This window comes from Sarcophilus harrisii, chromosome 2 (genome assembly GCF_902635505.1).
Source record: "Sarcophilus harrisii chromosome 2, mSarHar1.11, whole genome shotgun sequence".
Classification (NCBI taxonomy): domain Eukaryota; kingdom Metazoa; phylum Chordata; class Mammalia; order Dasyuromorphia; family Dasyuridae; genus Sarcophilus; species Sarcophilus harrisii.
The window spans coordinates 250,943,205-251,015,293 of record NC_045427.1 but is presented as its reverse complement, the minus strand read 5'-3'; the positions used below and the strand labels follow the sequence as shown (position 1 = coordinate 251,015,293).

The window sequence follows — 72,089 nt, the reverse complement described above, 5'->3', positions numbered from 1 at the left end:
TTCTAATTTCTGTGCACCTTCACCCCACCCTCATTTTCAGTGTCAGGTTATATCAATGGACATATCATCTGTTGACTACTCTATACTAAAGTACATGTGAGTAGATGAAAGCTAATATTTTATGGAAGTCCAAAAGAGAATCTATGTTAGAGAATCAGAGTTAGAAAGGACTACAAAGATCACTAGGCTAACCCATTCCTGAATAAGAATGTTCTCTATAATATTTTGATAGATAGTCATCAGTATAGTACAGGGTAACCATTGATACTCATGCTGACAATGGAAACACCAAGTAAACATTAAATAATATTAAGGATACTACTTAAGAAGGCAGAAGAGAATGTGAAATAGTTTATAATAGTTTTATAAAAAATAATTTTTACAAAAAGTTTGGAGTACTTATTCCATAACTTTCTCAGTACCTCTTAGTAAATCTTTGATATGAAACTCCATTGTTTCATTGAAAATGTTTTAAACTTCCAAATTATCATATGTATCCATGTGGCAAATATAGATGTTGAATTTTGGGAAATATCATCTGCCCATTGTGAGTCCTTTTATTTACTAAAGATGCCAGATAAAGAGGAGCCTCCTAATCAGTGATGTGCTAGTAAGTGTTTAAGAATTGTCTCTCTGAGGAATAAATAAAGTATGCAGGACACACTTTTATGTTTTAGTTTTGTCATCAAAATTTTTCCATCAATTTCTTATGTCAAGAAAATAAATAAAACAGTGCACTAAGCCTTCATTTATACCCATATGTCAACTATCCAAGTATAAATGTTTAAGCTGAACATTTAACAATTGGTTCTACAAACAGGTATAAACCACTTTCCACATACAACGACTTCTCATACATTATATACTAAGAGATGAATCAAGTGAATAGGAGAGGTGGCTGTTATATTTTCAGTATAGGTATTTTCATCTTGGAAATCTGCAAATGCTACAAATCAGAGCTTGATTTCGTATTTTGTTAATAATCTGAACTTAGTGAAGTGATGAGGAAAACATAAATAATAATAATAAAAAGGATTAAAAGTAAAAGTTTGTCTTGTGTGCATTTTTTAAGACCCAGTTGGTCAACATTTACCAATATCTCTCTTCCTTTGTGTGTGTATGTAAATATAGGGATACACACATACAGAGAGAGAGTATATATATATAAAATACATACACACACACACACACACACACACACATATATGTAAAATTTCCCTGGGTCATTTTTTTGTCTAGCAAAGTGTTTTCCTGAAATTGTTTTAAGAAAATCCATAGCAAGAATTGAATAAAGTATCACAGGGAACATACCTGAATTATATTTGTGTTAAGAAATTGTTGCTTCCAATTCATAAACTCCTGTTGACAACTTCAGTAATATCAGAATACAGAAAGATTTTTTTTTCCTCTAAGCCAACTCACAAATCACTTCCACAACAGATATGGGCTTTTATAAAGCTCACCCTAATGTGTCTCCATTCGAATTCTATTCTTTGCCTACAGTCTTCATCTCTCTCTTTAAAGTGAAGATTAAATGACCCAGAGCAGGGTGATTTATTCCCAGAGAAATTCTTTGTTATCCACTCTTCTCCCTCATAGTAGAAACAAAATAGCTTAAGTCCAGAAATCTAAACTACTCTCCATTTTCTCCAGTCTCTCAGAGGTATTCCCTTATGTCTCTTACAGAACCAATTAATTGTATTGTGACTCAAAAACTAAAGAGATGTCCCAGTATTAAAAAGTTCTCCAAGAGAATAGGAATTGAATCCTCAGTGGGGTGAAACTCTCAACCTGGGGGAAAAGAGTGGACAGAGTCTAAGAGAAACAAACATGAATCTGTAGTACTTCAAAGCTATCCTAATGTTTATTATCCAAACTAATTCAATCCAATCCTTTTCCATTCAATTCATTTAGCACCTACAGTTTTCAAAGAATCATGCTAGATCAAAAAGAAAGGGGAAAAAGGAAAGAAGGAAATCCTTGCCTTTCAGCTATTTATGTTCTAGATTTAATCTAGAACAAATTTAACCTTGTATGAAAGAATAATTCCATTTGTTCTGTTTGGTTCCAAATGCATGGAATCGTGAGTAAAAGTTCAGTAATTAGAGTTATTCATAAAGTTGCTCCAGCTATTTTTTGAGTTCCTAATTTGTTGAGGAGGATGATGATTTTTCAAAGGGAGGCTGAAGGATCATTTCTTGACAATCTTGTAGCTGGAACTCGTGATTTGGATTGGAATTGTATCTTTTTTACTCTGAAGTCAGTGAGTCAATCATCAAATATTTATTAAGGATATAAGTATATGCCAGTTTCTCAAAATACAAATACAATTAAAAAAATAATAATAACCCTTACCCTTAAGGAGCTTACTCTAATAGAAGAATATAACACATAAGAAGAAACTGAAGGGGAGGGAAGTCAAAAGTGCCCCCAAGAAGGAAAAATGGTAGAGGAAGTCTGGAGTGCAGACTGGAGAAGAATAAGTCATGAATGGCCTGAGAGTCATGAGGCTCTGGAAGGATTTATTCAACCAAATGAAGAGACTGTCAGACAGAGGATATATCCAGTTTGCAAATTCCAAAAATAAAGAAGGCTTCAGAATGAAGAGCTATGGCATGGTAGAGTTCTACACAACAGGTCTGAGGGGAAAATCTCTGCAATTTGATAATTTTATTCAATACTCATTCTCAACTTCATTGCTGTTATTAATCATTTTCTTTTCCCTGAACTCCACAATCACCTATATGCATCACCTCAGCTAGATGATCCCTGCTTGATTCATAACCATATATCCAAATACCATCATTCAACTTCTACTTCCTTTGTGAGATTTTTCAGCCCACATTGGTTTTTCCATTAACTGAGTGCCTCTTGCTTATATGGTCTTCCCAGTCTTATTAAAGGTGAAAGAGTTGATAACTAAGTTCAAATAAGGCAATTATATTTAAATCTCCCTATATTAGTAATAAAGATACTACAGGACTTACAGGACTACAGGACTCTATTGTATTGTCCATACATAGATTCAAGTTGCAGTCTTGGGTCACACAGGACCAGGGTGAGGAGGAGTACCACCACCCTAGAATTTATGGTCACAGTGGGGCAGGGATGCTAGTCAAACTTCCAGGGTTAAAAAAAAAAAAAAAAAAAGGTACTTATGGCTATTCATATACCAGAGAATAATAGTAAATACACCTCTTCTTAAATTATAATCCTTGAAAGAACTTTAAAGGACTAAAGGTCAGACATCATTTTTCGAGAAATTATCAAAGAAAACTACCCTGGCATCCTAGATCCAATTGGCAAAATAGAAATTGAAAAAATTCAGTGATTATCTCCTGAAATAAATCTCCAAAGAAAAACTCCTAGGAATAGTATAGAAAAATTTCAGAGTGTCCAAGTCAAGGACAAACTATTGCAAGTAGCCAGAAAGAAACAATTCAAATATCCTGGAGCCATAGTCAAGATAATTCAAGATATAGTAACTTCTATATTAAAGAAGGAAAGTACTTGGAATATGATATTCTGGAGAGCCAAGAAGCTAGAATTAAAACCAAGAATCATCTACCCAGCAAAAATGAGTATAATCCTTCAGAGAAAAATGAATATTCAATGAAATAGAGAACATTCAAGAACTCCTGATAAAAAGATCAGAACTGAATAGAAAATTTGGCTTTTAAATACAAGAATCAAGAGAAGTATAAAAAGGTGAACAGGAAATGGAAATCATAAGAGATTCGGAAAAAAGGTATATTCCTTTATATCCCCATTCAATTTTCTTTAGAACTTTTAACATATGTAACATTTATAAGATGTTATTCACTTCCTTAACTTTCTTATTTTGTTGTTAAATTTATCTAATTTGGAGAGGGGGATATTGAGGTCCCCCACTACTATAGATTTATTCTCTATTTATTCTTGTAACTGATTTAACTTCTCAAGGAATTTCAGTGCTATGCTACTTTGTGCATATATGCTTAGCATTGATATTACTTCATTACTTATGGTACCTTTTAGCAAAATGCTGTCTCCTTCCTTATCTCTTTTAATTAGATTTGTTTTTGCTTTTGTTTTGTCTGATATCAGGATTGTTACCCCTGTTTTTTCCCCCTCCAGGTGAAGCATAATATATTTTTCTCCAGTCTTTTACCTTTACTCTCTGTTTCCAATGTGTTTCTTGTAAGCAACATATTGGATCCTAGTTTTTTATTCCACTCTTCTATCCACTTCCATTTTATAGAAGAGTTCATCCCATTCACATTCAGTTATGATTTTCCTATTATCCCCCGTTTATACTTGTTTCTCTCTTTTCACTTTGTCCCTCCTCATCAGTGTTTTGCTTTTGACTATCCCCTCCCTCAATATTCTGTGCCTTATGTCACTCCTTCTCCCTCCTCTTTTCCTTTCCCCCAGTACTTCTTCCCTCCTTTCTATTCACTTCCTTCCTTTTTCTTTCCCTTTTCTCTTGCTATTTCCCTCCTGGGTAAGATAAATTTCTGTACCCAACTGAGTATGAATTTTCTTCCCTCTTTGAGCCAAAACTGATGAGATTATGCTTCAAACTATGTTTATACCCCTCCCTTCTTTCCCTCTACTGTAATAGGTCTTCTATTCCTTTCAAATTCTAATTTACTACAATGTCTTTTGTTAAATCAGCATATCAAAGTTGACTTATACCCACACCCTTTAAGTATACACCTTCTAACTAGGCTGTTAAAGATTCAGTTCCCAAGAGTTACAAATATCATCTTCCCATGTAGGGATTTAATATAAATAATATTTTTTAAATTTCTATTTACCTTTCTATGATTTTCTTGAGTCTTGTATTTGAAGATCAAATTTTCTATTTAGTTCTAGTTTTTTATCAGAAATGACTGAAAATCTTCCCCTGAAAGATTACATACAATTTTGCCCTCCAGATTATCATATTCAATACCCTTCAATCCTGAGTAATCCTGACTGTGGCACCTTGATAACTGAATGGCTGCTTGCTATGTTTTCTTCTTGACCTTTCTCTTTCAGGAGGTAATTGATGGATTCTTTCAATGACTATTTTACCTGTCTGGTTATAGGGTATCAAGGCAGTTTTCTTTGATGATTTTATTTATTTTTTTTTTTTTTTTGAAAAATACTATCTGGGCTCTTTTTTCAGGTAATCCAAAAATTTTCAAAATTTCTCTCCTGGATCTATTTTCCAGGTTGGTTGTTTTTTTCCAATGAGATATTTTAATTTTTTTTCTATTTTTCATTCTTTTTAAATTGTTTAACTGATTCTTGATGTCTCATGAAATCATTTTTTTTTTTTATTTAATAGCCTTTTATTTACAGGATATATACATGGGTAACTTTACAGCATTAACAATTGCCAAACCTCTTGTTCCAATTTTTCACCTCTTACCCCCCCCACCCCCTCCCCTAGATGGCAGGATGACCAGTAGATGTTAAATATATTAAGATATAACTTAGATACACAATAAGTATACATGACCAAAACATTATTTTGCTGTACAAAAAGAATCAGACTCTGAATTATTGTACAATTAGCTTGTGAAGGAAATCAAAAATGCATGTGTGCATAAATATAGGGATTGGGAATTCAATGTAATGGTTTTTAGTCATCTCCCAGAGTTCTTTTTCTGGGTATAGCTAGTTCAGTTCATTACTGCTCCATTAGAAATGATTTGGTTGATCTCGTTGCTGAGGATGGCCTGATCCATCAGAACTGGTCCATCATCTAGTATTGTTGTTGAAGTATATAATGATCTCCTGGTCCTGCTCATTTCACTCAGCATCAGTTCGTGTAAGTCTCTCCAGGCCTTTCTGAAATCATCCTGTTGGTCATTTCTTACAGAACAGTAATATTCCATAATTTTCCTCATGAAATCATTAGATTCCATTTGTCCAATTCTAGTTTTTAATGTATAAATTTCTTCAGTTAGATTTTATTATTCCTTTCCCAAGCTATTAACTCTTTCTTGCATGCCTCTCATTTATTTTCCCATTTTTTCTTCTATATATCTAATTTGACTTTTAAAATCTTTTATGGGTTCTTCTAAGAAGACTCTTTGGCCTTGAGGCCAATTCATTTCCCACTTTGAGGTTTCACATGTAGGCATTTTGTTTTTTTCTGAGTTGGTAGTTTGATATACCTTATCACCAAAATGACTTTCTCTGGTCAAGGTGCTTTTTTTATTTCTTGATTATTGTTTCTTTTCTTTTTCTTCTTTCCTTTCTTTCTTCCTTCTTTTCTTTCTTCCTTCTTTCCTTTTTTGTCTTTCTTTCTTTCCATATTTCATGGCTTTTAAAGTAGAACTCTGATCCTAGGACACAGAGGACTTATCCCAAGCTTTTTGTGAGGCTTTGAATTTTGTGGCACTTTGAGCTTTGATTTTGGATACAGTGACTTCTGGAGTTTGATGACTTGTTTATAGTGCTAGGGAAGACCAATCTAGTTTTGCTGTTTTGCCACAGTTCTCTTTTAATGTCCTGACCCAATTTCCCTAATTGTCCTATTCAGTTACTCTGCCTCAGGTTATAACCATTCCCTCTTAATGTTTGATAGGATAAAGATCTTATGTCTTAGACCTTAGGCTATATTTACTCCCTCTTAATGTTTGATGGGATAAAGGTCTTATCCATTTTAGACATCATTAGAATATCAGGAGCCTTTCCAGTACCTCCCATTATGTCATCCTAGGTGCCTCCCCCAACTAGGTCATCCCCATCCAGGTACCTCCCCCATTATGTCATTGTTCTTGTTACCCTATAAAAGAATCTTGTATCTGACATTCATTGCTAGATTCTTTGAGACAATAGTCTCATTCAGCCCTGGGACCAAACCATTGATCCATTTGGTCCCAGTAAAGCTTTCCATTACATAAATTATTAAGTTGTTCTCTCATCTCTGTCTTGCTCAGTTTCTCTGGCATTATACTGCCTGATGTTGCCTGGTTTCTGGATCTGGCAATTTGCCTTCCATGCTGAGACTAGAGGATCCACCACTTTCTTTATTATTGTCTATTATTTCTGCATTATTGTCTATATCAGAGAGGCGTTGGTTGCTAATCTGCTAAAAACCCTCTTGCTGGCTTGCCCCTAAATAGTCTGCACTGGGCTATATTGCCCTTTCATCCAGGTGAGACTGATCTTTCCTAAATTGGAATTCCTTCCAAGCTAGCTTGAACTGTAAAATTGTGTCTTTCAATCTCTTTGTAGGTTTTGTCACTTCAGAATCTGTTTAGAGGTTTGATTTCAAGTTGTTGTTGTTTGTTTTTTGTTTTTGTTTTTTCCTGTGGTATATAGGGGAGAACTCAAGCAACTCTCTGGCTTCTCTCCAACCTAGCTCTTCCTCCTCTAGAATGAAGTTTTAAAGGAAGGGGGTTCATGAAGAAAAGACTGGGCATATGTTGAATTTTATTATGAGAAACAGATTGCTTTCAACCATTCTAATAGTGCTTTTTGTGTTTTGTTTTCCAATTTTTATTTATTTTTATAAAGATTTTTATTTTCAAAACACATGCATAGATAATTTTCAACATTCAACCTTGAAAAACATTGTGCTCCAAATTTTTTTCTCCCTCTCTTCCTTCCACCTCTCTTCCAGATGGCAAGTGATCCAATATATGTTAATATATGCTAAATATGTGCAATTCTTGTATACATATTTCCATAATTATCATCTAGCAGTGCTTTTGTACAAACAAACATGAAATGAAATTATTTATCTTAATGAAATTGTCATGCCGGAGAAACTGAGCAAGGCAGAGATTAGAGACCAATTCAATAGTTTATTAAATGGAGAGATATACTGGGAACAATGGATCCATGTTTGGTCCCAGGGCTGGACAAGACTATCATCTCAAAGAGTCCGGCCCTCAAGTATCAGAGGGCAAGCCTTTTATAGGATAACAAGAACAATGACATAATGGGGGAGGTACCTGAATGGGGATAACCTAATGGGGGGGAGGCACCTAGGATGACACAATGGAGGGAGGTTACTGATATTCTAATGACATCTAAAATGGATAAACCTTTATCCTATCAAACATTGAGAAGGAATGTCTATAACCTAAAGATATAAAACCTTTATCCCATCAACCATTTAAGAGAGAATGATTATAGCCTGGGGTTTTGGGGCAGAGCAACTGAGGTAGACCTTTATCTTATCAAACATTAAGAGGGAAAGGTTATAATCTGAGGCAGAATAACTAAATAGGACAAATGGAGAAACTGGGTCACGACATTAAAAGGAAACTTTGGCACAAGACTGCCTGCCATCTAGGAGAGGAGGTGGAAGAAGGGAAATGAAAAGTTGGAACAGAAGTGATTGCGAGGGATAATGTTGTAAAAATTACCCATGCATATGTTCTGTCAATAAAAAGTATAAAATTTTTTTTAAAAAAGAAATTATTTATCTTAAATTATTTTATTGTAATATAGATGCTATAAATATCATTGTCTATGAATCCAGAATATGCAGTAAATTTGATGTGGAAATGTTAAAAAAAAAAAAAAATGTTTAGGGTTTTTTTTAGAAAATATACCAAATAGGTTTTTCTCTTTGTTTTTTCTTTTATTACTTGTTCTCCAAGCTTATAATGTTAATAGAATCATCCTCATAGTATAAAGATGTAGCATGGTAGAGGGAAAATGGACATTATTACCTATGAGTCTTAGTTTAGAAAGAACCTTACTGCAAGGGCTAACTTTGCAATTTGCCTAGCACTCATGACTACATGGCTAATTTTACCTTTTTGTTCCACAAAGTAGAGATCATAGTGTTTAAGAGGAAGGGTGCAGACTGTGTAAAATACAGAGAAAACTTTATCTACTGAGCAATTACCTATTGGTCAAGCTTAGAAAAAGATTCAGGTTTCAAAGAAGTAGTGCACCAGTGACAGATTCACAATGAAAGCCAACTGGCTCAAGGAATACAAGGCCTTTGGAACTTACAATTAAACTGTATAAACTCATAATGGTTGCATAATATAAGAGTTTGCATTTGACATGTATCTGTTATATGTCATAGCTTTAAGTAGCACCATGTCATTACCATCAGAGTCATAGAGAAAGAATATCTGGGACATGCAGCCCTCAAAGAACATGCTTTTGTGATTCCTGAAAATATCCATAATCATCTTGAGTATGGCAAAGGTGGATAGGCACATATCAGTGAAGGAAAGGCCACTTAGCAGAAAAGTACATGAGTATATGCAGAATAGGTTCCAAGATCATACAATTAGGAAATTACTCAGCAAAATAGTCATTTGAAGCATTTTTTTTTTAAAAGTTAGAGTTCCCAGGACCCTGAAAGTCTCACCAAAAGAAATTAAGCCATTTCTGAATGATTTGTTTGGTCCATGATTTGTCATTTTGTTGAATCAGTAGGTTTCTGCAAGAAAGGAAAATAGAAATAAAAACAAAGTTATAGGGTGAATAACGTTAGCAAAAAAATGAAGTCAAAACTGATGTAGAATTAAACTTGGCTGACAAGTTTAGCTAGCTAGAAAGATAGATAGATAGATAGATAGATAGATAGATAGATAGATGATAGATAGAGATATGTACTTATCTATCTATCTACTTTGTTGAGTCATACACTCTATTTCAGAAACACACACACACACACACACACACATACACAAACACACTCCTCTCCTTTTCTTTATCATTTGTTGCAAACACATATTCTCTTGGATATCAAAAGAATTTCCCAGAGCATTTTATGTGTGTGTCAAAAACAGGCAATAAAATCTTGTATCCTCCTGATTTAGAATTTGGGATAATTTTAAAGCAATAGGTGCAAAAGTTAATCTTTATGTTACCAGGATAAGCAAATGAAGATCACAAATAGGATACAAACCTCCATTCTAATTAACTTGATGGAGACAATGCTATGGTGAGTCAGTGTGTCCTTTGCTTTCATAATAGTAAAAGGAGCTTCAGGAATACTCAAAAGTACATGAAGCCTTTTTAAAAACTCTGCTTCCTTTCAGAGAATTGGTCTCTGCTGTTTTTATTGCTTTCAGATACTTGTAAAGAAAACTTTTCAACTTGTGATAATGAATGGAATAAAACAATCCTGGGTGTCTGAATTTGTGTTGATAAGACTAACTAGTTGCCAAGAACTTCAGCATTTCCTCTTTGTAATGTTTTTAGTGCTCTATATAGTGATCATTTTAAGAAACTTCCTAATCATCCTCTCCATCGCTTTGAAGCCATATCTTCATTTCTCCCATGTATTTTCTTCTTGCAAATCTCTTTTTTTTAGATGTCCATGTGGCCTCTTTTGCCACACTGAAGTTGATTGCAGACTCGCTTGTTAAACACGAGATTATCTCCTTTAAGACTTGTCTAGCTCTGATTTTCTGCTTGCAACTCTTTGCTGACAATGAAATGTTACTACTTCTGTCAATGGCCTATGACCATTATGTTGCCATATGTAAATCTCTTCACTATGTGGCCCTCCCAAGTCAGCAGGTCTCTGCTATTCTGGACAATATCCCCTGATGTATTGTTCTCACACATATAACCCATCATTGGGTTTTTACTCTTTTGTGATCCCAACAAAGCTGGGGACAGTTTTTTCTGTGACTTCCTTCTGGTGACCAAAGTTGCTTATAGAGATACTTAGATTATTATTTTAATAATAATTGCAGAGAATTATTTTTTTCTATTGAGTTCCTTTATCCTTTTGTTCATACCTGAAACAATCATACTTATCACAGGGCATAATCAGCCACCAGCTAGCTTGGGAAAACCAGGCTCCACATTGACTTCCCATTTCACTGTGGTCATCTGTTCTTTGAGCCATGCATTTTTAAAAATATGTATAACTTTTCAGTAATTACTTAATAGACAAAGTTCTTAATATTCTTTATACTATCATTACTACCATATTAACCCAGTTACCTAAACCCTGAGAAACAAAGAAGAGGACCCTATGTCCAAATTGAAGTTAATAGCTGAAATAAGATTGTTTACCTGTTTTAATAAGAAATGCCCTCTCAAGGAGAGTAAACTTCCCAAACCCATCATGATTTATTAAAGACTCTATAATTTGACTAAATATGACATTTGACTATTAATTCTAAACTCTAGAACTATTTACCTACAAGGGAAGAAACAAAAGGTTTTTGAGTAACTCCTAATAGTTATATTGACATAAACCAACATAATTTTATTTGGTAATTTCAATTTTATTTTTTTCTATTCAGTTTCTTTATCTCTCCTTTTCCCTTGACTTTTTATTTATAAAAATGCTGAAGGAAATTCAGCATTGTGAAGAAAGAAATGGACATTGTCAGATTTAGTTAGATTTCAGCAAAGATACATGTTGGGTTGGGGGAAGGGGAACTTTTAGAAGTTTTCAGAAATACAACATTAAAACAAATACAGATAAAAGGTGGACATATATATAGAATTAACTTATTTTTAAGCTATATGTATCACAAAGAAAAAAATAGTTTATACTGGTGATTACACAGATATCTGTTGTAATTTTTTTAAATCTTCAGTAAATTAGTGTTTATTACCAAATTGGTAATACATGGGCATTCAGTTGCTGCTCAGTAAAAAACAAAACAAAGCAAAACAAAAATTAGGAATATATAACTATTCAGGGAGCAATGAGTATGAGTATTGATTTAAAGTAGTGATTTCAATAATCCCAATAATGGGATAATTGATATGGCTCACTTGCTGCTCTGTGGAATAACCCAAATTATCCAAATAAGAGTTAATATTGGTCAAAGCATTGACTATCTCTAATGACTCAAATCAAAGCTACTTGGTGGGTAGTGACTCCCCTTTCCCTTATGAGGTAAAACTATTTTGTAAATTTTATAAGGTAAAATTATTTAATTTTCAATCTCCAAATAGTTATTTGATTTACCATGCCATAGTTGTAACATCTCAAATTCTTTAAGAAAAAAAAAAAAAAGATACATGAAAATTAACTGAAGGATCACAATTCAATGATGCTTTAAGCATTTTTCTGACCTCAGACAGATGTATTCATTACATTCATCTGAAATGCATTTGTCTAACTGAACCATTTAATAGTCTGTGTCCTTCATATTTCATCTGTGAAACTGTGTTTCTTCTCATGTGGATTTAATCAGGGTATTTTTGTGCAAAAATTTTCTACTCCCTTCCCTCTTTCGGTAAGCATACAAACCAAATATAAGGGTCTTGCCCTTACATCTTTCACAAGTTGACTTCTTATTTTACTTTTCACAAAACTTTTTTGGCTGCTACCTTCAATACTAAAAATTGAACACACTATAAATATAATATGACATTTTAATTTTTTTTCTTTAAGAGATAAATAAATACAACAAAAAAATAAACAAAAATGAAGCAGAAAACTGAAAAGACTGTGGGGGAAATTATATTTAACAGGTTTTTCCTCAAATGCAGGCGGAAAACTCTTCTATAACTGATATGTTTACAAAATTTCCCATGGCACTAAAAAACTTTAACACTGCTATTATCATACCACTACAGTGTATCAAAGCCTTATTTGCTATGCCATGCCATCTCACTGAGATGCTTTAGTTAGGTGGAAATATTTCTTTCTTTCTTTCTTTCTTCCTTCCCTCCTTCCTTCCTTCCTTGCTTCTTTCCTTTCTTTCTTTCCTTTTTCTTTTTTTGCTGAGGCAATTGGGATTAAGTGACTTGCCCAGGGTCACACAGCTAGAAAGTGTTAAGTGTCTAAGGCCAGATTTGAACTCAGATCCTCCTGACTTAGTGGAAATATTTCTTAAGAAGATATAATTCTTTTTGCTCTAATATTATGTTCATCTATCAACTTTTTAATATGTAATGTGTCATCTTAAATTGATTTGCCCACTGGCAGGCTGTGACATGTGCAAATGACTAACATTAGCTATTCTGCCAGATATAGCTCTCATTATAGATTAATTGACATTTTCAAGTTCTATTTTTATTTTAAAGATTAATGAGTGGAAACTGGTTTATATTCATGAAGAACAATGTGTCTCTTCCTAAATCTGCCTTAAAGCAAAGAAAGAAGAAAGAACAAAGAATCTCTTTGACAAATTATGACTGGCTTGACACAAACATGAAACTTAAAGTCATAGTGAACAAGCCAATTTATGTAATGGTATAATAATGTTTAGCAGCCATTTAGCTATAAATCCTTATTGTAACAGTTTACATGTATGTCAATTATTTGAAATGTATGTTCTTATAAAGCAAGTATTTTGTCATAGTAATTCCTGTATAAGATCAACTACAGAAATCTACATAATTACTAGTTTGTGCGCATTTAAAATTTTGATTACACAATTATCCATACTTATATTCTCCTGAATCTGTGAATAAAGCATGCAAGGTTTGGAAAAGTCTTAATGCAAAGGAGAAAGAAAGAATAAATAATCCATGTCAAATTGACTGGTGAGGAGAAAACTATTTTTGGATAGGTTTTTCCACACCATCTTGGGTGACTCCTAGAATAATCTTTTTTACTGTCTCATATTCAACTAATTCCTTTCTCTCTGTAATCAATTTTATTTTGTTTTGATTCAGAAAGGAAGGGCTAATGAACCATATGCCATCACCATGAAAAGTAGTACCATTCTTTTCAAATATAGTCAGTCTACTGAAGAAAGAATTCTTTTTAACTTTGCAGTTTCCTGCCCAGCTTTCTTTCCTTTTCCTCAGCCTCAGAATAATCCCTGAGTTAATACTCAGGGCTGAGGAAGCCCAGTAACTAAAGCAAATTGGGATATTGCTAAAGAAAGAATCTGCTGACTTATAATTTCCAGGATTTTTAATCACTATAAATATACTAACACATATAAAACCTAATTTATGGATACAGATATGCTTAGAAAATGGTAGAAGGTTTATCCAAGTAGGTTAGTCCTCAGGGGAAGAGCAAATGTTAATTGTTGATCCAAGTTGTTCCACCATATATAACCTGCATTTTATGAACATGAATAGAATGATGATCAAGAGCTAAAAGGGACCTGAGATGCCTAATGTCTTCATTTTGCAGATGAGCAAATTGAGGTCCAGAGTGGTCATATAATTTGCCCAAGGTCATACAGATAGGTTTTTGCAAAATGTGCAAAGTGAACTCACGATCAGTGATTGTTGCGTGATACCACATTCTCTTTGTTTACAAGAGTTGGAGTTTCTTTTCAAAACTTGATAATGAAAAGAATGCTGTGAACATGTAAGGTTATTTTCAATTGTAGATAAATTTTTAAAGCATAGAGTTGGGCAACTACAAAACATATCTAAAAAAATATTGAAGACTCTTTATACTTTATTTTATAACAGGAGGTTCTAGATACGTGTCTGCCCAGGGTATGGAGATTTTTTTTCAGATGATCCTGTGCCTAGAAAGATAGAATATCAATTTGGCTACAGCAAAGATGATGTGCATTAAATTTAAATTACTTTTCCAGGGAAAAAAAATAACACTGTTGAAATGAGCAATTATTAATTTTTGAATCACATTTTCTTCCCAGCAGTTATTAAAGAAATATATCCTTTGAGGACTGTGACATTTGGCAGTGTAATATAGAATACAGTGTTGTTGCTCAGCTAGGGTTGCACCAAGTTTGAAGAAAGAAATGGCTGTTGAAAATTCTCTCCTCAAATAAAGAGAACATTCTTCCTTTATGCTTCCCCCTCCCTAAGTAGGTACAGAATAAATCTCATGGGAAAACATTCCTAGTCTCAAACAAGATTATAATCAGATCCATAATAACAAAATTCAGGTGACCTTCAAAAATGTTTCTTAGCTAGATTTTAAAAAAAATTCTCTTGGAAAGAGGCACTAAGAAAATAATAATTTAAAAATTTTAAAGTACATATTACTTAATCTTTAACATATTTACCTAGTGCAAAATTAATTTAAGAAATCATCTCAACCATAAAAAAGACATACTATTGACTATCCAAACCCACTTATGCAGGTTTTTTTTCATCTTAATCCTTATTTCAGAATTAGAAATAAGAATTTAAAGCCGGAAGGAACCTTAGAAATCATCTGGTCTAATCCCTTTGTTTTATATTAGGAACTGGAGACTGAGAGGCATTAAATGTTGTTAGCCAATGAAGTTAAAAATAAAAGTTAAATATTGCCCAAAGAAATTAAGAAGTTAAATTACTCAAAAGTAGGTTAAAAAAAAAGGACAAAGTTAAGATTTGAAAACAAGTTTTTCTTATGTGGAATCTAACTATATTTTAATCTGTATATCACTACACTATAATTTTATCAAATACCTAAATTTCATTCTAATTATTAACAGTTTCTAGTTATCTCTCTTTGCATCAGATGATGATTGACTTCACAATATCCTATACACAAAGTTTAAGATCATTTTTGGTCTTTGGTGACACTAATGAAGATATATAATTCCCTTCTTACCATAACCATTTGTTTGGAAAACAGAATCAAGACATCTACTTTCATAGACCAGTGGCAATGAATGAAATTGAGAAACCTGTATGTCTGCATCTCCCAAATGGCTCCAAAATATAATTAAAAATTTGGATTTAAAGTATAATGCTAGTCTGTTTCTGTCTCTGGTCCTGAAGAGGGATGGAGGAGACAAGGGCTAAAACTAGAAATTCCAAATGATGAAGAAATGAAGAAGCTTCTTTAGCTGAGAAGTAATAGAAAACCATGATCAAAAGGTACTTCTCAGAGAGGATACAAGAAACTACTTTGGCAATTCAGGGCCAGGGATCAATTATTGTAAAGATGAATTACTAAATATCAGACAGAACCAGAGAAGGGAAGTAAGGTCTGAATCTGAAGTTTTGTTTGGTAGCAGAATAGCACAAAATGCAAAAGACAAGTAAATTAACAAGATAAAAGGTCATCAGAAGATCTGGGAAAATGGAGAAAATATAAGTTTAACAAAGAACTTAAGACAATTTGCCATATTCAATACTTCATAGGCATATGTAAGTTTTTTTGCCAGGGTGACTAGTGAACTGCCTTCCAAATCCCTCTATAAGAGCTTCATCTGGACAGTTCCATGTTACCCCAATAGTAGAATCATACTCAGGAGATAACAGCCTTCTAGAACTTGCAGCAAATACTGTGGAATTCTGTACTTGCATCAGAACTGTTTGTCTTCGGGTATATTTTGGAGATCAATCACGATAAATTTGACCTTAACAAACAAATAAACAAGCAAAAATGTCATTTCTTCAATCTGTCATCTAGGAAACAACCTTCAATCTTATCCAACAAGTGTCAATGTTATGCTGTCTCTCATAATACAAATTATTCCCATCCAAAATTTTGTATTTAATGATAATAGTCTGTTAAGAATCACCAGATATAGTAGAATTCTCGGTACCTCAGGCTTATTGTATTAGAAATGAATAACTAAGGTCCTAGAATTTAAAAAACCAAAATGCAATATTCTACCTGTAAATTTGCTTTTACAATAATAAAATTTTAAAACCTATTAAATTAACACAACTCCATGCTAATTATACATGTGTAAATATTGATACCAGAAAAATAGTAAATGAAATTAAATATAAAGAAATAAAAACAAGGTAAATATTAAGTTCTATTTTCCATTAATTTAACTCATTTATTTCTATGTCTTTTTATTAATTTTTAAATATTGATTTACTTTCCCAAGGCAATGTGGAATAGCTGAAAAATAACTTTGGAGTTAGAGTATAAGATCAGACTTTAAACTTTGACTTAGGTACTTAATAAGTAAGTCACAACCTCTCTAGTCCTCAGTTTCTTAATATAAAATAAAGGGATTTAATTTGCTATTTTCCAAGATATTATCTACCCTTAATATCCCATGATTTTTAAAAGTCATTTGTTACAAGAAACTTTCAATTCACTTTAACTGTTCAGTCTTAACAGAAGTAGGACTCACAAGCTTCATCTTTGTGTTATAACTACAAAGAAACTGCTAACAAAATTCTCAGTTCCTTCAAGAGATTTTCTTCTTACTCTACCCAAGCCTTGCTAGGACATTTGGCTTTTTGTTTCTTCTTTCCTGAATAATCGGAGCAAGAAAAACAAAATAAACAAAAACCAAAAAATAAGCAAAAAACAAAAACAACTTACAATACTATCATGGGTTACAATTTACAAATCTTTTTCATGTGTCATTTGATCTTATTTGATTATCACTAACAATAATTTAAAGTAGGCAGACCAAATAGTATTTTCTCATTTTAAACATAAAAAAGGCTTAATAATTTACATAGATAGAAAGTATAGCAGGTCTTATGACTTTTGGAGATCTTATAAAACATGGACAGTAAAATTAGAGTGCTCCCATCTCCTGTTTTTTTTCTTTCAACTTCATCTATGTGTACGTATATATATATATATATATATATATATATATATGTATTTAGACTTACATAGACACACACACATGCATATATATATATATATACACACACACACATACACAAAAATGTGTGCATACACAAACACACACATATATACTCACTTTCTGAAATGGATGTTGTTACCTGAGGAATCAGGGATATATCTCAATGGGAATAGGGAAGGATTGGGAACAGCCACCAACTAGGTAGATGTCTAAACAAAGACATTTTACACTTAGTATCTTCCATTTCATACTTATATAACTTACATACTTACATAAACAATTTAAAATAAATAGTAATGGTTGCCTTTAACAATCTATCAATATTTTAAAAAGACAAAACAATCTATTATAAAAAAATTAATATGAATACTTAAAGCCATATAGGTACATAAATAAAACTAAGAAAATGTGGTCCTGACAGGGAATAAGGGGATATATGAGCTAACTGAGTGTAGATTAGCATCAATACCTGTCACAAAGTAGGTGCTTAATAAATGCTTGCTAAGTAACTGATATCAGGTTTCTTATGGCACCATCAGGAAAGGAGGACAGCTCCTTTCCCCCCAGAAGCTATTTCTTTAGATCCAACTAATCCCACCAGATACCTACCAGAGTGCCCCACTTTCTCATCAGTATATATGTCCTGGGGCTACAACTCTCATTTTCTCTACCCAAGAGAACATCTTTGGGGTTTTTCTATTTTTGTATCCTCAGTGCTTGGTATGGTACCTGGCATTTAGTAGACATTTATCTTGTTTGTTGAAAGTGAAACCTGAGGGACAGTTAAGTACTACAGTGGATAGAACACCAACCCTGAAGTCAGGAAGACCTGAGTTCAAATCTGACCTCAGACACTTAACATTTCCTGGCTGTGTGACTCTGATTAAGTCACTTAACCCTAATTGCCTCAGCAAAAAGAGAGAGAGAGAGAGAGAGAGAGAGAGAGAGAGAGAGAGAGAGAGAGAGAAAGCTAAATAAGTTACTAATTTTGCATAGCCAAGTTAGAGTTCTACTTTTTCTTTTCTTCCATACCTTTCTTTTGTAATTAATATGGAATAGCTTTGCTGAGGCAAGCAGTGAAAACAAATGATATAGTTTCTCTTTCCTTCTACCTAAAACTGCTTTTCCTACTTAAAGAGGCCCAAAAGTTTCTCTTTAGAACTTAAAGAAACACCTCATTTTGAACATACAGAAGTTTAAAAACAATTACAAAACTTCCTTATAAGTGATTTGGTGATTATCATTTGAATAATAACAACACAGAAAATATGAATAAGATCAGTTAGGGTATCCAGAAGTGGCTTCATCTTAACTAATTAGAAGTAATGAGGTGACTGTGCTATCTTATCAGGATTCAAATATCTGTTTTTCAGTTTTTTCATAGCTGTTTTCACCTCCTGGTTCCTCAGTGTGTAGATTATTGGATTCAGAATGGGAGTAAAGATAGTATAAAACACAGAAAGAACTTTGTCTACCAGGAAACTGCTTATTGGCCACATGTAGATGAAGATACATGGTCCAAAGAACATAAAAACCACAATGAAATGGGCAGTGCAGGTAGAAAGAGCTTTGGAGGACCCCCCAGAGGAATGTTTTTTAATAGTTAGTATAACAATAACATAGGAGTTAAATAAGAGCATAAAGCAGGATAGAGCAATGATACCACTTGTGGAGATCATGAAGAATCCTAATACATAAGTATCTACACAGGCTAACTGGAATACCACAGGAAGGTCACAGAAAAAGCTATCTACCTCATTGGGACCACAGAAGGGCAAGTGAAGAGCAAATATCACCTGGCTCATTGAATGCATGACACCTACGACCCAGGAAGTCACTACAAGTATAATACACACCCGGGGACTTATAATGGTTGCATAGCGGAGTGGTTTGCATATGGCAATATATCTATCAAAGGACATGGCCATTAGCAGGATAATCTCAGTGCCAGTAAAGAGATGCAAGAAAAAAATCTGGGAGATGCAGCCATCAAAGGAGATAGTTTTATGTCCAGTGAGATAGTCTGTAATCATCTTGGGGGTAGCAAAGGAAGCTAGAGACATATCAATGAGGGAGAGGTTAGTGAGCAAGAAATACATGGGAGAATGAAGGTGGGAATCGGCGATCACTGTGATGACAATGAGACAGTTGCCCACAATTGTTGCCACATAAAACAAAGAAAACACCATGAAGAAGAAAAGCTGGAGGTCCCAGGAACTGGAGAGTCCCAACAACACAAATTCAGACACAGTAGATTCATTGCCTGTATCCATTGTCTCGAGGCACAGGCAAAGGACTGTAGAAAAGAAATCAGAGATAATAAATAATATTGGCATGGGAATTGCAATGTGATGTTTAAAATTCTGTTCTCCATAAAAATGGCACCAGAAATAAATAAATAATTTTGTGATGGGAATGATGATGATAATCATGTGTTTAAGATTTAATTCTTCATAATTTACTAGACAAGCACTAAAGCATCTTCACCAAAAGGAATTTAATACATTGACAATTCTTAGTTAAAGCTTATGAAGAACAATGCACAGGTTTTCCTTGTTGGTGATTAATATTTTTGTTTGAAAATGGCATTTCTCTCTGTTCATTTGCACCTATTTAAAAACAATATAAAACATATATTCCACTTTGGTGAAATGGAAACATATCGTCTCTCATTGCTCTTTGCGGTTTGTGAATATTTTGTGGATCATTCAGAAATTAAGCACAAAAAGCAAATAAGGTCCCAAAGAAATTGTAAGATAGTCATAAGACACAGGCAATGAGGAGAAGGGGAAAAGAGGACGAGGAAAGGGAAGGAAATAGAAGAGATGGAAAACTAAAAAAGAAAGATTTATCCATGACAAATGGACACATTAGAATGGCTTTCACCACCATGTACTGATTTAATAGAATACTTTAGGAGAAACAATGGCTAACAAACTTCTTCAGCTTTGTGCTATGATGAATTATCTGCTAGATGCTATATAAATCTCTTATTTTGCAGCACTGGTTTGCTTCCCCCAATAGCAAAAATCTCTTAGGATTAGTTATAAAGGTTAAAAGGGGAACTGAGAACTAGTAGAATTGCTTCAGTTACCTCTGCAGCCACTGAATACTGGACTACAGATAGATAAATAGTGGGGAGAGACTTAAATCACTGCTGCCCTAAACTCCCTAAAAATAAATCCAAGAGGGAGGGTGAAGAAATCCAGAAAGATGTCTGCCTGGTCAAGCTATGCACTGTAGGTATTGCAATCCCTTTCAGTCCCCTAAGGTAGACAGATGAATAGAAGGAAGATACATTCCTTCTATCTTCTCTCTTAGAGACTTGGCACTTCTCTGATCACATGGCCTCCCTGGCTTTCTTCACCAGCACTGCCTGCACCTTCTTTCATACAACTCCTCATCATGCTGGAGGAAGAACTGGATTACTCCTTCTCCCCCACTATCACTCCCAGACTCCCCTTTTGTTTCTTTCCCTCGTTCCTTCTTTGAAGTCCACAAAATTAAAATCTTCTCGACAATAAAAATAAAAATGGCTGGGATAAACTGATGCTCACCCCATCCTCCTATTCTCCACCCAAATCTTCCCTTATACTAGGAGACTTTAATATTCATGTAGATGCTCCCTCTGCTTCTCTAATTTTTAATTTCTCATTTCCCCTATCTCTTTAAGACTCAAAAAGTACTCACTTTACCTCATAACACTTAGGGATGGTCACACACCAGATCTCATTACCCACAAGAGCTCCATTTCCCTAAGTGGAAATTTAGGCCTTCCTTTTTGACGTTAATGTCTCATATCATTCATCCCTAGGCTTTTCTCCTCTGTTTTTTCTTCGGCCTTATTGAGACTTTCTTTCCTTCTATCTCTCAATGCTTTCATAAGCCATCAGATCTATTCTAAGTTCCCTTTCCTCCTCTAATCTCAACCCAAAAGTTAATCACTTCATCTCTATACTGGCCTCTGCACTTGATTCCTTTGCCCTGTTTCCTAATGCTGTTCTCTTGATTAAACCAGCCCTGGACTATTCCTACTATCTTATCTGCCTCTTCCACTCACTCATAAACTGCTTAACAAGTTGGTGGAAATCATGAAACTGTGCTACTTAAGTATATCCCAAATTCATGTTATCCAACCTCACTTGGACCTTCACTGAAACAAAGCAATCCTTTTATACTTATCTAATTGAAACCCTATTTCATTTCCTGAAGAAACTATATCAAACTTTATCTTCCTTCTTGAAACTCCATTCTACCCCAATCCAGCCTACCCCATTGGGCACTTTGTCTCCTACTTCACTGAAAAAATAAATGAGGCTAGGCTATTTGACATAAACCCCCACTTCTCCTATTCTCTTCATTTCAAGTACTTTAGGAATCCTTCTTTACTCTCTCCTCTTTCGCCTGATTTATGACAGAGAAATAAACTTTCTCTTTGCTCAAACTAGCTCCTCTACATGTGTACATGATCCCATTCCCTTTCCCTAGGTAGATTACATACTAATAATCTCTTTTTTCTTGACTCTTCCTATCAGATGCCTCAATGCTCCTTGTCCTCAAATATTCCCAAGTTTCTCCCATTCTTTAAAAACCTTCACTAGACCATATCATCCCCTCAAGCTATCATTTTATATCCCTCTTTCCTTTATTAGCCAAAATTCTTTACATTTACATTCACTGACTCCACTTAATTTCTCCTCTTAGTCCTCTACTCCTTGCAGTCTAACTTTCATTTTCACCTCTCAACTGATACTATTCTCTCCAAAATTACCAATCATTTCTAAATTATGCAATTTAAAAATCTTTTCTTGACTCTGGGAGATGACTAAGAATCATTACATAGAATTCCCAATCCCTCTATTTTTGTCCACCGGCATTTTTGATTTCCTTCACAGGCTAATTGTACACTATTTCAGAGTCTGATTCTTTTTGTACAACAAAATAACTGTTTGGACATGTATACTTATTTTGTATTTAATTTATACTCTAACATAATTAACATGTATTGGTCAACCTACCATCTGGGGGAGAGGTGGGCAGAAGGAAGTAAAATTGGAACAAAAGGTTTGGCAATTGTCAATGCTATAAATTTACTCATGCATATAACTTCTAAATAAAAAGCTATAATAAAAAAAAAGTCTTTTCTTGGTCCTCATCTTTCTCAATGTATCTGGTGCTTTTTACCCTGTTAATTCCATCTCTTCTGGTATACCCTTTTGCTTAAGAGTTTTTATAACAGTCATATTTCTCAGTTTAAAAGTCTGCTTTTTCTAAGTTTCCTTTGATAACTCATCGTCCACATTATACTCCCAGACTATGGCTCTTCCCAAAGTTCTCCAATGAGGCCTCTTTTCTTTCTCTCTATCTCCTCAATAACTTCAAATGCTCCAATTCCCAGATCTGTATACCCATCCTTAGTCTCTCTCCTGAGTTTCAGTTCCCAATTAATAATTCCCTATTGGACATGTGTCAAACTAAATATTTTGAAGATATCTTAAATTTAATTTTTTTTTAACTGGAATCATTTTTCCTTTTGAATGTAATCCTCTTCCAAACTTTCCTTTTCTGTCAAAGAAAGCACCGTCTTTCCAGTAGGTCAAACTGATAATCTTGACATTACATTCGACTCATCCCTCATTCCATATATCCAATCAGACCCCATTATTGATATATGTTGGTTATGGTTACCCAGATACTCAAACAACACCCCAAAAATAAAAAAATAAAATAAAAATCTGCCATAGAATAAGAACCATTAAGGAAGAATTTATGTACTGGAGTTGTTAACCTTTCCAATTCTCTTAAGTTTTGATATAGAATATTTTTCTGTAACAGAAATCTCTGACAATCAATAGCAAGTCAGTAGCAATTGAATTAAGATTTTGAATTGCCATAGGACCTTGAGTAAGTCAAATAAATTAAAGCACCATGTCTTAAGCTGACATGGGAATTAAGAAAAGATGGGAATGAAATTACAGGATCACAGGGTTAAGAGCTGGAAATGATCTGTTATACAGAAGAATAAAATGAATTCTATGAAGTCAAGTGACCTGTCCAACTTCAAACAAATAGTAAAAGGCAGAGATACTGTTGAAACCCATATTTTTAGATTTTAAGGTCAATTTTTTCTACTTCACCTATCCATTGCAATTTCCTGAAGTAAATTATAAAATTCAAGAGTTAGTGATCTTTCCAAAGTGATACACTATCTCCTCTGATCAGGCAGATCAGAGACAATTTAAAGCTCAAACTACTAGCCATCCAAAATTGCTCAGATGCAAATTAAGACAACTCTAAGATACCACTACACACCTGTTAGATTGGCTAAGATGACAGGAAAAAATAATGATGATTGTTGGAGGGGATGCGGGAAAACTGGGACATTGATGTATTGTTGGTGGAGTTGTGAACGAATCCAACCATTTTGGAGAGTAGTTTGGAACTATGCTCAAAAAGTTATCAAACTGTGCATACCCTTTGATCCAGCAGTGTTACTACTGGGATTATATCCCAAAGAGATTATAAAGAAGGGAAAGGGACCTGTATGTGCACGAATGTTTGTGGCAGCCCTTTTTGTAGTGGCTAGAAACTGGAAACTGAATGGATGTCCATCAGTTGGAGAATGGCTGAATAAATTGTGGTATATGAAAATTATGGAATATTACTGTTCTGTAAGAAATGACCAACAGGATGATTTCAGAAAGGCCTGGAGAGACTTACACGAACTGATGCTGAGTGAAATGAGCAGGACCAGGAGATCATTATATACTTCAACAACAATACTATATGATGACCAGTTCTGATGGACCAGGCCATCCTCAGCAACGAGATCAACCAAATCATTTCTAATGGAGCAGTAATGAACTGAACTAGCTATGCCCAGAAAAAGAACTCTGGGAGATGACTAAAAACCATTACATTGAATTCCCAATCCCTATATTTATGCACACCTGCATTTTTGATTTCCTTCACAAGCTAATTGTACAATATTTCAGAGTCTGATTCTTTTTGTACAGCAAAATAACGTTTTGGTCATGTATACTTATTGTGTATCTAATTTATATTTTAATATATTTAACATCTACTGGTCATCCTGCCATCTAGGGGAGGGGGTGGGGGGGTAAGAGGTGAAAAATTGGAACAAGAGGTTTGGCAATTGTTAATGCTGTAAAGTTACCCATGTATATATCCTGTAAATAAAAGGCTATTAAATAAAAAAAAACAAAACAAAAAAAAATTGCTTAGATGTTTTAAGTGCAAGGACTTTATCTTACTGATGTTTGTATCTCTGGCATAATGTAGGCACATTGAAAGTATTTAATAAAGTTGAATTTAATTTACTTGCCAACTCATTATTCTGGAAACAAGTAGATAAAACTTTTCTTTTAGAGATCATCTACTTTAACTCTTTCTGTTTACAGAAAAGGTAACTGGGGAAAAGTTAAATGATTTGCCCAGGGTCACATAGCTGGTAAGTGTGACAAGCAGTATTTGAATTTGGATCTTCTTGATGCAGAAGCATTCTGCTGTAGTCTTCTCTGGCCATACAACATCTGGAAAACTAAATCCAGTTCTGGCTGATACATTTTAGAAAAGATAGTGACAAGTTGGAGAATTATATTTAGAGAATATAATGTAGATGTTGAATCATCAAGGAAAGTGGATTCTGGGAAATTTCAGGAGGGAAGATAATTTTGAAATAGTTTCTTCAAAGGATGAGATAGGACATCAATTAAGGAAGAATAAATGAACTTCTTTGCTACAATGAAGAACCAGTTAAAGCTGGATAACATGAATTTGTGATGTACTCAGCTAGCACAGTGATAGAATTTCCTCTAATTTTGCTTAGCACTTTGTGAGTAAGAGTTGAGGAGACAGGTAGCAGGAGTAAAGTAGTCTTCAAGAGAAAAGCAGCAATAGGAAACAGGGGAAGGGATCTGAAAGCAGTGCATAATAAAGAGTTCAAATGGCTAACTATTGGATTGAATCTGGAGAGAGAGGAAAGAAAAGAACAGTCTTCCCACTTTTTAAATAATTTTTATATTGTCTATCATGGTTTCCAAAATGTAATATGTAATGCATGTAAATGTAATGTAATTTATTAAATTCTAATCCTACTTCTTTTTTAGTTTGGAGAATTTGATTATAAGGATTTGCAGAGAGTATAGAGACTAAATAGGAAGTTTTTATTAAAATGTGGTAAATCATATTATGGATTACCAGTCTGAATTACACATTTTAAGAATTGGAAGAAAGCTCAGAAGCCATCCAATTCAGATTATAGAAGAAATGCAATTACTTCTACAATCATCTCAGACAAAGATGATTCCTTATTTGCTTGAAACTCACTTTCAAGGGAAATCTAAGACATTTTATTCCCACTTTGGGACAATTTTGTTTAAATCTTTCTTTTCAATCAAACCTAAATTTGACTCTTTTCCACTTCCATCCATAACTTCTAATTCTGCTCTCTGGGACGAAGATAAATGAGTCTATCATCTTCTAGTCCTTCAATTAGTTAAAAATAGCTATTATGACCTCCCAAAATCTTCTCTTTTTCATTATACTAATTTTAAATTCCTTCAACTAATCATAATTTATTATTAACTCAAAGTGTTTCACTTTTCTTTGCATAATCTCAATTTTTCAATATTTCCCTAAAAATATGGCACCCAGAAAAGAGCACAATACTCCAGGGGTCCTCAAACTACGACTCTCGGGCCAGATGGGGCAGCTGAGGATGATTATCCCCCCTCACCCAGGGCTATGAAGTTTCTTTATTTAAAGGCCTACAAAGGCTAGAAACTGGAAACTGAATGGATGCCCATCAGGTGGAGAATGGCTGAATAAATTGTGGTATATGAATATTATGGAATATTATTGTTCTGTAAGAAATGACCAACAGGATGATTTCAGAAAGGCCTGGAGAAACTTACACGAACTGATGCTGAGTGAAATGAGCAGGACCAGGAGATCATTATATACTTCAACAACAATACTATATGATGACCAGTTCTGATGGACCTGGCCATCCTCAGCAACGAGATCAACCAAATCATTTCCAATGGAGCAGTAATGAACTGAACCAGCTACGCCCAGAGAAAGAACTCTGGGTGATGACTAAAAACCATCACATTGAACTCCCAATCCCTATATTTATGCCCACCTGCATTTTTTATTTCCTTCACAAGCTAATTGTACAATATTTCAGAGTCTGATTCTTTTTGTACAGCAAAATAACATTTTGGTCATGTATACTTATTGTGTATCTAATTTATATTTTAATATATTTAACATCTACTGGTCATCCTGCCATCTGGGGGAGGGCGTGGGGGGTAAGAGGTGAAAAATTGGAACAAGAAGTTTGGCAATTGTTAATGCTGTAAAGTTACCCATGCATATAACCTGTAAATAAAAGGCTATTAAATAAATAAATAAAATAAAAGCCCACAAAACAAAGTTTTTGTTTTTACTATAGTCTGGCCCTCCAACAGTCTGAGGGACAGTGAACTAACCCCCTATTTAAAAAGTTTGAGGACCCCTGCTAGACCCTAGTTTAACTATATGAAAACTAGAACCTCTTTACATAATGAATATAATTTTAAATCTATACTCCATTAAATACAATTTAAGATTATATTAATTTCTCTGGCAACCATATGACACATCTGATTGATTCTGAGCTTACTGTCTACCAACCCTCCCCCAATTTTTTTTTTCAGATAAATTTCTATCTCTCTATACCTTCTCATGTTATAGTGATGAAATTGTTTTTTTAACCTAAATATAAGCATAACTCTCCATTGTGGAACTGTCCTTCCTAAAATATAACAACCAGCATTAAACTTTACTATTCCAGATGCTTTATAACCAGAGAAGAATATGGCAGAGAGTTGGGATGAGAATCAGGAAGGTTTAAGTTCAGATCCTGCTTCTAATTTTTACTAGTTGTGAAACTGAGGCAAATCATTTAGTTTTTGTGAGTTTCCATTTCATCCTGTAAAAAGGAGTGTTTAAACTACTTTGTCTTCTAGCATTACATCTAGGTTAGCATAATGAGTGTGACTATGATGATTAGCAATATTGAAAAGAATTTTTTTTCCTATCCTCCAGATAGAATTATGTAGAAGAGTAATTTCAGAATCTGAAAGGAAATTTAGAATCCATTGAGTTTAATATTCTCATTGTGAAGAAACAGTAAAGGAAAAGAAATTGGCTTACCTAGGATAACAAAGCTAGATATTTTAACTGGAACTCTAATTCACATCTTCTGGCTTAAAATCCATCATCCTTTCAAATCTGTCATAGTATCAGTCAATATTTATTAAGTACCTATTTTGTGCCAAGTACTAGGTTAAACATGCTACATTGCCACAATAATATTTTTCTAATGTTGGAATTCAGTTTGAGATAAATCTATCTTGAATTTGATCTTATCTATTTTGCTTCCTAAAACAACAGTAAGATAGCACTACATAAGTAAGATAGCACTACATAATGGTCACATAAAGGGAGTGACAATGGCCTGGAATCTAAGGACAGGGTTATCTTTTAGTGAGCTTATCAATTTCCAGAATGTGAGACTTCTCACATTTGTTTTACAAGTGCTTGATTAGAAACTAGTTGACAACATAGTAAAAACTATTATTTTATATTTACATATATTGTATATTTATACATATTATATTTCATAGACAGCATAGTATACTGGAAATGTTTTATTTAATGACTTTAGTTCCGGTTATGATATTATTACTGTTTATCTGTGGTCCTCTGGGTGAATACCTTCATTTCTTCATTCCAATTTCCTCACTTGGCTCTCAAAATCTATATATTAAACTACCATTTGTTTCTCTTTAATACAATTAGCATATTCTCTGAAAGGAATAGAAGCTAAAATCAAATGTTGCAAAAAGATCAGATTACTTTTGAGTGCAAAAGGATCCTAAAGATCATTAATGACAATTCCTTCATTTTATAGTTAAATAAATTGAAAATTAGAAAGATGATATGTCTTGCCTAAGAGCATGCAGTTAAGTAGAATTTCTGGAATTTAATTTTAGGTCTTTTGCCTCCAAATCAGGTATTGATTTCACTATCTCATCTCAGTGATTAACATTCCACTTCTTTGTTTCTTTTTTTCCCCCCACCATCCTCCTGCCCATTTATCACATCTTTGATTTATTGAAAGGCAAACCTTTTGGAAAATGTCTTCACCTACCTCAACAGAAATCAGGACCACACTATAATCAATCAATCAAGCAGGCTTCAGTCCCATAATAATCTGATGGAAAGATTTTAAAATATCAGCCTTAGTTGAATTATTAGCCATCTAATAGCAGTGGACAAAATGGAATTTGTGGGGAACTGGGAATAGAGATAGCACTCATCTTGCAATGGGAGTTATTAAAACAGCCAATATGGCATTATTGTAGACACAAAGGGAGAATATATAAAGTGATCCCTAAAGTATAAAAAGTACTAGACTCAGATGGCTGTGAAAGATTCAAGGGGTGGTCACTAAAAAGAATATCATCTCTGATTTAATTCCCTTAGGAAGCATAAAATCCCCAAATAGACAAGTCAACAAGTAGTTATTAAATACCCACAGCTATGAAGTACCATATCTATACCTAAAAACAGTAACTAATGAGACTTTTTTTAAGGCTCAGTTTTTTCACCTTAGATTAAAAAGTTATGAAAAATTGGACAAAATGAAACAACTAACATTATATTAAGCATTGAAGGGGGAAAAAGTTAAAATGAAATAGTTTCCAGCTTTCAAGGAAGAAGGAAATCCTGACTTGTCAGGAAGAAGGAAAGTAGAAGAATAAGCTTAGAGGAGGAAAAAAATAAGATGCATTTTTATACACCTAAAGCTACAAAACAGATATCAAAGTCTGTCTAAAGAGGCAAATAGAAGTTCTAAGGAGAAAATAACTTTGTGGAATAATGTGAGTCTCCAAAAGTCAAAGAAAAAAAGAGATAAACAGTAATAATAGATGACTTCTCACAGAGGCAACTATTCATTGACCTAATTACAAAAAATAGAAAACAATATTATATTCCCAGGGCTTACATCCAGGATGTGATAGAGGATCTCTCAAAACTTATAAAACAGGAAACTACTACTCACTTTTTGCAATATACATGGGGTTAAATTAAATAACTAGCAAAAATAATCATTGATTAAGATTACAAAGTATAAGTAAGAAAATGAAAACCTTAGGAACAGATCTAGTATATTCTCCCTACTGCCTGTAGAAGGCAAAAGTACTAATGAGAGAAAGGCATATTTGAGAAGTAGATGATTAAGAAATGAAGTCTTTCAGATTTAATTAGAAGAGTCCTGAGATGAAAGGAAAGATAATGCTGTCTATATGTAGCATGATATGTGACATATATATGCATATATACCACACAAGTCTAAAACAGAATTCATTATTTCCCCAATATATACACAACGCTTTTTTTCAAATCTGTCCATTTCTAGAGAAAGCATCATTCTTTTAGTCCACAAAATTCACAGCCATAACATTATCCATTATTACCTTTTACCTCATGCTTCAAATCTGTTCACTTAACAAATTTTGTTATATTTACCTCCAACATGTTCTCTTTACATAGAGAACCACCACTTTAGTTTGGACCCAATCACTTCTTGCCTAGACAATGACAAATGACTTTTCATTGTTCTTCCTTGTCTCAAAGTCTTTTCTCCCTCCAATCTATCCTCCACACAATGATTTCTGTAAGCACAGATCTGACCATCTAATCTTATTTTTCTTATGTCTTCTTAGACCAAATATAAACTCCATACTTTAAAGATCTTGACAAAATGGATCCAATATGTGTTTCTACCCTCGTTATATATTGTCCCTCCATCTTCTCATACTCTATGATCCATCCAAAGTAACCTTTTCTCTATTCTTGAAACATGGTATTCTATCTTCTGTCTCCATTTCTTTGCACTCAATATCATTATTCTCTCCCTTCAAGATATAGTATTACTTTCTATGTGAAGCCTGGTATACTCCCTAACTACTTTGAATTTATTCTGTGTATAATATTATTAGATTATTAATACATTAATATTTTATCACTATATTACTCCCAAAATAGAATAAATATATGTGTATACATATATTTCTTTCTCTCAGTTTATCTGTGTATTTTCTTTCCAACAGAATGTAAACTTCTAGAGTAGGCATAATTTAATTCTCTGTGTCCTTAATGGCAAGTTCAATATCTATCACGCAGGATTTAATGATTATTTATTGGCTAGTTTTGGATTTTAGATTAAGCAACAAATAATAGTACATTTAAAAGGCTAGTGATGAAAAATGTCTCACCTCTTAGCTGAAAATTAATGGACTAGAGATTCAAAATGAGACAGAGAAATATGTTGATTTATTTTGCTGAACTTTTCACATTTGTTACAGAAAAGGTTTTTATTTGGGATGATAGTTGATGTATATTAGTAGTTATTGATAATTATGTCCAAAATGACATAAATAAAAAAGAATAAAACAAAAGAAATGCAAAAAGGAAGGCAAACAAATAGAGTAGTTATGTTACAACCTTGTTTAATTGTGTTCATGTTTGTGTATGTAGTGCTTAAACAAAAAGACCCCCAGACCCAAAAAGTAACCTGAAATGAAGCAGAGTCCAAACATAGGGTACAAAACATTTATTGTCTGAAAAGTGTTTATGCAAGCCAAGCAGAGAGAGAAAGCGTTCTTACGAAGAATGGGAAAAGGTGATATACTTGTGGTTTCTACAGGCTTCAGAGTGGGAGAAGGTTAGTAAAGGGGAGAAGAATGTCTGTATTCCCAATAAATCAGGGAATAGGGTGTTTGGAAAATCCCGAGTCTCTGTTTGGAAAGTCTTGAGTCTGCAGCTGTTGCACAAGGTTATTTTTGAACCTGGTCACTGATATGTCAAGCAGCCCTGGGCTTCAGAAGATTTTTTAATTGGCTGGTTATTGTGTAACCCCATGGCTCTGCTCTCCTATAAACAAGGGAAGTTCCAACATATCAAATAGGTTAATGTAATCATTAAAAAGCCCATGTTCACAGCAGTATATAATGTATTCATATCTTAAAACACAAGCTATATGTAACAGAAGTTAATAGTTTTTTCAGACCAGTCACTTTTGTATCCCTTTTAATATAATGCAATGTCAGTACAAAACAAAAGTTAGTATAAAAATAATAAAAAATAAAATAAAAGGATTAGGTTCTACAAACTAGGATTATAGAACATTTCCCACAGTACCCTTCCAATTCCGTTGAGAAATAACATTCATCAACTTCTGGCAAAGACCAAAAAAAAAAAAAAAAAAACTGATGAAGCAAAAGTACAAAAAGCAAAGGTAAAAATAACATATTTCCTTCATATCATCTAGCATTACACATGTAAACCAGGCTACAGTTTTTTCTAGACTCAACCCCAGAATAAACATAATCATAAAGTAGTCCTATTTCAGAACAGCAAAGTTGCAGCTTATTCTCTACACAAAATGTAGTTACAATTAAACATTTATTAAAGCAAGCAGCAAATCACTAATATGGTAAATTACACCACTTATTTGAGGTAATAGGACATAGGAGAGTCAGAGAATCCAGGTGGGAATTGAAATTAAATCTCAGCTAAACCAAGGAGTGGACAATTTCACCTAAGAATGTTCTTAGCAGTCTCTTCAGGTACAGATGCTGGAAACCAAGGAACATAATGAAGTATTGATTCTGACCACATGTTTAACTAAAGTCTATGCCTTCTTTCTTTTCTCATCTCTCAGGTTTTCCTCTGCTTTTCTCTCTCCAGTCTGTCTTTCACTTTCTCTGTCTCTCTCTACCCCAGACTCTTTCTCAGTCTCTGTTTTTCTGTCTCTTTCTCTTGTCACATTTACCTCTTAACATGCAACTCAGACCTCTCTCAGTCAATCAAGAGTCATGCTTTCCTATAGATGAACAGTTTCATGGGGAAGTCAGAGACTTCATCAGGAAGTCACTGAAGTCTCATCTATGAGGAGTGTACACAAGAAGACTGCTTCCAAGTCTATAGAAATTTTGGAAAGGGACCCATCATGGGCATCTGAAGGCAGAGCCATTTCCAGTTAAAAACAAACAAACACACAAACAAAAAGTGGTAAGGAATTTTGGTTCTTGGCCTATTAGAACTGAAGCAGGGGAGGAAGCCTATTACAAGTAAATCATAGCACAAGTACCATATGTCAAAAAAACAAGAAAAAGAAAGAAGACAAAACATCCAGAGAAAAGAGTAGTCAATAATGTTTTTTCACACATATGGGTAGGAAATGCATTAGTTTTTAAATTATTTTTATTTAGTTCATTAAATATTCCCCAAATATATGAAAAAAATTAATGATCTTTTTTTAAATTTGAGTTCTAAATTCTCTCTTCCTCCCCAAAGCAATTTTATTTTTATTATGCATGTGAGATAATACAAAATATATTTCCATATTAGTCATGATACAAAAGAAAACACAAACAAAATAAAACAGTAAAAATAATGACAATAAGAACACAGCTGAGTACAAAAGAAAACCATCAGGGAAGCAAAGCAAAGCTGGACAGCTTTGAAAACAGTGAATTTATTTTATAGGTTTTCTTGAAATGGAAAATGATTGCTTTATATTGAATTCTCTCTTAATGTCTTTTGTGTACATGGCAATGTTTTTTTCCCTCCTTCCTTATGTCATATTTAAGTATAATTTTTAAAAAAAATTTACCAAAAAAAGAAAGAAAACCATTGGACAGACATTAAGAAGGGGAGAGGCAGGACCAAAATGAGAGAATAAAAAAGTATTCAAACAAACTCTCACAAAGTCCCCTCCAAATAACTCTACAATAACTCCTCAAATCAAATTCTAAATGTCAAAACTAACAAAAAATTGGATGAAATCATTTTCTCAGTCCTAGGCAACTTAGGAGGTAGCCAGAGAAAGTCTGTCTCACCAAGATAGTAGTGCACAGTGCAGGCAGAAGTGGCCATGAATTTCAGGCAGTGCATTGCCTACAGTGGTAGCTTCGAGAGCTCTCAACTTACAGATGGTAAAAAGGGCAGACAAAAGGTTGAAAGGAGATTGCAAGGGACCCTTTTTGCTGGTGCCAGAATGTTACTATGCTGCAAGAAATGATTGATTTTAGAAAAACATTGAAAAACTTGCATGAAATAATGAAAAATGAAGTAAGCAGAACTAAGAGAATTTTATATACACTAACAATATTGTTTGAAAAATAATTGTGAACCAAGTTATTTCAAAGGACTATAAATACTCAAATTGACTATAAAGGAAGGAAAATACTTGTGAAGGAAAATACTATTTATTTCCTGAGAAAGACGTGATAAATTGAAGTAGGCATAGTATGATTTCATATTTATTTAGACATCTGTGTCTAATGGTGGCCTTTTTTTTTTATTGAGGCAATTGGGGTTAAGTGACTTGCCCAGGGTCACACAAATAGGAAGTGTTAAGTGTCGGAGACCAGATTTGAATTCAGGTCCTACTGACTTCAGGGCTGGTGCTCTATTCACTATGCCACTTAGCTGCCTCCATGGTGGCCTTTTCTTATGCAGGAAGAGATAAAGAGAAGAAGAAAGAGAGAGAGGGAAAAAGTAAGAAAGAGGGAGAGAGAGGGAAAGATAAAGAGAGAGACACATAGAGACAGAGAGAGAAAGAGGAAGAGAGAGTGAGAGAGAGTTAATTTGGAATTTAAAATGTACCAAAAGTAAATTAAAGAAATTTTTTAAAAATGGGAAGGATGCTAAAAAAAAAAAAAAAAAAAAAAAAAAAAAAAAAAAAGACTAGAGAGACACATTCTTCTGCATAGAAAGAAGCACTCGCAGTAATAAGTGGCCAAATGATATGAAAAGGCAGTTTTCAGAAGAAGAAATCAAAGTTATCTGTAGTCAAAGGAAACAAATGCTCTAAAAAAAATGTTCATTCAAACAGCTCTGAAATATCATCTCATATCTATAAGATTAGCTAACATGCCAGAAAAGAAAAATGACAGTGAAAATGAAGGAAATGTGGAAAAACTGGAACAGTAATGCACTGTCAGTAAAGTTAAAAACTAATCTAACCATTCTCCAGAGCAACTCAAAACTTTGTTCAAAGAGCTATAAAAACGGATGTACCTTTTGACCTAAAAATACCACTATTAAGTCTGTATTCAAAAGAAATCAAAGGAAGGAAAAGATTTATATATACTAAAATCTTTATATCAGCAAAGAATTGGAAGTTGAGGAGGATGCCCATCAACTGAGGAAAGGCTAAACAAGTTGTGGTATATAATTGTGATGGAAAGCTATTGAGTATAAGAAATAATCAGAAAAACTTGAAAAGACTTACATGAATTAATGTGAAATCAGCAGAATCAGGAAAGCATTATGCACATATTGTACAATAACCAACGATTATTTACATTTAAATAAAGTTGAAATATTTTTAGTGATATCCTGTTTCCCAGAGCTAAGACTCAGCAAGCAGGTTGTGTCTTGAGCTCGGCATAACAATGAATCTTTGTGTTCAGGATGAAAAAGTGTATTGCTCTGGTTCTGTGCCTCACAGAGTGAACATGACTCCTATTAGGGCTCAAGACCTAAAAATGATTGTCATATCTAGCCCCCTTGTGGTATATAAGACCAGTCTTTGATCTAGTCATGTTAAGTAAACACTTTTCTTAAGAGAAGCTTCTGTTTACAAACATCATTTTCCTTATCCTAACTTAATTAAACTTTTGTTTGTTTCCTGACTGTCCCATCTCTATTCCTCTCTGTTTGATTGGCTCTGGTCATTCACAAGTTAGAGGCTAGTTCCAATCCAGTTGACACCAATTATCCAAATTAATTAATTTAAGGACTAAAGGACTCATGGACAGAAAATGCTGTTCACCTCCAGAGAAAGAACTGATGAAATCTGAATGCAAATTGAAGCATATTTGTTAAACTTCATTATTCTTGAGTTTTTTTCATTTTTGTTTTCTTTTGTAATATAGCTAATATGGAAAGATTTTGCATAACTATACATGTATAATTTATATAATAGTCCTTGTCTTCTGTGTGAAGAAGGAAGAAAGGAGAGAATTTGGAACTTTCAACTTAAAAGCAAACTTTAAGAAAAATGTGTTTATGTGTAATTGAAGAAAAGTAAAACAAAAATTAATTTTAAAAAAAGCAATTGGATGCAATGGAATGGTTTTAATTGGATATACATTATTATTGGCTAAGAATAATTTATTCCCTGTGAGTCTTCCATAAAATAGCAAGTCAACTGGGAACACAAATATTCCAGTGGAAAGCACAGAGGAAAAAAGCTTCAGCAAAGCACCTGAGAGAAAACTGTTGGGGTTAGGGGAAGAAAAAGTCTATCTTAACCCCAACCCAAACTTGACTAGAGGAAAATCATGAGAACTTCAGGACATCAGAGGACCTGCACTTCTCATTGGCATCCTAGTAGCATCACTGAAACAGCAGAAAGCAATGTCTTTGAATTAGGGGCTGAAGTCAAACTAGACATATTGAGAGAATTCTGATTTGGGACTATCTAAGAAATCTAGCAGAAAGTTTCTTCATGTTGAAGAACTTGATGAATACTCTAAAAAAAGAAAGAAAACTTCAGCAGCTACATGCTGTGAGTTACCCTTTTCAACATATCCGTTCATTAACTTTAAATGTAATTTGCCCAGGATTCTATGAACTGATGAGACACTATATTACAGACTTTTTAGATGATGTTTTCTTCCAACTATTTTTTGCTGTACCTCTTAGTCTTAAATAGATTTGTCTAGGTGCTAATTCAGTTTGGATAAATAATTTATACAAATTGATAAACAAATGGGAAAGCATAATAGTGAGGACCCATAAGCTATAGTATTAAAAAGACACCTACTCAACTCATCAAAGTCCCCTAGAATGTTGAGAAGGGATATTGTAGCCACCTTCTAAGGATCCAACTTGCCACTGGGAATTGAGATATATAAGATCTGGATTGTGTGTTATCCTTGTACTTTTTTACTATCTGTCTATATATTTGTGTATGTACATACATACATATCTACACATATATGTGTACATATATGTGTGCATATAATATATGGATATATATGCAGAGAAAGAATCTCCTGATAGAATGTGCACTTCTTGAGAGCAGGACTGATTCATTTTTGTCTTTAGATTTGAACACAGTAGGCAATTAATAAATTCTAAAGGACTGGATGATTCTAAACAAATTTGGACCTAGGCGAGTGGCAGGTGGTGGTGCCTTCAAAAAAAAATAGAGAAATCAGGAAGTATGTTTGGGGGGAAACCTTTCCACGTTGTGATGAAACTCAGCTGGGGGCAATGCCTGTCAGTCACAGAGGTCTTCTAAAACCCAAAAATCTTTGTCATGGCCCTAGAAAGGGTTAATTTGTGCTAACCTTGGTATGTACTAAGGGTATCTATTGTGCATCTTGGGTTATCCCACCTACCAGCATTTAATTACTCAAAGTGCCACTTGCCACTTGGGACACCTGATTCTTTTTGCCAGCAACTGCAAATCCATACCAAGCAAAGATAACCTCTCTAGTGGGAATACAAACAGACTCTAGAACTCTGGGTTACTCTGCCTGCCTGAGTGCTGTGGTCCTCCTTGTCAGACACCTCCTGCTTTCAGCACAGCTTCTTCTGGTTGTGAAGCAAGCACAGGCCAGCAAAGCAGGTCCTCAATTTGTAGTTAGAAAACCTATTTAGAATTCAAATCTTAATTTCTCAGTGTGGAATTAATTCACAAATTAACCTCTCTGGGCCTCAATTGCTTCACTTGTAAAATGAGGCTAGTTCAGGACTTCTTAAAAACTTTTCCCCATGGCAACCCCTTTTCACCTAAAAATTTTTGCCCAACCCAGGATAAATAGATATAAAAAATAGATAAAACATTTGTTTAAAATAAAGCATAAATTTGTTTTAAAACAATTCTTTGATGTACATATAATTTTAACATTTATTAAAATTGTTAAAAAATTAGCATACTAATAAGATGGATCCACAGAAAGAACTGATGGAGTCTGAATGCAAATTTAAACATATTTTTAAAACTTTATTATTTTTGAGTTTTTTTTAATTTGTTTTCTTTTGTAACATAGTTAATAGGGAAATGGTTTGCATAACTACACATGTATACTTATGCTTGTCTATTTTTACATAAAAAATTAAATCTTGGTGGAATATTTCACACTTTTTACAATTGCCAAATTTTTGTAACCCCTCCCATTCAGTCACGTTCCCACATGAGTTTACAACCCATAGTTTAAGTAGCTTTGATGGAGTTTTATGAGGTGCTTCTGTGCAGAGGGATGGGCAATGGAAGTGGAAGGTGGAGAAGAAAATTTAGAGAAGGAAAAGGTATCTCCAGAATGTCACTATTCTAAAAGCTTCATTACAGCAGATCCTCCTCTTGCCTTTGGATGAGCTAAAAAGGCTCCTGACAGAGAATTGCTAAATTGTCTAAAGTTAAAAATGCGTCTCAGCCTTTTCTAAGAAACTACGTATCAAAGACAGGGCAGAAGGACACTCCACAGGCATTCTCCTCTGCTTGTGAGGTAAGAGTAACGAAAAAAAGTAACCTTGCCCCTCCTCCCATTGGCTGGTAAGGAACGAAAAAGTCCCAGCTCCTCTTCTTATTGGAGAATAAGAGCATAACGGGTCATCCTGCCTCTTCTCCATCTTCTCCGATGGCAAATTGTCTCCTATAGCTTCTGCAGAGCTTTTTTTTTTTTTTTTTTTTAACCAATTGTGTGTACTTTACCTTCATTGGCATTTTTGTCCCGAACCGGAACGCCCTTATCCAACCCTGAAAAAGATTCCTCCGCGGCTCCATCTGTTTTTCTTAATCTTAAATGTAACGTTTGATGTGGCAGTTGTCTCGATTTATTTTGACTTTGGATGGCAGAGGTCCCACAACAGCCCATGCAGTATTCTTTTCCTAATTAAAAGAGAAAACCTGGGCAGACGGATGCTTTCACGGCCATTATGTGGAATGGGAAGACCCCCCCCCCACCCCCTGGGCAAAGAAAGGTGAGGTCTCGTCAGGATGGAGTGCCGCTTCAGGGCTGTTTTCGAGTGCTGTTTTCCATGGAATGAAGGCACAAGAATGGAGAGGGTAGACTTCGCTCTAAAAAATAGAGAGAGAGAGATTTAGAGTTTGAAGGGATTTATAAATTTATTGAATACATTCCTCCCCCTTTCCGTCTCTTATTCTACTATTTCTCTAGCCTTTCTCTCCCCACTTTGGGTTACCACGGGCATCCCTCCTTAACATTTCTTCAGCTCAAATTTCTTAAATGTAAAATGAGGCTAATATTAAATATGAGCTCAAATGGGCAATGGACCCTAAGAGCCTTCTTTTAGACGGTTGATGTCATCCATTGTCTAGTTAGGGTTTTGTTTCACAGAGGAGGAAACCAAGGTGAAAAGTGATTTTAAGGGATTTGCCTGGGACCGGATTTTAATTGGGAACTTTACAGCATCCAGCCAGGCCACTTTGTATCAAAGCAGTTGACTACCCCAAGGTGTAGAAATCCAAGGAACTGGTTCTTCCCCTCGAGGTTCCCTCTTAGTTTTTCCGTTTGGTGGGGGAGGGGATCGCAGTCACGTGGCTTCTCCCCCTCCCCCCAGGAGAGAAGCTCTGGCTGCTGACCACCATTTTGAGGCCCCTGCCTTGGAGGACTGGTATATCCTCTTTCCTTTGCAAGGACAGCTAGCTGTTTAACCAAAGGAGAGTCAGGAAGATGAAGTCTTTTATTAGAGAATATATTCTATTCCTTTAACCCAGAAAAAATGGAGCAACTGTTTCTCTTCCAAAAGACTAGAAGCTTGGACTACTTTAAATGTGAGAGGAGATGTGGTCCCAAGAGGATAAGGAAAAGATTAACCAGATCTGATTACCTAGAGTGAAGGGTATATAGAGCAAATGGATTTTTTTGGGAAGGCGAAATAGATATTTGAAAATCATGTTATTCTGGATCCACAATTTTTTGAGATACTGTACTAGTTTGTTTCAATTCAATTTCATCTATTAAACATCTATTAGCATTAGCCCTGAAGTCAGGAGGACCTGAGGTCAAAATTGGTCTCAGACACTCAACACCTCCTAGCTGTGTGATTCTGGGCAAGTCTCTTAATCCCAATTTTCTCAGGAAAAAAAAATATTACATTGAGATTTAGAGGGATAGTGTGCTAAACAAGAAACAAAAAATTCTATACTTGCTGCCCTCAAAGAGCTAAGTGAGGAGTTAGGATCAGAATCTGTTCAAATGTCACCTAAAATTTTTTTGATGAATTAAAAGTTCATCATAAATCATATTTTAGGAAGCAGCCTCTTCCCCATATTTCTTTTTTTTTTTTTTTTAATTTAGTACTCAGGAAGAAATGGACCTGTGTTAATTTTAATGGCAGTACTGTGGTGCAAAACACTGGATTTGAGTCTGGAATTTAGATTCTGATTCTAAGACACTACATAACATAATGTAATCTTAGTTCAGGGCTTCTTAACTTTGGGGGGGGGAGGTGTCTATGAAGTTTTTTTTTTTCAATTACTCTGGTTTTAAACTAATTGGTTTCTTTTGTAACTTTGTATCTCTTTCATTTAAAAAGTTCCATAAGCTTTGCCAGTCTGCCAAAGAGTTCATGACACAAAAAAGATTTAAGTGGAATCCAAATTTTGTGTTTCTTTTTCCTTATTTTCAGAATGAGATGTCCTTAACTTGAGATCTGTGAACTTTAAAAAAAAATTGATAATTGTATTTCAATATAATTGGTTTCCTTTGTACTCTTACATATTTTATAGTATGCTTTTAAAAACATTATTTTGAGGAGTAAATAGGTTCCACTAGACTGCCTAACAACAAAAGGACAACAAAAATATTAAGAACCTCTTAACTAGACACAGGCAGCACAGGTCATTGGGTGAATACTACTAGTGGACTTTAAAATGATTTCCTCTTTGCAGAATGCAGAGTTCCAAAAGTCAAAGGCTTGTGACTTAGTGGTCATTCCTACCCCTATCCCATTCAGACACTCTTTGCATTCCTATACCCTTATTGAGGAAGTACTGGTTTGGGGAAAATATAAAATAAGTTATCTTGCAAAAAGATTTAGATCCCCTGGGCTAAATGAATTTTAAACTTTGTGATTCTGTAAGTCTTTAAGCAGTCTGAAAAGCCATAGAAGTTGTAACATTGAGAGACTGTAGATTGACTTGGCCTAAAAAGGGAGGAAATTGGAAGATATACCGAAGCATAAATTACTTCACTATCTTTGCTATTGTTATCTCCGCAGATATTCAGTATTCATCAATGTCTGAAGTGGTCCAGAGAATCATTGAATTCCAGTGAATCCCTTCTCTCAAGTCTGAGGTCTCCACACAAGTCTGAGAATGAAGAAAGAAATTCCTTTTGGAATAAGGGAGGAGAAAATAATTTTTTTCTGCCAGATATTTTATCAGAATGTTACGTTAGTTGAATATATGAACACACATTAAAGAGGTTTCTACAGTCTTCACATATCTTTTGACCTACATTTTTCCTGGAGAAATCTTCTCTCTGAAGTAGAAAAGAAAGAAAAGTAGGAAGGAATGCTATCTAGAAAATCTGTAAATCAATAGAAATGGATTTTGGCACCCAATAACATTATACTTAACACTGGAAGGCTGCGGAATGAAAAGAACTGCTGACCTCCACTGATACATGAGTTGGTAAAAGGATTTCCAAATTGGAAAAGACTGTGCATCATCCACAGTTCAGAGACATATTTTCACCATCCTGAAAAATGTTTCATCAGATTTGGTTTCATCTATCATTGTCCTTACAATGATGCCTCCAATAGCAGTTAGCATAAGGATCCTGAAGTACTATGGGTCTAGTTTTCTCAAGATAGTATAACTTTAATTTGTCTATAGCCTGGTTTCTTCCCAACCTACCAAAATATTAGGGAGAGTGCTTTTTTGTTTAACTTCACTAAATGACTCATAAGAGGTTTCCCATGGGAAAAGAACATTATTGGAACATTATGTCACTGGTCATATTTCTTGGTTCAGTAAATAAAAAGCAACAAGAGAACAGAGAGGTCCATTGAAGGCCATTCTGGTCTCTATCCTGGAGCAGCTCTTCCAATGTCAGGAAACCTGTGGAGTTTGATGGAGAGACCTGGTGCTGAGATCAGTAAAGAACATCCCAGATTGGAGGAGTGACTTCTGAGCTACAGGTTCAGAGAATGGAAACTGTACTTAATGAATTTGAGTGCCCTGTGGTCCCCATTGAATTTTACATCGGACTCCCCTTTGGCTTCCACTTTGGTTTAATTTGTGAATATTCTTGATGCTCTGGGGATGAGGTTGATGGTGACCATTAATGTGGAACAGTTCTGGTGTTTACTAGGAAATATCTAAGACAGTAAAATCACAGAATTATAACATGTTAGAAATCATCTAGTCCAACTCCGTCAGTTTGACAGTGTGAAGTTGTAAAGTCATAAAGTGACTACGCGGAATCATCCCAGCTTTATAAATTACATCAGAATACAGGATTTATTAGTCAAGATCAAATATGGTAAGCCTGTGAAGTGGTCAACTGGGTACATGAAGATTCAATGTATACTCTAGTTGACTAAAAGGGAAGCAAGCAGGGAAAGAGTCAACATTTCTGGATTAAGAGAAGACCTTTGCACATGTCAGGAATGGCATTAGTACAAGATGGTATGTAGACAAAATTAAAGTCCTAATACAGAGTGAGCCTGAAGTCCCTGTGAATTTGCCATAGATTGTCAGCATTATCAGAGGGGCCCAGCCCATCTGTGTGGACACACTTCTTATCAAATTGCAGTAAAGGTGGACTGAAGACCTTTGTTGCCTACAGAGAGTTTGCTTTTCATGAGTCTCCATGACCTGTTTCTGTTAATATTTTTAACTGAGTTGAAAGGGATTTCAGACTCCTTTTAGTAAAGAACACTAAGATTGAACTGCAGTAAAGGTGGACAGAAGACCTTTATAGCTATCAGAGATCTCACCTGACATGAGTCTCCATGTCTTTGTATATTGCATCTGCCATTTGCTGACTTTTTCAACTAAGATAAAATGGACTTCAGACTCATCCTGAGAAGAATTCTTAAGACTGAAATGTCGTAATGGTAGATAGCAGACTAATAAGTCGTCACAGATTTCACCTGGCATGTGTCATTGTATATTGCAACTTCCACGTCTGCTGACACTTTTGAACTGAGGTGAAAGGGACTTCAAGATTATACTAAAAAAGAACCTGTGTTTCCAAATGATCGTGATCAAAGTCACATCCAGGAAAGACAGCAACCAACTGAACTTTAGGGATATGTATTTAGTGTTACTTCTATTTTGTGGTAATGATCTTGAGAGATTATGTTGAGTGATGGAGATTGTTTCTCTACCCTCTGCTTCACTGCTGAAATACAGCACCAAAGTTCATTCTGGGACCAAGGAGATGACTGTACTTCCCAGATACAGGGTTGAGACAGACTTAGAATTTTGAAATTCAAGCTTACAACTGTTTAATGTAAACTGTCTTCATTAATAGTACCGATATGGCTGAAATACCAGAAGCACGGTGCATACAGTGAGACAAGGGGAAATGAGAAGGGAAAAGGAGGACAATGAGGGTTGTCCAGTGTTCCAGGAAAAAAAGTGAGTGCAGCAGCAACTATATAGCAAGTCCCAAGCCTGATCTCAGTGAGACATAGGGTTTAAATGGAAATACTATAAAGCTATACAATGCTATTTAAGGGGAAAATCTTCATTGTATTTATCAGACATGGAGAACCATATAGTCACCTCACTACATAGAAATAGTCATTGGTTATGTGTTAGGCAAAGAGAGGGAGGCCCTGGGGATGGAGGCTGGGGAGGGGTAGTTTTGAATTCCCTGGAGTGCGAAGCATGGCATCCTAGGAATCTCAAATATCTGATTTAGCATTTACCCAAGGCATTATTGAGAAAAACTTTTAGAATAAAGAAGAATGAGGAAAGTGCTTCCTTTTTTGGTACTATATAAGTATGCCCAGGAATAAGACATCTAATTTTCTGGAAGAAGGGATTCTAGGATGAGGCATTAAACGTGGCATATCATATAAGGTGTATTTTCATGTTTTGTCTTGTAAAAATTGAACCATTTTAGTTATGATTTATGATTATTGCTATGTCTAGGAAGATAAAAAGGTGGTCCAAAAGAAATAACTGCCAAAAAGACATAATATCCAAAGAACAACAAAATCTAAATATTTAGCAAAAGTCAGTCTCTTGTTGAATAAGAATGAAGATTAAAAGGAAAATTTTACAGTTCTGGTATTTATGAAATAAAACATGATTTAAGCTTCTCTACTTTTGTATTGGTCTCTACTTTTTTTTGAAAATACATTCATTTTCCTAATGACAATAGGATCTTTTCTTTCATTAGTTAACTTGGTAATCTCCAATCATCTGATTGAGCAAGTCAGATTAACATGATACTTTTTTCCTCAGCAGTGGTGGTTCAGTCCAGTGATTGTGTTCTCTTAATATTACATGTCCTATGCTATGCTAGAAGGTCTGATAAGTACAAGAGAAACATAAAATTGAGTGGCTTTGTAGAGGCTTGTAATTAGGAAAAAGAAAAAAAAAACCTTTACATTGAAGCAGTGAGAGGAAATAATATAGTATACATGATCAAATTCTAAAGACATGCCTACTCACTTGTTAACAGATTTCATGCCAAATGAAATTACCCATCTTGATAATATCTTATTATTTGTCTACTAATCACAATAAAGATTTACAGAAAACTTTTATACAATTAAGAATATGAAAACTATAATTCAGGTAAATAAAATTCTAATATATAAATGAGGTAAGTCATTAATCTTACTCTAAACTTGTATAATCTTTGGGGGCTGATGATGGCATCAAAAGGAAAAAAGTATATGAACAGGGTCCAAGACAGAATCTTTGGGGGAATACCTGCAGCTAAGGGATGTAATGGGAGAACTAGGGAATAAGGCTGAGGAAGGAACAATCAAAGGGAGAAGAGTTGAGAGAAAACAGTATTATGAAAACTTGGAGGAGAAAGTCTAAAAGAGAGGAAAGTAGGCATCAATTGGAGAGAAGAGGTAAAAAAAAATGAACTGATCAGAAATCAGGTTCAATTAGATGAGGATTTTTGAGTTGAGGTAAACTAGATTTTAAAAGCTTTAGGGAATGAGAGAAGTAGAATAGCCATCTTTCCCTAGGAAGTTGGCTTAGAATGGAAAGAAGACTGTTTGAGATAATTGGAGCTGGAGCTTGAGATAGGGTATAATTAATGATTCTCTTTTGGTTTTGCTTTTTTTGTTTGGAGAGGGACATCACTTGGCCATGTTTGAAGACAATAGGGGAAAAAATCAGTAAATTGAGAGGGGTATAAGGCAGTCTTGAAAAAAGTGAGAGATAAAATTAAGGATCAAGAGCACATATAGCAGGAATGTCCTTAGCAAAGACAAGGAACACCTTAAACTGGGGAGAAGAAATGGAATAATTAAAAGCAAATGTTCTCAATTTCTAAATAAAGTGGGATTACAGTGCTCACAAAAAACCAGTCTATCTGGTGGCCAACTTTGATACACATCTCTGAACAGACCATTAATCTGTAATTACCAGTCTAAACTTCAGAAGTCCAAAGGCTACAAACTCCTTCTACCTTACCATCCTAGGTGGACTAAAATCATTTTAGTCTGCTTAGATCAGCAACTTAGACAATGTGAAGACAGAGAAATTTTTGTATCAAGATAGAAACCATTAAAATAGGAAATAAAATTAAAATGATGGGCTTCTGATTCTTGTCCCTACCCCATCGGAAATGCAAATCTTCCCCCAACTCCAAGCCCACAGAAATAATCATGGATCTCACTAAAACAATAAACATGCCTGCATATTTTGCAACTGTATCACCAAGTGACCATGTGATGGTTACCACAAAAAAAATAAATCAGCCAATAGGAAAGCAACAGAATGCAGACCAGAACACTGGTGTACAAATCTTAATAAATCTTTCCTCCCAACATGGTGCCTGCAGAGCATCTCTTCTTTGCTGTCATTGGATGGTAAATCTATGCTAGTTGACAATATTGTTACATTAATACACCACTTAAGTGGGCTTTTTTCTGTATGGATTCTGGGTAACCACATACACAGTTCCATGAAGGCTTTAGGACCTCTCTCCAGGCTAGCAAATTCTTCAAAACTGACATATATGATGTAATCAGCACTATTAAAATCCTTGACTTGCTTTGCTGGATTGCTGACTCCTTCGGGGAGATTGGCCTACCTACTAAGTATATAACATTCATTAAAAACCTTTGCTTGAGTTGGAGACTGTCTGAGCTTTAATTCTTTCAGAGGCCACACCGTGACACATACTTGATATCTCAAGATAATGAAATAAAATATTTGGAATTAAATTCAAGAAAGGCAAATCAAATCTGCCTCAAAACTAAGACTTAAATAGCTTTTTTCCCTTAAGTGTAGTATTAATCTCCCTGTTTTTTGTGAGAACAGACATCATAAATTGTGAGTTTTAAAATATTTTATAAACAAATCAGCTATTCTTTATATTTGTCCTTTCTTAGCTATCAAATAGGTTGGTAAAATTTTAATCTTCCTTTTTCTAGAATAATCAATTTAGAGCTATAATCAACCTTAGAAAGCATTTAGTCCAGCCTCCTCATCTTACAAGGAAATTCTCTAAGGCTGATCTATACAAACAAGACTGACAACTAATATTCAGACACAAAATCCTTTTCCTTAATAAAAAGTATAAACACGATCCTGTAATATTTTAAAAGAGGTAACAACACTACTTGATGTGAGAGGCATTCCAAGCATAAGGAATAGAATGTGGAACAATTGTTGTAGTATGTGTTGTGTGATAGAGGTAATAAACATCTTTAAGTATGTCTGAAGTTGACTAATGGACATGTTTACAATACCTTGAACATGGAAGTTTTATATTCAATTCATTAAAGAAAGGGAAGTGTTACTGCAGCTAGCCACATGACATGATGCATATTTGTGCAGAAAATATCAGACAAGTATATAGACATGATTGGAAGTCAAAAAGAATGGAAGCAATAGGACCAGTTAAGCTATTGCAGAGTAGGAAATAGAACCCTTCACATGTAATCCCAAATCTTTGGAAGAATTGAAATAAATGCAAGAGCCAAATGTATTAGAGACATTAATGTTAATCCATTTGTCAATTCATGCAATCCTGCTCTCATCAACTTTAAAAAAAAAAGAGAAAAACACTTAAATGTTAATTAGTACTTACCAAACAATCCATATATGTATCAACTATACAGTTGTATCAGATGATGATCAGTTATGATGGACATAAACCTACCATTTGAAAATTGGACATATTTCTTTTTATTTCAATGAGGGGATTTTGATTGGTGTTCCCAGTCCACCCCAATCCAAATCTGCCCCATCCCTGAGCCACACAGAAATCATTTAGTATAGGTTTCATGAGAACAAATGAATGATCCAGCATATTCCGTAACTACATCACAAAGTTACCGCATGATGATTACCACAAAACATAATATAACACAAACTTGAAATGGCTACCAAGTTGGAAAGCAGAATATGAGCCCTGTACTTAAATTCACTTTAACAAATAATTTAGCAATTACAACATGCCCTTAAAGATAGAGATACAAAGGGGTGGAAAATATCCTACCCTTAAGGAACTTACATTTTATTGTTGATTATGACTCTGGAACTAATATAAGTGTGATGAAGTTCTACCAAACAATTTTTCTTTGTTTTTAAGAAAGGAATGAGGACCAAAAAGTGGCTAAAGTATCTCCTAAAAACTTCAAAGATATGATAGGGTTGTTATTTTATGAATGGAGGGAGCACCAAAATCATAATTCTTTGAACTATTAAAGTAAATGAGATAAATATATTAAGGATGAGGCAAATACATAATCTTTCTTTTTATTATAGCTTTTTATTTACAAAACACATACATGGGTAATCTTTCAACATTGATCCTTGCAATTTGGATCCTTATGTTCCAACTTTTCCCCTCCTTCCCACCACCCCCTCCCCTAGATGATAGGTTATAAAATACATGTTAAATATGTTGAACTATATGTTAAATACAGCATAAAATACATAATCTTTCTATTCATTTTACATTCTAGTTATGATTGGCCATGAGACATGAGTAATTATTTTTAATCTAGTAAAAAATATTACAAAAGGTAAGAGATCCAGATTCATGTAAAAACTTTAAAAAAATGTTAACTCAGAAAATATACTTCATAAATAATTCAGATATAAAAATATAATACATATAATAATTATATGACCAAAGACAAAATAACAGCTTGTTAGTAGTATTAACTTATTTCACAATTATTAAAAAAAAAAACCATACCTGACGCAATTGTGACTCTCAAATTTGATAATGCTGGGAAACATGATTTCAAAAATTTAAAGCAGTATAGAATTGTAACACAGAGTTATATCCATTTCTCCCTCACTTCCAATTATTCTTTTAAAAGAGAAAGAATTTCTAATGTTATCATTGTATTCACAGACCAAATACTCAAAAGATCACAGAATTGCACCATATTTATGGCTAGTTAACCTAACTACCCACCCATAGTATAAGATTCACTAGTTCTTCTTATATGAATCCAAGAATACATCCACTTGATCAAGGCAACATATAAAAACACCTACTAATTAAATCAATAAAAATTGTAATTGAAAGGGTTCTTAATGATATTGCTACTATATGTATTGACACAGCCATTATTTTTGGGAAATATTTGAAATCTAATTTTGGTCATTTAAATGCTCAAAGTTTGAAGTGAAGCTTCATGATCTTTCCAAATTGGAAATCTTTTTAAAAATAATGTATATTTTAGATGTATTTTTACAAAGGTTATGTGGAAAGTGCATTGAATTATGATTGGTAGTACTGGGTTTAAATGCTGATATTGCCACTACCCAGCTCTGTGTGACCTTTTGGAATTCTGATTAGATAGTGCTTCCTAAGAAGATTCCTAAGAGCACAGATGAGTTTCAAGCCTGGAATATATTGACATACCCAAAATGCAGGTCTTGGAGTCTTATGGATACAGCATATTCCTGAAATTGGGTTGGAAATTTTTTGGGATTATATCATAATAATAAATAATAAATAGAAAAATAAAAAATAATTGGACATATTTTCATACTGAAATGTTTCATATAATTAGATTTTTGACAGAAACAATTAATTACCTACCCCACAGAGTTGTGAATAAAGAGCCTTGGAAACACAAATTCCCATTTCCATATTTCAGGAACTAGATAGGATCTTAGGAAACCTCTGATTCAATTCCCTCGTTTTATAGATGAGGAAAACAAGACCCAGAAATACAGAAAGAAACAAAAGTAATTCTTAAATCCATGTACTTTTTAACTTCAAATTCATTGCTCTTTCTGCTGCACCACGTTTACTATTTTAGCAGGCACTTTGGAAGCTACTGGATTATTTGATCCCAGGTCTCTACCAGACTGAAAACACACTAACAATAATGTCTACAGTTCAAAAACATATTCCAAATCAAATCTCCCAACTTTTACATGTATACTACTGGAATTTCAGAAAGAGAAAAAAGAATTCTCTGTTTAAAAAGATATAGCATCTCGTTTTGTGTTGGCAAAGAAGTGGAAACTGAGGGGATGTCCATCAATTGGGAAGTGGCTAAACAAATTATGGCATATGATGTGATGGAACATCCTTGTGCCATTAGAAATGATGAAAAGGATAGTTTCAGAAAAAAAAAAAAACTAGGAAATACAAAGTAAAGCAAACAGAACCAGTGGAACAAATATACAGTAATAGCAATATTATAAAGATAATCAACTGTGAAGGGTAATAACTGACCAACACCAAGACCCACCATAATTTCAAAGGATTCTTGCAAAAGAAGTGTTATCCTGTTATCCATCTCCAGATAGAGAACTGATGAACTCGGAGAACAGATTGAAATACACACACACACACACGCATACATACACATATATATACATTTTTTTCTTTTGCTTTTTTTTTAACATGACAAAGGAAGAAATTGTTTTGTTTGACTTCATATTTGTTACAAGTTTTGTAATTCTTACCTTTTCAATTTGGAACTGAAAACAAAATTGAATTTAAGGAAGAAAAAGAATCAATTATAGCATTTTAGAAGTCTGTTCTTGGTAATCTGGGAATTCCTGAAATATATTATAAAAAGGGTTTTTGGAATGGATCATTTTCTTTCTTATGAAATATACTTTAGTGTGGTTAGAAATTGTTAAATAAAGTTGTAATTATGAACTCTCCCTGTTTTGTAACTTTCCAGCAGAGGCTTTGAATCTGCATTGAAATTCATGGAACTATAGAGAATAGATTCCTATGGCCATTGGAGAAATAAATGTCTTAACATTAAAAAACATGCATTTCGACAAATTTATATTTTGTAACAACCATTATTGTGCACATCCCTAGATCACATTCTAAATTAATATCTGTTTTGCCTGTCCTAGTACTGACTTTGCCTCATCCTCAAACAATAGTTCAAATTTACGTAAATACTTTGTATACAAAGCACTTTGCTCATAGCAGCCCTGTGAAGTAGGTAGTACATTATTATTTCCACTTTATTGATGTCACATTTGAGCTTTTGAAAAATTCAGACACTTGCCCTAGTTGAATGCAACTAGATAATATGTGAACATAAACTTGCATGCTCAAAAACTGTTGTCCTGAATATGGCAAGATACTAAAATACTAAACTGGTAGAGTCATTGATTGAAACTTTCTAACATAAAGAATTTACACATTAATTGCAAAGAGTGAAGGTTCTTTTTCTTCCATGTAGATGGATGCTATAAAAATGTTTTTTGACAAAAACATCCAAATTGATGTTTTTCCATAGTAATTGATAAGAGTTGAGGCATTGTGGTTCCACAGAAGAAGATAATGTAAGAGATAGGGGATTTAAACCTGACTCTGACTATCATAACTAGTAGTGTGCTAGTCTTTTAACTTTTAAGGGCTTCAGGTTTCTAATCTTTAAAATATAATTATTAGACTAGCTAATCTTCCAACTATATACCCTTGTTGTATAGTAAGCATCTAATAAAAGGCTATTGGATTAAAGAAAGCATTTGTTATTCTAAAGTTAGAAAACATGATATTGAATCACAGATTTTGTTTCTCTCATTGTACAGGGTATCTTGGAAACTGTGCAGTTTTTCGGAAACTGATATATTGATTGATCATTTTCCTCACAGCTGCTTTCACCTCTTGGTTCCTTAGAGTATAGATAAGTGGATTCAAGAAAGGTGTGAAAATGGTATAAAAAACAGAGAGAATCTTGTCCACAAGGAAGTTGGTAAAGGGCCATACATATATGAAGATGCATGGTCCAAAGAACATGAACACAACTATGAAATGTGCAGTACATGTAGAAAGTGCCTTTGGTGATCCACTGGAGGAGTGCTTCTTGATAGTGACCAGGACAATGATGTAGGAAGTAAGCAAGAGCAGGAAGCTGACCAGAGCAATCATACCACTGGTTGAAATCATGAAGAGTCCTAGGACATAGATATCTATGCAGGCAAGTTGAATGACCAAAGGAAGGTCACAGAAGAAGCTGTCTACAACATTAGGACCACAAAATGGCAAGTAGAGGGTGAAGGCCAATTGACTCATTGTGTGAAGGAAGCCCACTGTCCAAGAAATGATTACAAGACCCAGACATACATGTTGACTCATAATTTTTGAGTATCGGAGAGGTTTGCATATGGCAATGTATCTATCAAAGGACATGGAGATAAGCAGGACAATCTCAGTGCCAGTGAAGAGGTGCAAGAAGAAGATTTGAGAGATGCAACCTTCAAATGAAATGGTCTTGTGATGAGTGAGAAAGTCCATGATCATCTTAGGTGTAGCAAAGGAAGATAGACATATGTCAATGAAAGACAGATTGCCAAGCAAGAAATACATTGGAGAATGAAGCTGTGGAGTAGATACAATCGTAACTAAAATGAGACAATTGCCTAATATAGTAATCACATAAAAAATAGAGAACACGACAAAGAAGAAAGCCTGGAGTTCAGGAGAATCAGTTAGACCCAGCAACACAAATTCAGACACCCTGGAGTAATTTGTTCCTTCCATTGATTTCACAGATTTAACTAGGAAACAACCTGTAAAAAAACAAAATAGAAGTGAAAACATCTAAGACAGCTGAGAGAATGATACTGATGATATTGCTGCTCATAATGTTGTAAAGATGACAAATATTATAGAACTTAATTAACCAAGACTCAACCAATTGAAACTCAAATAATTAGTATTATATTTTGACCCTTTCAATATACTTTTGGGAGGAGGTAAATGAAAAGAAAACAAACCGTTAGAGATTTATTTTAAAAGTCAACTTATGGAGCCATTTCCTATCCACAAGATTGACACACATGATATATGGGCAAGAAAGAAAAAAAGAAAGAAAGAAAGAAAGAAAGAAAGAAAGAAAGAAAGAAAGAAAGAAAGTAAGTTGTGGGAGAGGATGCAAGAATATAGGCATACTGATACATTATTGGTAGAATTGAGATTCAAAATAGCCATTCTCTAAAATAATTTTAAACTATGGCAAAAAGTCACTAAATAATGAATACAGAACTAGATAAATTTCAGAATATGAATGTAATGGAAAATTATTGTGCCATAATGAAGGACAAAAAATACAGTTTTAGAGAAATCTAGAAAATTCTATCTGAAATAGTACAAACCAAAATGAGCAGAATCAAGATAATTTATACAATAATAACTATGCTGTAAATAAATGTAATTTTAAAATATTTAAGAATTTTTATCAAAGAAATGAATAGCCATGATTCTATAGTATTAATGATGAGATACTACCCAACTCCTGAGAGAAGGGGGATAGATTCAAGGTGAAAAATGAGATACACAGGCAAAGTAAAAATGTGTTTTGCTTGATTATGCATGTTGGTTTCAAAGGTTTTGTTTTCCTTTTTTTTCCTCAATGAAGGGATATAGAGGGAGATGGAGATAGTGATAGGCTGCCCCACTCCAAAAAGGAAAAAAGAAAAGAAAAATAGTGAAATTTTTTTTGAAATATAGAATACAAGGAATTTGAGAAGGAAATATAGGACACCTTTGAAAGTTACATATTGAAATAAATTATACATTTAAACAGAAAAGCAAGCTATATATAATAGAGATAATTTTCATTAGCAACCCCTTTTTCTGTTATATATATATATATATATATATATATATATATATATATATAAATGGTCATTTTAGTTTGTGTTTATTAGACTCAGAAAAAACACAGAAATAAAATTTGTTTCTGTGGGGAAGTTAAATGTCACAAGCCTTTTCAATCTTCCCCAAGGAGTCTAGTCTTTGTGATCTGCATGGAATAAAGAAAAATTATGAAAATCAGAATGTTGGTATACTTCCTAATTCTCTTACCAAGCCTGAACAAATCATTTTATTTTACTTACTTAAAAACAAAGTTCCTTACCTGTTTCATTCAACTCCTTTTTTGTTTGAGGAGATAAAACTGTGGGAATACTGGCCACAATCAAGGGTAGAGGGGCATACATGGAACTAAAATTGGTTTCTGACAATGTGTTAGGAAAGAATTAAATTAAGCTAATCAAAGAGTTAAGTGGGTGAGAGAAGAGTTCAAGCTACAGCTATAACCATAGTTTGAGCATCCAGCTACTTTCTGATGTGATCTGTAACATAAAAACCTATGTGGAAACACTGGAATCACTAACAATTTTAGATTTTTAAAAATCTAAATGTTGATGTAAATCTAGGTAAGAATATAAACTTAAGATTTTGGTGTGGTCCCAGTGAAAATATTGTCATGAATACTAAAGATTCAAATGAGCTGAGACAGATTTAAAAAAAACTAATACAAACAAAAAAAGAGTATTTGTTTTGATTTTTAGCTACATTGGGAAGAAAAGGGTATCAGAAAAAATGATAATAATTTAGGTGGTTGTTATGATAATAATTGGCAAAAGAATGAAGGCAAAATTGCTTGATTATCAATATGAAAGAGAATGATCTTTATACTGGAAATGATAATACAAACATTAACACTATGTGATAGCTACTCAAGATAGTATTAGCCCTCTTATATAGAAGAGAAGTCTTAAATTGCTTGCTTATAGTTATCCAGTATAGGTAGAAAATTTCAGAGAAATAGTATAGAATTAGATCTGGATTGGAGATTATAGGCTCATGAATCTAAAGTAGGAAGGGCCTTTAGGGATCAATTGATTCAATCCCTTCAATTTATAGAAAATAAAAAAGGGCCCCTGAGAAGCTATAAAATTCTGAGTCTTAATATTTCAATGCTTCCAAAATCTATGATTTTATCAATGTGAATACTTACTAAACTGATGCACAAATCCAGCCTCTCCACAACCTAGTAAATGATCTTCAAAAGTTACTGTGAAAACCCTTTCAGAAAGAATACTGAGGATATATGATTTACACATAAAGAGTGATACCATAAGCAAATTAAGAGAATATTAAGAGACTTATAGTTTGTCTGTCAGATCTATGAATAAAGGAAGAATTTAGGACTAACAGGATGTATAGAATATTATAAAATGTAAAATAGATGATTTTAAATAAAATTTAAAAGATTTTGCATAAACAAAACCAATGCCACCAAAATTAGATGGAAGATAAAAATTGGGGGAAGAGAAAGCAGACTTTTAGCACATATATCTGATAAAGGCCTCATTTCTCAAATATATAGTGAAATGAGTCAAATTTATAAGTACTCTTCATCTCTCAACTGATAAATTATTATAGGATATGAAAGACAGTTTTCAGACAAAGAAATCAAAACTACCTATAGTCATATGAAAAATTCTCTAGATCATTGTTGATTAGAGAAATGCAAATTAAAATAACTTTAAGGTACAACTCCACACCTATCAGATTGACTATTTTTTTTAAAGGAACATGTTAAATGTTAAAGGGGGTGTGAGAAACAAATATTCATGAACTGTTAGTGGAGTTGTGAAATGATCCAAACATTCTGGAGAACAATTTGGATTCATGCCCAAAAGGCTACAAAATTTTTTGTTTTTTGATCCAACAACACCACTGCCAGGTGATCCCAAAGAAAGGGAAAAGGACATATTTGCACCAAAATATATTTATAGTAGTTCTTTTTAAGTGGCTAAGAATTAGAAACTGAAGTAGTGCTCATCAGATGGGGAATGGCTGAACAAGTTGTGGTATATCGTTATTATGTATTATATTATAAAAAATTACTAGCAGGATAATTTTAGGAGAAAAAAAAACTGAAAAAAAAATCACATGGACTAATGCAAAGTGAAATGAACGGAACCAGAACATTTTACACAGGAATAGCAATATGGCATAATGAAAATTGTGAATAAATTAGCTATTTGCAGCAACATAATTATCTAGAGGCAGAGGTCCAAAGCAGGAACATGCCATGCCAAGGAATCTCTCTCTCTCTCCTTGACAAAGCTGCCTGTCAGGACCCCCTGCTCACTGAGAAGCCATTCTCTTTTCAGCATTAACCCCTGTTTATCTCTCTCGCTTACTTCTCTGTCAGAACCTGGCAAAAGGTCCAAAGCAGCTTGCTCTGCTTCTAGGACCCTGCCCGCTGAGAAGACATTCTCCTCTCAGTATCAGCCTCCATTTCCCTAATAGGATTTTGCAGAGGACCTAAAAGCAGGACCATGCCAGGCCAAGGGACCTCTCCTTGTCATAGCTGCCTTCAAGGGACTCTCTGCCTACTGAAAAGACACCCTTTTCTCAGTGTTAATCCTTCTTTATCTCTCTGCCAGGATTTCTCTGCTAGACCTTTACTTCTCTGTCAAGACCTTGCCACTGAGGAAGTTAGCCTCCTAGCAAAGACTGACTTCTCAGTGCCAATAAACTTCCTTTTGCCAGTCTAGATAGATAGATAGATAGATAAATACTTATATACATATATATGTATGTATGTATATGTGTGTGTATATATTATATATATATATATATATATTTATATATATATATATATATATATATAATCATGTAGAACAATTCCAAAAGCCTCATGTTGAAGCATGCCGTCTGTCTCAAAGAACTGATATTATCTGAATACAGATTGAAACATTCTACTTCTTTCTTCCTTCCTTTCTTTCCTTTTTTCTTTCTTTCTTCTTTCCTTCCTTTCTTCTTTCCTTCCTTTCTTTTATTTTTTGATTTGAATCTTCTTGTACAAAATTACTAATATAGAAGCGTTTTCCATGACTGTATGCAGATAATCTAAATTGTATTGTTCACCATCTCAGAAAGGGGAGAGGGGAGGGAAAGAGATAGGGAGGGACAGAATTTGGAGGTCAAATTTTTTTTTAATTTGTTTAAAATGTAACGGGAAAACTAGAATATTATTTAAAAAGAAAGAAAGAAAGAAAGCTAAGTGAGAGGTTACATCTAAACCAAGTATGACATTCCCTTCTCAAAACATCAAAAAAATGAAGCAAAGTCAAAGATTAATAATAACAAGGGGAGCATCTTAGCAAGATCATTTCTCCAAGAAAAACAACACAAAATACTTGAATGATTCCTATTTCCCATCTTAGATCCTAGCCTTGTAGCTCTGTACAGCATTGGAAGCATATGCTTCTTAGCTGCATTTTAGTAGTAAATTAATAAGACTTCCTATCCACTCAAATAGGATATGATTTTAATTTCATGTTATCTGTAATATGGACTGAAAATATTATGTATATGAGGAGAAGATGACGAAAGAGCTCAACAAATAAAATCCTGTTTCTCTATCATCTGGATCAAAAAGGTTAGGTTTCAAATAAGAGGCCTGAGTAAGTCGCTCTAATATGTACCCTTCTTTCATCAATAGCTAGGAAGTCATCAAATATTTTTAAAACCTAAAATTGGGGAAAGGGAAATGAAAGTGAAATGTGCACAAGGAATTCATAACAGGGAAAATTATCAAAAAGACTGAAAAAATGTTTAAGCAAAGATATACTCCCAGTAAAATTAAATATTAAGTATTAAATGAGTCCTAGATAAAATTTCAGAAATAAATATCTAAAATATATTGATTGAAATATAACCAAAAAAAGACATTGAAATGGTTACAAGAATTCTGAAATTGACTGGGGGAGGGGGGAAGGGAAAGAAGGAATAAAGAGATGAAATAATTAAAATTATTTTAAAAAACACTTTCAAGGAAAATTGATAGCTTAAAACAAAAGCTAGATGATCTTAGCAACCAGTGAACTTTTTAAAAAAGCATAGAGAAATAGAACTCAAAAATAAAATAACACAAAATTATTAGATCAAAATCAAAAGATAACGAAACTGGAAAAGTACATGTATGTTATACTCTGTCAAAATTACCTGACCTGTGCTCCTCAATTGATAAATGATCAATAAGTATGAACAGGCAATTGTCAGATGAAGAATTTAAAGCCATCTATAAATGCAATGCTCGAAATGAAAAAAAATGCTCTAAATCACTTTGATTAAAGAAGTGCAAATTAAAACAGTTCTGAGGTGCCACCTCAGACATATAAGATTGGCTAACATGAGAGGAAAAGGTAGTGATGAATGTTAAAGAGGATGTGGAAAAACTGGAACACTAACTTATTGTTGGTGGAGTTGTGAACTGATCCAGCCATTTTGGAGAGCAAGTTGGAACTATGCATATGCGATGATGAGCAAGTTGATTTCAGAAAAACCTAGAAAGATTTACATGACTTGATACTGAGTGAAGTGAGCAGATCCAAGAGAATACTGTACACAGTAACAGCAAGATTATGTGATGATCAACTATGATAGACTTAGCTCTTCTAAGCAATATATTGTCCCAATACAATTCCAATAAACTCGGGATAGAAAATGCCATCTGCAACCAGAGAAAGAATTATGGACACTGAATGAAAATCAAAGCATACTCTTTCTACCTTTTATAAAAATTTGTTTGCTTTTTCTTTCTTGTGGTTTTTCCCTTTTGTTCTGATGTTTCTTTCACATTGTTAATATGGAAATATGTTTTAAATGATTGTGCATATATAACCTATATCAGATTGCTTGCTATCTTGGGTAAGGGAGAGGTAAGGGAAGGAAGGATAAAAGAAAATTAAAAATTCAAAATCTTACAAAAATAGAAGTTGAAAGCTATCTTTATATGTAATTGGAAAAATAAAATACTGTTAAATAAAAGAAGAAAATCTTAACCTGGAAAAAAAAGGGGGGGGGGGGTGGCTCACAGAACTAATCTGAAAATCTTTGGCCTCCAAAAAGAGCATAAGAATATTGAAAAAGATGGATACAATATTTCAGAAAATTATTAAAAAATTATTCAGAGATATTGAAATCAGAGGATGAAATACATATGGATAGAATTGTCAGGTCAACAACAGAAAGGAATACCATCTAGCAATGTAATTGCCAATATCCAAAACTCCTACTCAAGGGAAAGTATTACAACATAGATAGGTCATGTACCAAGGAATTCCATTTATAATTGTCTGTCTCTTCATACTCAACAAGAAAAGAAAGGGGGAAATGAAATATGATATGCTGAAAAGCTAAGTAAAATAGCTTCTAGCTAAAAAAGTAACCTCTTCCAAAAATGAGTACAAGCAAACAGAGAAAAAAATTTCTATCAACAGAAATTATTATTCCCTGATAAAGAAAAGCACAAATGAGTAGTCTTAAACACAATGGAAAAGAAATGTTTAAACTACTTCAAAGTTCTAACTGATGATCCATTGCTCACATTCCAAAAGGGAAAAAAAAAAATACTGCTATTAAGTATCATCCTGTTTGGTGGTTAATAATGGGACATAGTCAATTCTGAGTTTGTACGTTCAAAATATATACATACAAATAAAAATGCCCAATGGGAGAATTAAGGAGGAAGAAATTATTTCTGCTGAGACTTCATAAATAAAAAAAAACATTGAAACACATGTTTTTGAGCAATGGGGATCTTATGAATCTCATTCTTATCTTGTCCTTTTCAATGAAAAGGTTTTGTTATTAAGTTTTAGTATAGAATAGAATTAATTAAGAGCTAGATTTGAGTAGGAAAATGGCAAAGCAATGTTTGAATTTTAGTGTGTAACAGTTAAAGAAGTCACTTTATGCAAAACATGCTACATATACAAAAGGTAAGAACAAAAAGAAAAGAAAAAAAGATGAAGTTACTCCATTGATTTTGCTCTTGAATAGGAAGGTAAAAGGGAAGGGAAGAGATTAAGTTTTAATTTTCTAAGCAAAAATCAACTGTTGAGACCTTTGGCAGTTTTCTTTCTTTTGTTTGTTTTGAAAGAAAAGATGACTCAAAGGGAAGAAATAAAATGGGATTCAAGGAGGGAGAAATAATCATGAATAAGAAAGACAAAAATCTCATAAAATGGAAAGATTGACAATAAATTAGAAAGCAAAATGTAATTTCTTATATACAAAAATGCATTGAAAAAGTTCATACAGAGCTGATGTAAAAGAGTAAAGTAATTTATGTCTTATTCATATTTATACATATCTAATGGAAAGGTAAACAATAAATAAATTATGGCTATAAGGAAATGTTGGTAAAATTAGATATGATAGTTAAAGGTCCTGAGAAAGGCCTCATTTCAAAATATATAGTGTAATGGGCTGAGGTTTGAGTTGATGCACTGAGGTCCCAAGTATGTGAGGCTAAATAGTAATTGGGCTATACTCTATTAATATACATGATTGGATAAAGAATGGTCCCTGCCCACTCTCCGTGCAAGTCCTGATGTGTTGTATAGGAAATGACGATTTTGGTGGGTGGAGGCAGGGAGAGACAGGAAGAGAAGCTGGGAGAGATTGGGCCTGGGTTCCATACTCCTGGCTGCTGGTCGTGTGGCTGCTGGTCTAGCTAGCTTCTTGACTCAGCTACACACATTGCTATCGCAGATTTTCTTCCACCTCCAATCCTTCTTCACTGAGAATAAAGACTGAAGATTTTTCCCTAACCTGAATTCCTGACTCCTGCTGATTTAAAAATACACGATCTTCACAATGTAGAGAATTGACTCTAATTTGTAAGAAATCAAGCCATTCTCCAATTGATAAGTGGTCAAAGGATATGAACAGACAATTTTCAGATGATGAAATTGAAACTATTTCCACTCATATGAAAGAGTGTTCCAAATCACGATTGATCAGAGAAATGCAAATTAAGACAACTCTGAGATACCACTACACACCTGTCAGATTGGCTAAGATGACAGGAAAAAATAATGATGAATGTTGGAGGGGATGTGGGAAAACTGGGACATTGATGCATTGTTGGTGGAATTGTGAATGAATCCAATCATTCTGGAGAGCAATCTGGAATTATTCCCAAAAAGTTATCAAACTATGCATACCCTTTGATCCAGCAGTGCTACTACTGGGCTTATATCCCAAAGAAATACTAAAGAAGGGAAAAGAGACCCGTATGTGCAAGAATGTTTGTGGCAGCCCTTTTTGTGGTGGCTAGACACTGGAAAATGAATGGATGCCCATCAATTGGAGAATGGTTGGGTAAATTGTGGTATATGAATATTATGGAATATTATTATTCTGTAAGAAATGGCCAGCAGGATGAATACAGAGAGGCCTGGAGAGACTTACATGAACTGATGCTGAGTGAAATGAGCAGAACCAGGAGATCATTATACACTTCAACAACTATACTGTATGAGGATGTATTCTGATGGAAGTGGTTATCTTCGACAAAGAGAAGATCTAATTCAGTTCCAATTGATCAATGATGGACAGAAGCAGCTACACTCAAAGAAAGAACACTAGGAAATGAGTGTAAACGGTTTGCAATTTTGTTTTTCTTCCCAGGTTATTTTTACCTTCTGAATCCAATTCTCCCTGTGCAACAAGAGAACTGTTTGGTTCTGCACACATATATTGTATCTAGGATATACTATAACATATTTAACATGTATAATACTACTTGCCATCTAGGGGAGGGAGTAGAGGGAGGGAAGGGAAAAGTTGGAACAGAAGTGAGTGCAAGAGATAATGTTATAAAAAATTACCCATGCATATGTACTGTCAATAAAAGTTATAATAAAAAAATTAGATGTAATAGCAATTAATGATGGGAATTTTATTGAATTTGCCTATTTTCAGGTTCATATAATTTCTTTTTTAAATTTTATAAAATGATCAATTATTAGGGCATGATGAATTCAAATTTGTTAAAATTTCAGAAATATTAAAAATATTCTTTAAAGATCATAACATAAAATCATTGTATTTTATTAGGAAAATATAAACCAAATAAAAATATTTAAATGAAGATTAAATGGTGTTATGTTAAAGAATGGGTGAAAGAACTAATTATGAAAACAATATACAATTAAATCAAAGAAAACTAAATTAATGAAACTGGATTTATAGAATGCAACTAAAGCTATCCTTAAGTGGGAGGGGGCAGCTGTATTTCTAAACACTTTAATTTTTTTAAGTGAGAGAAAAAATAAATTACAACTAAAAAATCTGGAAAAATAATATATTAGTCATCCTTAAACAAATATAAAGTAGAGATGCTCAAAATAAAAAATGAAAAGGATGTTCAGTTTGAAGTCAGAGAATTGGTTTTGATTCTTGGCTCCACACAACTCATCACTATTACTTATTCTTGGTGTACCCTGCCCTATCCCTGCACCTTTATGCATGCAGTGAAATGGAAGACCAGTTTCCATTTCTACTTATTGACATCCTGTTTCTTCTTTAAGGTCCAACTTAGGTGTTAACTCCTTTGGGACACTTTCTCCTGATTTCCTTAAAGGAGAAACCTTCACTTTTTCCTTAAATAAGTCTAATGGTGGTGGAGTGGTTCATTGAACTCTTCTATACACTTAATTGTTTTCTAATTTGGATTGCAGTCATTTGCCTACATCTTTCAATTTTTAGATATTAAGTTACTTGGTAAAAGACTGTTTAATTTTTTTTAAATATTTATTTATTTAATTTGAGCACTGATGTCCAGAACAATGCTTCATGCAGAGCAGCTATGTCAGAGGAAAAAAGTGTGACGTAGGAGAAAGAATTGGGCTAGATAGAATACAGAACATTTGACCTCTAGTTTTACTTCTACCATTTATTTACCATGAGATCTTGAGCAAATCACTTAAGTTTCTGTGAAGTCTTTAGATCAGATGATCTCTAGGATACCTCTGAGTTCTAACATTCTGTGAAATATTTGTTAAAATTAAACTTTTTTTCAGTTACTGAAATTCTGTCTACAGTAAAACATAAGACATTTTCTTTGTTTCCTTTTCTTATTTCCTCCCTCCCATCCCAACTTGCCCCCAAAACCATAATACTATACATTGATAGCCAGAAAGAATCTTAGACTTCTTTGGTCCAACTTCTTAATTTTATAGAAAAGGAGACTGAGGCCCAAAGAGGTCATTACCCAATTTCATCCAGGTAACAAGTAAAATTTATACTTAGAGACTTTACTTTAAATCTAGAAATGATTGTATCATGATGCATAAAACCAATTATCACTAATGGATACAAAATGCAGTTTGCATTTTAAGGATCTGGTTTCATTTCATAACATTTTTTCTAGTTATCAGAATTTCTCAGGCTCCCTGTTCTTTTAGTGCTTTTAGGCATATAAAATACCATTGTCTTTATTCACTGAATTAATTAGTCAGCACAGTTAACCACATTCTATCCAATATCAGAAAATAGAAATTTAGATCTTATCTCTTTGAGGGGAGATAAAATATCTTTACATTCCTCTGATTTATTTACATTTTATCTCACACTTTTACAAACCTGTCTCAGATCAAGTGCCATTTTATAGGAATTGAACCAATTATGTGCTGAGGTTCCCAAATAGGATTTAGTCTGTTAATTTTAGAATTCAGTGTGGATATTGTGAAACCTAAATCTTTCCTAAGCTAAAGTATATGAGTCAGAATCATTGCATTTTCTGAAGAGACTACACAACAGAAAAAGCACCATCTGTACAATCAGAGGACACAAGTCAAAATTCTGTCTCTGATGCTTATTTCCTGTGTGATCTTGCTCAAGTTATTTAGCTTTTTTTGGCCTCCGCTTCCTCAACTATAAAATGAATCAGTAGGAATAGATAGTCTCTCAAGGTCCCTATCAGTTCAACTAAATTTTTTAAAATTTTATTTTAGAGTTATCACAAAATAAATGTCATAGAAATTTTTTCTTATGGAAGTGAAATTATGGGCATTTAAAAAACATTTAGATACTATCTTTCATTGTAGTCCTTGTGTGAGTAGCCAGAGTTGCTACCTACCTTTGTCTAGACATAATTTCAATTCTGATTAATCCATACCATTTAAGTACAATTTAGGGAAGTTACAACAATTAAGGACCTCAGTTTCCTCATCTGTATAATTGAATTTGTGTTAGAGCAGCAAACAATAAAGCTTAAAAGATCATTCCAAATTTTGTATTTAAGCATAAAATAAATAAATGAATGAATAAAAAAAGAAAATCACACAAAAAATTAAGATTAAAAAGGTCATATCAAAGGATCACAGATTTAGAGCTGAAAGGGATGTCCAAATTTATTCAATCTTGGTTTTTTTTAAAGAAAATTCATGTTTTAATAAATGTAAATTATTTCTTTCCCTTTAAAATATCTAAGGTAAATACAGATTAAGATACTGAAAAGCTAAAGAAATTATAAATTGCACATAAGTGGCCAGCGAGAGAGAACTGGCTTCTAGCTCCATTCATATCCCTTCCTTTTTCTGAGAGTGGGTAAAGACAAGACCTATGATTTCTTTGATATAAAGAATTATCAAATGAAAAAACTCCCTCTACTTGTGCAAGTCAGTACCTTCTCTATAATTAATAGTCATAGACAATTGCTTAGAGATTAAATAACTTGTCCAGGGTCCAGGGCAGAATGTTCTGACTCTGAGCTCAGTTTTTTACCTACCCAATCCTAGTTGTGGCAATGAATGGCTGTAGTTTTCAGGAGAACAGAGAGAAGGGAAACATTTGGTGTCTCTGAGGCTGGGTTTTTATCTATCAAAATGGGGTTATTGAACTAGCTCATCACTAATATGACCTCTAGTCCTGACAATCTTTAATTTTTTTAAATACAAATTTAAATAATCATGAATAGTAATATAAAGGGAGATATCCTGAATCACTTATTTTTGCTTGATTATTCAGCTGAAATTAAGATCCTATAAGATGCAAAATGCACCACAACATGGTATAACCAGCCTTAGTCTGAAAGACTTAGATTTAAGTCTCACTTGTGATATAGATTGCCTATTGATAAATCATCTTATCTTTTAATACTCCCAGGCTACTCTAATTCTGTAAACAGCAGAATGGGTGCTAATTTGCATTGCCAGAGGAAGTTTCTTCTTTCAATTAGAGAAGTTACAAATCTTTTTATTTTTTTAATATGAAAAGCACTGTGCTAGGCACTGAAGATAAAAAGAATAACAAGATAATTCCTATACTGTGATAGGTCCAGGAGGAAACATTTGAAGAACAAGAAGCTTTTGGGTGAGCTTCAAATAATTTCATATGGGTCATTATCTGCTCAACCTAAACCAAGATTAAACTCTTTTCCCCAGTGGATATCATCATTCTCTACTACATGCAAGCTCACATTTATTAGACAAAAATTATTTTTACAATGGTGAGACCAAATTTTAATTGTCATATTATTAAAAAAAAAAAATAACAACACCCTTTGTATGCCTTCTGTCAGCTATTCTACTTACCAGCTATGCAGAATTAGAAACACCACATAATCCAGAAACCAACAACTCTTTGAGGACATTAATATTTTCTGGTGAGCAACAAGATGATGTGATGTGAATATATATATATGTATATGTATACATATATACTCATTCCTGTCTTGAAATGATAACTAGCTGAAAACAGTAACCTTTTGGACAACAGGGATTAAAAACTGCAACAAGTCTGCAGTGGGAGTTATTAAAGTTTAAGCAGGCTTTTCCCAGTATTGCAAAAAATATCTTTAGAGTGTAAATTATCAAATGTGAGGAACACCAAAAACTTCTTGCCCCTTAATTATTTCTTCATGGATCTGGCCATAGTATTTAAAACTCAACCATAAAATATCTTGTCTGTTATGCTATGCCATTCCCCCCCCCCCACGGGTGTTTTTTTCCCCCGAGGCAATCAGGATTAAGTGATTTGACCAGGGTCACACAGCCAAGAAAGTGTTAAATGTCTGAGGCCAGATTTGATCAGGTCTTCCTGAATTCAAGGCTGGTGCTCTATCCACTGCACCACCTAGCTGCCTCCTCCCCCTCCCCATTTTGTTTTGTTTTGTTTTTAATATTTTCCATAATAATTTTTTTAATCTTCATGCCACTGAGCAATAAAAAGAACAAATAAAATCACCATAATAATGTCAAATCAAATGTGTTTTCAGCTTTTCTATGTCCAAATATATCTTAATCTTCATTTTAAGTCTATCACCTTTTCATAAGAAGTATGCATCCTCTTCGATCCTCTGAAATTGTAGTTTGTCATTATATTGAAACAAAGTTCTAAAGTTGGTTTTTTTTAAGTTTAATCGTAAAGTATTAATTTTTCCTCCCTCCCATCCACTGATGAGAAAAGGAATGTGGGAAGGCAAAAAGAAGGAAGTAAAGTTCAGAATCCTTTTATCACATAAGTATCATCAAGAAAACAAATTCCACAATGGCACCATGGGAAAAATGCATTTTTATTATATATTTTTTCTTTATCAAAACTCTTTATCATGAAGTAGGCAACATTCTTTTTCATTCCTTTGGAATCACGGTTAATCAGAGTTGTTGACCATCTAAAATTGTTTGTTTTTACAACACTGATATTATAAATTATTATTTTAAGATTTTTAAATAATTTTTTTTATTGCATAAGTTCTTCTGTCCCCTTCATTCTGAATTAGTTCAAAGAGATCTGACCAGATTCCTGTGGAACTGTTCGTGTCATTTCTTGTACTGCAGTAAATATTCCATTAATTTTATATACCCTAACTTGTTCAAACATTTCCCAATAGATGGGTAGCACTTTAGCTTTTTGTATTTAGCTACCATGAAAAGAGCAAGTTATTGTAATAATAATAATGTAATAATAAAGAGTAAAATTACCAAGGATCTTATATTGAAATGTGGTAATCTCTTAACATATTAGATTCTTAATAAATATTTGCTAATTTTACTTGTTGACATATTAAAATCAGTCATTCAGTAATGTAATAATATTCAACTAATATTTACTAATCGTTTTCTATGTACAAGGTAACATGCCAGGAATATACAGATAACAAAACACACACACAGTCTGATAGGATAAAACATTTACACACCTAAGAATAAAAATAAGGTATCATGATATAGAGACAAAGAAAAATAGTTGCTAGGTAGTAGATTAGGAAGATTTGAGGTGATTATAATCGTTTTCTATTGCAGATATCCAACAGATCTCATGTAGGATATGATTCCTGACCTGGGACTTGTAGGAAAGATATTTCAGGCGCAGGAAATGTCCTATCTGAAAACTGAAATGTGGAAGAGCTTGAGATAAGATCAAAGAAAAAAACAGTAATTCAGCTTATCTGGAGTTTAAATTTTTGAAGGCCAATAAATTGAATGAAAGTTCAAAAGCTAGATTGGAATACTTAAAAATGTCTTATGTGACAATTTGAAGAATTCCCATTTTTTGTATGATAGAAAATTTTTAATGAAGCATTTAAAGGAAATTATATTAATGTTTACATGTACACCATGTATTTTTGCTTATGTTCATCAGGTGGTTTTTCAAAAGTTACTATAGATACAAAGGATGCATCCCATTTCTAGCAAAAAATAAGATTTTTATCATATGTGAGATTTAAAAAAATACTCCCCAATGCCTACAGATTTTTAATTACATGTATAGCCCAAGTTATGTACAGTCACTTTATGATAATCTTGTTTAAATATCTGTTTGCATACAGATATATACAATCTCTATATATGTATCCTGAATGCTCTTTCAACAGAATGTTGAGATTATTGAGAGCCAAGATGGTGGAGAGTAAACAGGATTTTGCTTGAGCTTTCCACAGCTTTCCTCAGAATCAATCCTATATCAATCCTCTGAATGGATGGAATGACAGAACCCACAAACATTCAGAGTGTAATAATTTTCCAGCTTAAGATGTCTTGGAAGGACTTCAGGAAAGTTCTGTATCACTGGGTAGAGAGGAATGTAGTCCAGCACAGGTACAGCATTAAGAGGCCTGGTGCAAGGAGGACTCATAAGGTCCAGCATGGGGAATCTAAGGCGAAGCTCTTAGCCAAAATACAGCAGTATCTCCCATAAAACAGAAGTGATTAATAGATTGGATTAAAAAACAGACTCCTACAATATGTTATTTACAAGAAACATATCTGAAACATAAAGACACATGCAGAGTAAAGATAAAAAGCTGGAACAGTATTTATTATGCTTCAGCTAAAGTTAAAAAAAAAAAAAGCAGGAGTAGCAATTCCAATCTCAGATAAAGCAAATGTAAAAAAAAATAGATCTTATTAAAAGAGATAAGTCAGGAGAGCACATTTTGATAAAAGGTACCATAAATGATGAAGTAGTAATAACACTAAATTCTGCCCCCCTCCATCCCCTTCTACCACTTGGTAGAAGGGTAGTGGTAGAAGTGGTAGAAGAGACAAATTCCTAGAGAAGATATTAATTCAATTACAGGAAGAAATAGACAATATTATTATACTGGGAGACCTCAACCTTCCCCTCTCAGAATCAGACAAATCTAACCACAAAATAAACTAGAAAGAAACTAGAGAGGTTAATAAGATCCTAGAAAACTTAAATATTGTAGACTTCTAGGGAAAATTGAATAGGGACAGAAAGGAGTATACCATTTTTCTCAGTAGTATATGGCATTCACACAAAAATTGATCATATATAAGGGCATAGAAATCTCACAATCAAATGCAAAAAGGCAGAAATAGTAGAAGCTTTCACTTTAGACCACAATGCAAATATATATATATATATATATATATATATATATATATATATATATATATATATTCAATAAAAGACCAGGAAAGGATAGACTAAAAACCAATTGGAAATTAATCTAATTTTAAGGAATGAGTGGGTCAAACATCAAAAACAGAAACAATCCATAATTTCACCCAAGAGAATTACAATAATGAGACATACAAAAACCTATGGAATGCAGCCAAAGAAGTTGGGGATTTTATATCTCTAAAATAGAGAAAGAGAGGATCAATGAATTAGGCATGCAACTAAAAATGCTAGAAAAAGAACAAATTAAAAATCCCCAATTAAATACCAAATTAGAAATTCTGAAACTCAAAGGAGACATTACTAAAATAGAAACTAAGAAAATTATTAAATTAATAAATAAAATCAAGAGTTGGTTTTATGAAAAAACCTTTGAATAATTTGATCAGAAAAAAAAGAAAAAAAAATCACCAACATCAAAAATGAAAAGGGTGAACTTACCACCAATGAAAAGGAAATTAAAGCAATAATTAGGAGCTTATGGCAGCAGTTCCAAAAATATAATTAAAATACATGAATATTTAATATTAGAGGAAATAAATTACTTAAATAGACCCATTTTAGAAAAAGAAATTGAACAAAGCAAAACACAGCAGCATTGTTAATTCTGTCCTGCTTCAGAAGGCCAATGGATCAGCAGACCAGCTGTGACACCTCCAGCACAACTACAGAAGGCAAATTGTCAGCCCCAAACTCCTGCATAACAGGTGGAACTTGGCCACTCCCACCCAGCTCAGTGAAAAAAACCTTCAGCACCACCAACCCTAGCCCTAGCTCCAGCCCAGTGCAGTCAGTAAGAGGCCACATTGTAAATGGGCAAAAAAGCAAAGAGATCTTTGACTATATAAAGCTAGGGTGGAGTCAGGGAAGATTAAATTGCAAATGCAAAAGAGAACAACAGAGACAAAATGCCTTCAAGTGAAGCCTCAAAAGGGAATATGAACTGGTTTCCAGCTTAAAAACACTCTCCTAGAAAAGTTCAAAAAAGTATATTGAAAGAGAGATAGAAGAAAAATTGAGGAAAGAAATGAAAACTATGCAGGAGAATTATGAAAGTTTGGGGAAAAGCACAGAAATTGACTGAAGAAAACAAAAATAAATTTGGTTTATTTTTGGGGGAGGATTTTGAGAAGATGGCAGAGTAAGTTGGTAAATTTCAAGCTTGCCACATTTCCCCAACAAATAAAACAAATTTGTGCCTCAGGGCAAACAGAGACTGGTGAAAAGTCAAGAAGACTTGGGGCAGAACAGGGGTCCTTCTGATACAATTCCAGAAGATCTGAAGAAAGAACCCAGGCTGGGGATTAACTTGTTCGAAGTGCCCACACCTCCAGGGTAGCTCTACAGAAACATCAAGTTAGGACTTCGCAGGCTAGCAGGATATGGCTGGAGCATCAGCAGCAACCACATAGACTTTCACCTTCCACACTGTTTGTGTTATCAGGGTTTAAGTCCCAGAAGACTGAGTGAACCTCGGATGACTGGGAACACCAGGCCCAGCTGCGCTGCTGAGATGACAATCCTGGGCCAGAATTAACCAGTACTTAGTGAGTGTGGAAGCAGTGGGTCACAGACACTGCTGCCTATGAGTACTTACAGGAAGGTGGACTTCTTGGTTTGGGATTTCTGATCAGACTGGAGAACTGAAGAGAAGCTTGAGGCACCAACACCCACAACAATTAAAGGTGCTTACAGTAATATCTCTTATTTTAAAAGCAAATGAATTGGCAAAGAACAAATAACCCCACCATTGAAACATATTATGGCAACAGGGAATACTGGGATTCATCTTCAGAGAGGAACACTTTAGTAAAAAAGCTTCTACCCTAAAGAGTAATGTGAAATGACTCTTTGCCCTGAGAGAATTTAAAGAACTCAAAAAAGAATTTAAAAATTAAATAAGAGACATTGAGGAAAAATTAAAAAGAAAAAGAAAAATCATTCAAGAAAAACAAGAAGATTATGAGGGAGGGGAGGGGAGAGAAAGTTAACCAAATAGAAAAGTAGGTACAGAATCTCAAAGATGAAGGTAATTCTTTGAAAATTAGAATTGGTTGAGGGGAAGCCAATAAAGCTATGAAAGACCAAGAAATAACAAAACAGATTATAAAGAATGAGAAAATAGAACAGAGTATGAAATAGCTTATAAGAAAAATGATAATTCTAGAAAACAGATAAAAAAGAGGAAATATAAAATAATTGGATTGCCAAAAAGTTGTGACCAAAAAGAGACCCTTGATACAATATTTCAGGAAATAATTCAAGAAAATTATCATGGAGTAATAGAACATGAGGGGAAAGTAGAAATGGAAAAAAAATCTACCACCTCTAAGAGATCCTTTGTGGAAAACACACAGGGATATTATTGCCAAATTTTGAAACCCCCAAATCAAAGAGAAAAATTTACAAGTAACACGAAAAAAAAAATCAATTACACTGGAGCTACAATTAGAATTGTACAAGACTTATCAGCAACTACAATAAAAGACTGCTATTTCTGGAATCATATCTACCAACAATCAAAAGAGCTAGGCTTGTGGCTAAAAACATGATAGTTAGCAAAATTATAATTTTGAATGAGAAAAAATGGACACTCAACAAACTTGCAGATTTTCAGGACTTTCGATCAATCAAACCCAAACATAACAGAAAATTTAACATATAACAGCTGATATGAAAGATCACTTTTAAGGAACTTAACATGGACAAAATGTTTAAATATAAAAAAATTATTTATGTTTTTATATATGTATACTATATATTTAAAATTCAATCAACAATAGAGTACCACAAAAAAAAAGATTGGCAGAGTTAAGGTAAAGAGAGTAATCATGTTATACAAATGAGGTGCAGAGGAAGAATATACACAAAAGCATTGGAGAGGGGAGGAGGGCTCATAGTTCTGAAAACCTACTCACATTAGGAATGGATTCAATAGGCAATACTATATAAGTAAAGTGGGAAGCAAGGGGTGAAGGAAGAAGACAAGGGAGGAATCCATAAGGCAAATTAGGGAGGTGAATTAATTAAAGAGGCATCAAGGAGAAGACAAACTTGTGTATGTGGGGTATAAATGTATTTATATATCTATATCTGTATAAATAAATATATCTTTTCTTAACTATAGTTTGCTTGGGGTTTGGAGAAGGGATTAAAGGGGAGGGAAAGAATAAAGTAAATAAGGTGTTCAGCAGAGTACTAAAGAATAATTTACAAGAAAGTAAAGAAAAAATGGACATTCATGAATACAACTTCTACCAATATGTACGTATATTTTCTCAGTTTAATCATTTGTTGTTATATATTTTGAATTTTTCCTTATGTTCTACTAGGCACATGGCAATGTTTTCTTTTGTTTTGTTATTCTTTTTCTGTTTTTCTTTTTTCTCTGATTTTTGTAAATAAAATATATCTTTTAAAAAATAATAAATTTGGCAAAATGTGAAAAGAGAACAGGTCCTTTAAATATAGAATTGGCTAAATGGGAAAAAAATCTACTGAACAAAACAACTCCTTTAAAATTACAATGTCCAAATGTAAAAAGAGGCAAAAAAGCCAATTGAAGAAAATAATTCACTAAAAATTATAATTGAACAAATGAAAGTCATGAAAAAATGGAAGAAAATATAAAATTCCTTATTGGAGAAAACAACTGATCTAGAAAATAGATCGAGGAGTGCAAATCTAAACATTATGGGACTACCTAAAAACCAGGATGAAAAAAGAGCTTGGACAACATCTTTCAAGAAATCATCAAGGAAAACTTAGAATCAGAAAGAATCCACCAATCATCTCCTGAAAGAGACCACAAAATGAAAAATCCAAAGAATATTGTAATTAAATTCCAGAATTAACAGTTCAAGGTAAAAACCTTGCAAACAGTGAGAAAGAAGCAATTCTATTCAGGAGACATAATCAGGATTACCCAGGACCTAGAAACTTCCACTTTAAAGAACTGAAGGCTTGGAAAATGATAGTTTGGAAAGAAAAGGAGCTTGGACCAGAACTAAAAATCAACCAACCAGCAAAATTAAGCATTATCTTTCAAAAGAGAAGATGGATATTCAATAAAATAGGGAATTTTCAATCATTTTTGATTGAGCTAAATAGAAAATTTGATTTTCAATATACAAGATTCAAGAGAAGCATAAAAAGGAATTCCTTCAAAAAGGAATGGGAAAAAAATTGTTTTATAAAGGTTAACATGTTTACATCCCTACATGAGAAGATGATGAAAGAGGGAAAAGGACCCATATGTGCAAAAAACTACTTTTTGTAGTGGCAAGGAACTGGAAACTGGATGCCCATCAGTTGGGAAATGACTGAAGCAGTTATGATATATGAATATAATGGAATATTATTGTTCTGTAAGAAATTATTGGCAGCCTAATTTCAGAAAAGATTTACATGAACTAATCCTAAGTGAAGAGAGCAGAACCAGGGAACACTGTACACAGCAATAACAAGATTATGT

The 72,089-nt window shown here is 33.7% G+C and overlaps 2 protein-coding genes and 1 long non-coding RNA gene across 3 annotated transcripts; all 3 read right to left on the bottom strand.

Moving 5' to 3' along the window:
* Positions 1–18,682: 18,682 nt before the first annotated feature.
* LOC100929438 (olfactory receptor 4K2) lies at positions 18,683–19,639 on the bottom strand. The gene has a single exon (XM_003755773.1). It carries the CDS (start codon positions 19,637–19,639, stop codon positions 18,683–18,685), a length of 957 nt encoding a protein of 318 aa, XP_003755821.1.
* Positions 19,640–31,047: 11,408 nt separating this feature from the next.
* On the bottom strand, positions 31,048–38,994 carry LOC116421539. The gene is made up of 3 exons (XR_004231940.1): positions 38,936–38,994; positions 38,179–38,544; positions 31,048–31,376 (listed from the first exon to the last, which is right to left on the bottom strand). It is a non-coding gene; the product is annotated as an uncharacterized LOC116421539 (long non-coding RNA).
* A 1,581-nt stretch (positions 38,995–40,575) lies between these two features.
* Positions 40,576–51,640, bottom strand: LOC100929691 (olfactory receptor 4K2-like). The gene is made up of 3 exons (XM_012544103.2): positions 50,694–51,640; positions 49,352–49,404; positions 40,576–40,634 (listed from the first exon to the last, which is right to left on the bottom strand). The coding sequence occupies exons 1-3, from the start codon at positions 51,629–51,631 to the stop codon at positions 40,576–40,578; spliced, it is 1,050 nt and encodes a 349-aa protein (XP_012399557.1). The 5' UTR covers positions 51,632–51,640.
* Positions 51,641–72,089: the final 20,449 nt, after the last annotated feature.

Excerpts from the sequence above, each read along its gene's own strand:
- LOC100929438 (XM_003755773.1), bottom strand. The coding sequence starts at position 19,639 with ATGGATACAGGCAATGAATCTACTGTGTCTGAATTTGTGTTGTTGGGA.
- LOC100929691 (XM_012544103.2), bottom strand. The coding sequence starts at position 51,631 with ATGGAAGGAACAAATTACTCCAGGGTGTCTGAATTTGTGTTGCTGGGT. Across the intron at positions 49,405-50,693 it reads AGTTTCCGAAAAACTGCACA|GATAACACTTCTTTTGCAAG; the intron begins GTTTCCAAGATA and ends GATGGATAACAG. Across the intron at positions 40,635-49,351 it reads TATGGTGGGTCTTGGTGTTG|GCCAAGTCAATCTACAGTCT; the intron begins GTCAGTTATTAC and ends CTCCCTTTTTAG.